Here is a 54,373-nt window from a genome sequence, read left to right on the forward strand (position 1 = left end):
TGTATTATTTCCAAGTGATGCATGAAGTTTAAGTTTGCTAACGTTTATTGATTTAATATAATGAACTTATGTTATAAAAAGACATGCATAATAGAAATATATGGATTTGAAAGCAAAAAAGGGGCATTTTGAATTAATATTATACAGTTTGTTAATATACAGTACAGGTAGTATCACTCCAGAAAGGATTTAATCAAAAGCAACAAATGAAATTAATGCCTCATTTTTAATGAGTTGTAATAATACATGTACAAAAACCCTCAGAGTGCAATGAGATCATCATAATGATCCTACAATTTGATCATACAGTACTGTACATATGATAAAGTTTTGTGCTTTCATAAACAAGTTTAACACTTTGTAACAGACCAAACAAACAACATCTATATTCATATTTCAGTATTATCACTGCATAAGTGCATATTTTGATAAACAGAAATGTCCCTCTGAAGTTATATAACAAGTGGAACACCTGGCAGTCTCGCCTGCATTACGCAATTTCATATAGCAGCAGTGCTGCCTTTGAAAACAGCCAATTAATAATTATTCACAGAAGAAAACACTTATGTGATAAAAAAATACTTGATTACCCTTATGTCGATGTTTCATGAGCTAGATGCCAATTCAACAAATACTTAAAACATGGCCAGAGTTCATTGACCTTTAAATTACCTTTGACCTCGGCCATGTTCCTGAAACGCGCACAGGGTATTAAGGGATACATTGCTGCTCTTATGTCCAAGTTTCAAGAACTAGATCCATAAACTTTTAAAGGGATGGTCCAGGCTGGAGATATTTATATCTCAATTTTTTTAGAGTAAAATTCACAAAGTGAAATGCTGAAAATTTGATCAAAATCAGATAACAAATAAAGTTATTGAATTTTAAAAATTTGCATTATTCCGGTGAACAGTTGTAGGCATGTCTTTATGAATATTCATTAAGAGGGCTGATGATGTCATATCCCCACTAGTTCTTTTGTATTTTATTATATGAAATTAGGTTTATTCAAATTTTTTCTACCAAGAACTAAAACAATTGGATTGACAACTGATTAAGTGCATTAGTTATTTATTGCCGCAGCTTATTTCATCATAATGGAGACACATCATTTCCACATGTAAGAAAAAATGAAGCATTTATTATTTAATGTAATAACATAAGAAAAAGGAAAGTGGGGATGTGACATCATCAGCCTACCTAATGAATATTCATGACGATGTGCATATAACTGTTTTCACAGCATATCAATAAATTTCAAAATTCAATAACTTTATTATCCAATTTTGATGAAATTTTCAGCATTTTGCTCAGTAAATTTTACTCTATTTATTTAGATATAAACATTTTCAGCCCAGACCATCCCTTTAAAGTTATGAAAATTCCACAAATACCCCAACATTACAAAAGTTTGTTGACTCTAAATGACCTTTGACCTTGGTCATGCGACCTGAAACTCCCACAGGATGTTCAAGGATACTTGATTGCTCTTATGACCAAGTTTCATGGACTACATGTAGATCCATAATATTTTTAAAGGTAAATGCTAGTTTTGGTAACGATATCAAAATGAGTTCGTACAGAATCCAATGAAATGACCACCAAAGTGTCTGTTTGTATAAATAAAACGCATGTGCCAAAGGATTCTGGAAGAAATTGTGTAATTGCTGAGAAATCAGCAAATAAGCACAGGATTCGGGTAGAGCGTCGGGCCCGACGCTCAAAGCAATAATTATACACTGTCCCACGTGCGCTTATCTGTGTTGGGGAAGTTCAGTCTGAACATTTTTCAGCGTAGATTTCAAGATTTCACAAAGTTCAGTTTATGTAACTGTACCAGATCTAGATCCTCGATGATATACTGACAATTAAGCCTGGTTTTACAGACTTTCTCATGAAATCAGTGTTTACTGCAACTACTGGAATTTCTCTTTAAGTGATAACAATTCCTCAAATACCCCCAACATAGCCAAAGTTCATTGAACCTAAGACAACCTTTGACCTTGGTCATGTGACCTGAAACTTGCACATGATATTCAGGGATACATGGTTGCTCTTATGTCCAAGTTTCATGAACTAGATCCATAAACTTTTTAAGTTATGACAATTCTTCAAATAACCCCAACATGGCCAAAGTTTGTTAACCATAAGTGACCTTTGACCTTAATCATGTGACCTGAAACTCAGGCAGGATCTTCAGTGATACACTAATACCCTTATGTATAAGTTTTATGAACTAGGTCCACATGCTTTCTAAGTTAAGATGACATTTCAAAAACTTAACCTTGGTTAGGATTTCAATGTTGACGACGCTGTCGGAAAAGCAGCGCCTATAGTCTTGCTCTGCTATGCAGGCGAGAAAAAAATGTATTAGAGAAATATTGTAATTGTCAAATTACATGGGGATTTGAATATTTTAGGCATTTATCCAGTCTGTTGCAGAGGGTGGGAAGAGTTGTATGCAAGCCACCAAAAAAAAAAATCTTGAAAAGCACCATGGAGCTAGTTTAAACACAGTACGAGAAACAACTAAATACAAATGGGATGAAACTATTGCATCAATAAGAGTTATCAAGACGTTCTTTTAAGTCTGAATACAAAAAAAAAGTTTATACCATAAATAAGACATTTGGCCATTTTGAAAAGCAAATAGGACGATGATTAAAAAAAAATGGGTGTACTAACTCTTTGTTTTCTATGTTACCTTGAACTTGTTTTAGAGATAATAAAATTAGTATCAGCTGCTATTTCATTTACAACTAATATGGACAAGAGACATAAGAGAAGATAAGGGATATGGGCTGAGGGTGTTGGAGAAGGGGTATCTGCTAACTGAAAGAGAGAGGGGGAGAGAGAGAGAGAGAGGAGGAAGGCGAGGGAAAAGGGTTATACAAAAAGTACATGGAGAAATGGGAAAGAAGAAAAGAGGGGAAGCATCTTAAGTCTCTGCTTATCTACACATAAAGCAATCATCTTCAGCTTAGATAACATAACATGATTTCCCAAATTTAGGTGTGTGGAAATATACCAGATCTAGTGGCTCGTATTCTGAAGTCAGGTTTAACTTAGACCATGGTCTCACTCTGTGCTAAAATTATGGGAAGCCAAAAGTGTCAAAATTTTTATGAAGTTGTATGTTTCTTATGTTTACTGTGCTCTTTCCTGATTCATTGATGGTGCAGACAATAATCTATTTATAATTCTTACACAATTATGAATGATTTGAGAGCCAAATGAGGTGAAATATTATATCTCTATATCAGGATACTGTTAGTGATTTATGTAACAATTGGCTATCCATTTTTAAACCACAACTTTAAACCCAACTTTAGAATACGGGCCAGTATATCTACAGTGATGTGGTTACAACTTTACAAGATGTTTTATTATCAAATTGTTATTTGCTGAAACCAAATTAGTTTAGTTCAAATATTCTCATGAAAATATATCATAACATTGATAACTCAACAGGTACCCCTTGAAGTTAAACCTCAATTATTATCATTTCACACTATCAGTTTTATTGTGGCTGGGAAACTAGTAAAAAAGCCATATTAAAGAGCCATCTGAATTGATGTGTGGGAATTAAAACTGATCAGATAAAAACTGGATAAATTGTCATGCAGTATGATTGTATAATTGGTGATTGGCTGAGTTTGGCTCATTATACACTAACAGGGTTGATGGTCAGGTGGGTTATATAATTGACATAAGTTTAACAAAGATAATCATATGGAATGCTGTATTATGACTGGTCATTTCCTTTGAATATATTGCTATTCATTAATGCAATAACAATATCTAAACATAACATTGCTTCACAATTAGACTACTTACTATAATATAACAGTATTTTCAAAATATAAAAAAACAACGATAAAACAAGAGTGTCGCTAAGACGAGCACATAATACGCCTGCCTGTAACGCGGAAAATGGATGTATTGGTCAAGCAGGAAAAGTGGAAGGTGGCGACTTCACTTTTAACCTTCTGACCTCAAAATCAATAGAATTGCTGAGATCTATGCTAGTATCATACACACCAAATTATATGAGCCTAGGTTAAGTTAAACTTAAGTTATCGCATTTACAAGGACATCAGAAGGGTAAGATGAAAACATGTCACTATGACCATGACCTTTGACCTTTAGACTTCAAAATCATTAGGCTTCCTGGGATCTATGCTAATATCATACACACCAAACTATATGAGCATAGGTTAAATTAAACTGAAGTTAACGCATTATGATTTACAAGGACTGCAGAAGGGTAAGATGAATATATATCACTGTGACCTTGACCTTTGGACCTCAAGATCAATAGGCTTCCTGTGATCCATGCTAGTATCATACACACCAAATTATATGAGCGTAGGTTAAGTCAAACTGAAGTTATTACGTTTACAAGGAAAAGTTAACGGACGGACAGACAGACGGACACCGAGCGTGATACCATAATACGTCCCGTTTAGGACGGGCATATAAAAACACAAGGAAAAGATTGAATTTCACTTAACATTACAATGCACCAAGTTTTTCATTTTGGTTTACAAAGGCAAAAATGCTTCTTTAGAATCTTGTAGCTGTCATAAGTTCGGGTTCTGACGACTGAAACTGGATACAATTTGGTTGAGTGCTACAGTACTGACCGACACCAATCCAGATTTGAATGCACCTAATATGTAAAACAATACAATATATCTTCTGGGAACATACATGGTATCTATGACCAATGCAGCAGCTATAGTCAAAAGAGTTGCAGTCATTTTCATCACATACTGCCCCCTCGTGCGTTCATAGTTTACTGTCAAGCAACTGCAGATCATTCCTGCAAAGACGAAAGCACCAACGTCCCTGGAAATGGCATAGAAGAGTGTGGTGTCCAGGTGGACCCATTCCCGATAAACACACCTTTTCAAGGCAAGTTTAAAAGACCAGGCTGGGTCAAGACCGACGAGGCTTATCAGGTAATATTCTATAAAGATCGACACTAAGAAGAATAATCCCAGCAGAAAGTAAGACCCAAAACCATAGTTTTCCACAGGGTACTGTCTGATTACTGATGCCAGTAACACTCCTATTGAGCAGAAAGAGAAATGATACAAAATGATGATGTAAATATCAATTATATTTGCTTTTGTGACATGCTAAAACTGCTTCATTATTTAAATATGTACCATAACAAAAAAATGAATTGAATTCCCTTTTTCAGTTGTACATGTATATTTAATTGTTTTTGGGGTGAAATACCAGATTACTTCCAATTTTGATAAAATTTTCATCATTTTGCTGATTTGATTTCTTGTTATAATCTAAGCTCAAGTCTCTTTTTTTTTGGGGGGGGGGGGGGTGGACTTACCTTTTAATTACTCAAGATGACTTAAAATATTGTTCAAATATGTTATTGGTCATGTTTCTGATGATATAATGAATGCAACTAGGTAAAATTATTTTCAATTTCTGAGAAATAATATGTTAGATTTAAATCACATGAGATATCTCCTAAACGGTACGTTGACTCAGTTGGTAGACCATCTGTCTTACAACCGGGAGGTCAAGAGTTCAACCTCTGGCTAAGTAAGACCAAAAAACATTACAAAAGATGGAAGTTGCTGCTAACCTAAGGAATAGAGCAACGGCGATCTGACACTGCAGGCGCCCAGTGGATGCCAGGCCCATGATCAAGTGGGCAAAATCATATTTTCATCTCTCATTAATTATTTTAAGTTTCCTCACTTTGCATGGTACACCCATTCAGTTTACTTTATCCTCCCTGCACTATTTCCCTAAAGATGAATTTGGCTTGGGTGCTGTTTATTATGTTAATTTATAACAGGGAGGAGGGGGAGCTTCATGTAAACCTGACAAAAGATTATAGCACAACACCGGGCTCAATGAATAACCCAGTGAAAGTGCTTTGGTTCTTATTTGAGCATGAATTACAGCACTCTTATACCCCCATCTCACTAGGAAGGCGATCATGGCAACCATGGCGATCTGTGTAAATCCCGCAAAGCGTAGCAGAATCTTCCTTGAATTCTATTTTTAGCCTGCGAGCGATTGCAATGTAACTTCACTGAGACAGACCTGCGCTGAAGGCGATGGTAATATGCTGATAGTACGACGCTGCCACTCTCTTGCCACGATTCGAGGCAGATGGGATGGGCTGCTTCTGCGATCAAAGTGACCGTACAAAGACGCTCATACGCTAATTAGGACCTCGCTACAGTGGTGCTACGAATGGAGCGATTGTGTTATGCTCATGATGGGCTCTTGAAACAATTTCAAGCAATCGGCATATTAATCGTGGCACATGAGACATTCTTCAGTCGATTGCCAACCTCCGACCAAGATGGATGTCCAGAATTTGGTTGGGCTTATACACCTTCGGCCTTAGCATTCTACAACAACATCAGTTAGAAGTTGAATACGAGGACAGGAGAAGGAGGAGGCCAAAACGATACTAGGTCCGATCTTGGCTGTCTGGAGAAAGAAGACTTGAATTCGGTCATTACAACAGGTTGATGACAGAGCTAAGAATGGATGACACTGCCTCATTCTTCAATTTCTTGAGGATGGACCCTCCTTCTGCTCCTCCTTCCCCTCCTCTACCACCACCATAACCTCTTGTTCTTCCTCTTGGACCGCCGGCCTAACAGGGGTAGCTTGGCCAGCTTTCCCTTTTTTGGTTCTTTTTCTGGGATGCATGTTTGAAAACGTCGTGGTGTTGCCTCGTAATCTGTTGCAAATGTGATAATCCGCCACCATCGGCACGGCATTTTATAGCAGCGCGGACAGTCGTTGCGCAATCACTGCCCAGCCATCAGCGGCGCAGCAAAAGCGCAAGGCAAATGCCTGCAACGGGCTGAGAACGTGTGCCACATGCCACCCAAAGAAGAAAGCATCGCGGTGTGAACGGTGTAAACGGAAGTAGCGTGGCAGTATTGTCTTGGGAACGGGCCTGAAAACACGGGCGATCGGTGCCGCTTTTAATTCGCTTCTACTACGCTTTGTGCGTTGGAGCTCCGTTACAGCTAGGAATATGTCGTTTGTAATACGCTCATGACTCGATTGTGATGCGCTTTAGCACCTCTGCGCTCTCGCTACGTAAGTTTTGAACATGTTCAAAATTTTGTGGTGACCAGGAAGATGGTGGCGATCCTTGCCGCTTCAGAAAAGATCAAGGTACGACGGAGAAGATTGAAAAGATCAAGCTACGATATACCACGCTTTGTCGATTTTTGACCATCGCAGCGGAATCGCCATCTAGTGAGATGGGGGCATTAGGTCAGATTCATCTATACCTCTTCCCCTTCTTTGCAGTTCACTATGTGATAATCATACAAGATTTTCTTTGTGAAAGGACTTCTAGACAGTAACATTAAGTTATCCCACATGGCATTGCACTCTTGCATCTGTAACTTACCAGTTACACTTCCCAGGATGACTTGATGAGGGAAATGAGTCGCAGTGTAGACTCTGGAAACACAAACCAACACTGAGACAATGCCATACAGAGTCCATGTGATCCTTGTTGCCATCTTGGCATTGTGAGAATTCTTCACTTCAGACAGGATCATTTCATTGAGAGATGACACAAAGACAAACCATACAGCTGTTGTAACCATGGCATGACCTGAAGGACAGCCTATAGAAAAAGAAGACCAAAGAATGGTCACAACATTCTACTTGATATATAGCTTGATATATTAATGTAAGAAATTCAAAGACAGTCATCAGATCTTGGTTTACCCTGAAATGTGGACACAGGTGAACTTGCATAAGTCGAATATTTTCCCCAAGTCAAAGTATTTTTTGGACAAGATTATGCAAAACCTTTGCTGCGTATCTTTTTTTTCTAAGTTGAATTTCTCCTAATTGAACAGATTTATTTAGTCCCAATAGATTCAAATACAGCAAAGTAACCTGTTAGAGTAATATCCTGCCCTGGGAAGAATAATTAGCAGTCACCTAACTAAAAACCAATAACAATAGATTTCACATCTTACCAGGACGTTGGAACACATGCAGGGGGGGGGGGGACGGCAATGGGATTTGAACTTTGGACCTTCTGGTCGACAGTCTTACGCATCCACTAATTTCCAAAACAGGTAAAAGTGTGAGCAAACCAGGGTTGGCAAATTTACACAAGGTTGATTTAAAATGTGAATGAAAAGCTTAACGAATAATATTTCCTGCTGGTTTGGAGTACAAGAAAGTCTTTAAATACATCTGTTCTTACCTGGCCCTGTTTCACATGTTATCTTAAACTGTTTCAGGAATGGACGCTCTTCACCCATATAAACAGGACTCTCCATAACCCACCAATAGGGGCGCTGTCCCATCATTAACCTGCATCACAAGACAATTTTGAAATCAAATAGGTCAGTAATATATCTACCATATCAATAGTTAAATAATAGCATTACACATTATATTCTAAAGGTTAATCCTGGTTTTTACAGATTTAGGTATGCTCTTTTCTTTTGTCCCCAAGATGATTCCTTCCTCAGTATTTTCTTTACGTTTAGACCTACATTTTTTTTTTACTATTTCTTTTAATCTTAGTTATGTTTCACTCCGTCACATTTAAACATCTGGGACCAACCTTTAACATCACCATTCAAAAGACATGTCCGGGGCTCAACCTTGAATCTCTTCTTCAATTTGTAACTTAATCGTTTTGTGTATGTTACATTATATGTTAGTGGACCGTATTACCGAACACTTTTTCAACTTCATTCATTTTTCAAATGCAGTATTTCATAAAATTCATCAAGCTTCCACTATCAATACATAAATACCTGTAAAAAAATAAAGATGAAAAACTTTTGCTGAGATCAGTTTTCTTTTTTTCATATCAAATATCAGCATCTGACCGCACCCCTCTACGCATTTGAAATATTTTGGTCACATGAAAATGCAATTTTACGGAACATGTTTTCTGTGGGGAAAGTTGAAAAATTCACATAATCACTAATAAGCTATCTTAATTATAATATGTTGTTCTGAAAAAATAAACACCTTGAAAAAGCGGTTTGGCCTTTTTTCATCATCTTTCTATTCAAATTCCCATTTGGGAATTGCACGTACTAGCTCATTTTACAGAACAAAGCCTCGTTTTGAAAACAGACACAAACCTGGCCAGGGCCAGAAGCTTTGCCACATCCACGAGCCTGGCCTGGGCCAAATTGTGTCTAAAATCAAGGTCTAAGTTCTAATGTTAGAATTGCTTTAAAGTATTGTCTGAGATAATTAGGCCTATTTCATCCTTGCTATGATTTTGCTTTCCATGCATTTTTTTCTTCAAATTTAGTGGAGGGGGTAATGAAAATCTAAATCAGTCTATATACTCTATATTTGAACAGGCCATCTCAAAAGTCTACACTGCCCTACACATTAATAGTATAAGAGTCACTTGTCAAAAGTTCAACAGGTCATCTCAAAAGTCTACTGCCTTACACCACGGGGGGGGGGGGGGGGGTACTCGACCACAAAAGTGGCAGGTATGTACGGCGGGCCGTGGGTGAGACAAAAAACGGGGGCTTTGGAACGGGCTTATTGTAAAAAGGAGGGTCTTTGAAACAGGCTTCAGAACTACAAATATTTGTGAAAACAGGGGTCCTTGGAGCGGTTCACCTGCATGTGAGTGTGTATGCATCCCAATGGAATGAACGCACATATGTGCATGCAGCTAGCCCGGCAGCATGGGCGCCAGGTGCACTAGCGCAGAGGCGATGGTCAGACAGCATTCTATGGGCCGCTTTTCACCAACAAGTGGAGCGCCTCTGGCAGTCTCACCTGCGTAGCAGTGCTGACTTTGAAAACTACTATAAAATAATTATTCACAAAAAACACCATTCATATAATAATGATACAATACCACGTTCATTGACCCTAAATGACATTTGACCTTGATCAAGTGACCTAAGACTTGTCAGTGATATTTGATTACCCCTACATGTATGTCCACAATTTATAATCTTTGAAAGTTATGACAGCAATTTAATAATTACCTCCAACTTGGCCAAAGTTCAATGACCTTGGTCATTAGACCTGAAACTCACACATACTTGATTACTTTTAAGTTCAAGTTTTATGAACTAGACCATGTACAAATTTAAAGTTATGATGGTAATTCAACAAACATAAAACACCCCCAACTTGGCCAAAGTTCATTGACCTGAAATGACCTTTGTCATGTGACCTGAAACTCGCACAGGATGTTTGATACTTGATTAAGTTTTATGAACTAGGTCCATATACTTTCTAAGTTATGCTCTCATTTAAAAAACTTAACTTTCGGTTAAGATTTGATGCCGACGCCACCAGTGACCACCGTCGGAAAAGCAGCGCCTATAGTCTCACTCTGCTAAGCAGGTGCGACAAAAATGCAGCTCATTGTAGCGGATTAATGCGACCAGAACGGCGTAACAAAAGATATGCGAAGCTTTGGAACTGATTTCTTTCCTTTTTCTCAATAAGAAAATGCTATGCTTTGGAATGGAAATTCTAGTGTAAAAATTGGGGCCCTCTCCGCTGCCCATGCCCACCACGAATTATATACCGATTGCCCCCCCCCCCCTTCCCTTGGCCTACACCCTACCTTAGTCGGCAGTTTATAATCACTCGCGTCGCGTGCGGGTTCGTAATCACTCGCGTTTTGAATTTTTGGCGATTTTTTTTATTTCGGTGCGATTTTTTTTTAACGGTGTCTTCAGTGGGACAGACATGCAGGGAAAATAAAATGAAATTGAAATTCGAGTTTCGTTTTAAGCCGGCAATTAAGTGCCTTAAAATAAAATGTACTCGACTACTGTTTTAACATAACAAACAAGCAAATCAGCCATGTGGCTCAACTAACTTAGAATAGATCCGGACTTCTACTGTGTCTTATACGAGGACTCCGAGTCGGAACTTGCCATATCTGCCACATCGATATTACATCGTATCATTCCCATATGCGGACATGCCTGTATGCAATGGCCCCAAGGCGGCCGGACCCGGCCGCGGTCGGACACGACGTGCATCGGTAGCATGGAGCAAGCTAACGTGAGTCGAGCTGAGTTAGATCCCACGTTATATATGAGGCGCCGATTCACGATTGTACCAATATTATATAGAACAATTATTTGTTATATAATCATTATTCATTAAATAATAACTATTATTTATATACAATTTACATTCTTTTTGTAAATAATTACTATATATAAAATAACATTTCTAATTATTTATATATAATTCCAAGTAATACTTCATTACTTGTAAATAATAATAGTTCGACATTCCATTTTTCAGCCAAAAAGTGGGTTTTATCATCCTGGGGTTCTGGGATATTAGATGGTACGAGGTCAACAATAGCAAGCAGCTTCATATAGCTAGATTGCTTTTATTCCTCCACTTTGGGTCTTACGGATATTTGTGAAATATATCTCTTATCAAATAAAAGAAAATGTCATTTATCCATAGGGACTATACGGTGTACAATGCACTCTACATACTACACTGCATATATCCATGCATTGACCACCATGGCATATGACAAGGCCTGTATATAAACTATATTGTCATAGAAATGAATAAATTTATTTAAAGGCGTTAAAGAAAATTACAATGTTTCAACTTACCCCGCGTTCCAACTAACCCCGCTCTCCCCTATAGTCATTACCTATAATTACCTAAAAATTAATAACTCACTCAGTCACTGTCTTGTTTGTCTTATATTTGTTCAAACTTTCACCTATCAACTTGTCTGATTTTTCTTTTTCCTCTACCAACAAGTTTTTCTTTGGGTTGGATTCCCCTTTAATATGACTAGGTTCCTTGTCTAACTAAATCTAGTCATGAATATCACTTGGATGAAAGAAGCTACTTTTTGAGGACCCGCCTACTGAGGCAGACTAGTAAAAATAGCCAATTACCATTTCAAAACAGCATTCAGCCATTCTGATAGCACAGCTACCCACAAAATCTGCAATCCAGACCTGGCGCCGAAAACACAAAATGCAATTGGAAAACACAGAAGAAATGCATTTTTAGGAGCTCCAAAACGAGATATGGCTAATATCAACGTCTCATGATCAGGGAATGTTTCTTGCAAACTTTGAAGAAGGGTGATTTCTGCACGCTGAATTTGATCCATTTTACATCTGCTCATGTCATGCAGGCTGAGAGTCAGCAGCAGCTCCCGATTCAGCTAGCTTCAAAAGAGTCCAAGCCCGACGTGTGGAATACCTACACTGCTCTGAGCTGCATGCACCATACACTGAACTGCAGCGGCACGCGCACCGTCTGGCCAGGTCCCCCCTAGGCCTAGCGCTCCCCGGCGCGGCCGGGTACCGCGAGGTTCCGCTCTACGTACAGCAGCACTGAGCAGTTGCTGCTCGAGCTAGCTAGCTTCGTCGTGAGTCAGCTCGGCCATGTAAACTACGGCATACAAGAATTCGACACCCAATTGCACATCCGGACAAGAAGGTAATTTATTTACCGAATACACAGTACACACTGGCCTAAAAATGGAGATCGGAGAACCTTTCTTTGTCCCGTATTTATAAACTTTTATTTGGAACCAGAAATGGTTCTAAAAATTCTTAGAATCGATTTTAACTTTTTTTTTCAATTTATGTACGGTAGGTTTACGTCGAGTGCGGGGTCGAGTGATCACACCACACACTCGACCGACCTGGCGCTGAGCGGCGCGAGCGAAGCGGTATTAGTGGTGCCGTATGTTGGCGTTGCGCAATCGACTATGTAACTGTTATGAAAAGATTACCTTTACACCGCAGCAAACACAGATTACACAATTCGATACAGTGCAATGCATTGACATACCGCCAAAGGCAAAGGCAAAGCATCCACAGTGAGATATATCTAACTAAAATCGGTAACATTAGCAGGAACCCCATTCACTCGCTGCAAACTGGAACTTGTTGGGAGGCCAAGTAAGTACCAATTCTGTTTTAAACTTAGAAAGTTAGATTTAGAATAACTTTACATGTACCCGGTATACGTACCCAGTTGTAGTGTGTCCGGACAGGTTGTGTGTCCGGACGATCAATTAGAAAGTCATTTGGAAAAATTTACAAGCGAAGTTTCATCAATTTTTAGTACAAAATGTTAGGAAATATCAGAGAGAACAAAATCGAAGATGATTATAACTATTGAATTCATATTTTTAGTGTAATCCAAAGACAAAAAAGAAGGTTAGAAGGCTTCAAAAATACATAGTGTCCGGACACCCGACCTCCCATCAATCATACCATCATGGCATAGCCATAGTAGGTTCTATATTACCGTACTTCTAAGTTCTAATCACTCATCCTACAAACGAGGTTATTTATAGCCAATAAATATAAATCATAATTCATGTGCATGGTTGGTAATGTTCTATTCAAATTAATTATTCTAGTTACTTAGTCTAACTCTAAAGTTGGACCTGACTTAGTCTTAGACCAAAAGCTTCAGTCTCTGTAGACAGCTGGCAGCCGTCTGTTTCGAGGAGTTTTTTAACATTTTTTTTTTTTTTTCTCCTCGTACACAGACGGCTCGCTAGCGTGCAGCCACCATTAGGGGACTTGCAATGCAAAATCCCCCCGTCGGGGCTCTTCAATTTTTGTCTTTAATGAATAAAAATTTTGAAAATTAACGCGACCAAAATGCAAATTAATATTCCCTCTTGGCATTAATTGCTAAAAAACGGAGAAAAATTAAGTTAAAAGGAACAAAAACAGTGACTTACCTCGGCTGTCGCGCAAATTCACTTCCCCGTTTTATCCGATCTTAAGTACATAAACATATGGCCATTGAGTCCCCTGTACAGATCGCGCTAGAACTTCGGTCTCTGTATTTGGTGAGTGAAGCCAACGGAGTTCAGCTGAACAACCAACATAACAGAGACCGAAGCTTTTGGTCTACAGTCTCTGTTATGTTGGTTGTTCAGCTGAACTCCGTTGGCTTCACTCACCAAATACAGAGACCGAAGTTCTAGCGCGATCTGTACAGGGGACTCAATGGCCATATGTTTATGTACTTAAGAGCGGATAAAACGGGGAAGTGAATTTGCGCGACAGCCGAGGTAAGTCACTGTTTTTGTTCCTTTTAACTTGATTTTTCTCTGTTTTTTGGCAATTAATGGCAAGAGGGAATATTAATTTGCATTTTGGTCGCGTTAATTTTCAAAAAATTTATTCATTAAAGACAAAAATTGAAGAGCCCCGACGGGGGGATTTTGCATTGCAAGTCCCCTAATGGTGGCTGCACGGTAGCGAGCCGTCTGTGTACGAGGAGGAATTAAACAAATAAAAAAATGTTAAAAAACTCCTCGAAACAGACGGCTGCCAGCTGTCTAGACCTGACTGACTCCATTGTAACGTCATGAACGTTAACTGTTATTGTTAAATCTACTGACTGTACTGATGTAACAAACTAACATTACTAACATAGTAACATGACTAAAGTTAAGGGTGTTGCAAGAAAATATTTGCAATCAATTGCAAATGATACACATGTAGATCAATTTTACCTGTTGCAAATCAGATTAGATCCAGATTGACCTACACTTCTTGTTTCAACTTCAAGAAGCAGATTAGCATAAATCCATAATCATAGCAATCATCATAAATTCGCAATTTCAAAACTTATCATTGATTAGGGTGGGCTTGGCAATGGCACTAGATTTGTGCTGTCGACCTGCATGTATCCAAAAAGTCAATAATAGGCACTCATCCTACGAACGAGGTTATATAGCCAATATAGGCGAGTTGGCCTCAAATTTTCTTTATATATTTTGAGTGAACAATGTAGTTCAACTTGGCGACATTTTCACATTTTCTGGCAGCCAAGTTGATTATCTTTTGATGTGACATGTTTCCACAGCTCCCCTCAGAGGCTCAAATAGGCTAGGTCAGCATAATAAAGACTTTAAAATGCATATTTGTAGCCACTAGCCCACACAGAATGGCTTACTCTATAGGATAGTGTCAGGGATGGACTAATTATGCCACATGCAATTCCTGGCACATTTAATGTTTTAGCCTTATTTTTCAATATTAAGGAAATTTTGAGGTAAGTTTTGCGCCATGTCTGATGCTAATAAAGAATATATTAAAGTAATGCTTTTTTAGTAGAAATGCTGTTTCATTTTTTTTTGGTCCTACCTAATTAGGGACCAAATATAGACCTAGACATCTAGTCTTGCAATTGATCGCAAGTTTCTTGCAATGCCCCATCAAATCAGTCTTGGACATTCAGTCAGATTCAAGGTACTCTATTATTGTTTACTTAAACATTTTCAAATGTAAAAAATATATTTTCTGTAAAATCTGTTTCCAGTTTTCTACCAGTGTATAACCATTTCAATCAATTGAGTGTCAAATGATTAGGCCTAGTACATGTATCTTGCTACCAATTCATTCATATTCTGATGAGTGTACATTGCAATACTTAAGTATTTATTTCTAAACTACATGTATCTTGCCTAATTATCAAATCTTATACTTTTGTTTTTATCAAATATTATTAAATATTTTCTGTAGCAAATGATCAAATCATTTCTTTTTCTTCATTACAGGAAAGCCTTGATGCAAACAAATCAATTTAGATAAGGAACTCCATCATGGCAAGCTGTAGGATAGTAAGAAGAGTTGGTATACATCATCAAAGTCTGTCGTCAGTACAACCCATCTTCTGTAGAGTCCTTTCAACTGAGACTTGTTATCATACAGCACAACCTCAGAACAGGATAATCAGTGCAAAATATCTAACAAGGAAGAAAGGTGTTCATCATAGTAATACTCAAGTCAAGAAAAGTTCCATTAAACACTCTCATCCATTTGCTGGTCTGAAGGAGTTTCACACTTCATGTTCTCTGGGATTGCTGGAAGACATTGAGTCTTGTTTGGATCACACCAACCTTCTTATGCTGGTTGGTCAGAATCGGGCAAAGCTGGATGAGAACCATGTCAGTCATGCATTGGTCCAGCTTTGGGAAGTTATGAAATTCACTCCCAATAGGACTTGTGTCCTTGAGACTGAAGTCCATCACAATAGGGATTTCTTGAGTTTGTGTGTCCTTGCAGAGAATAAAGTCCATCTGATGAAAGAAGATGTCCTGCCAGACGTCCTCTATGCTGCAATAAAGTTACTCAGTCAAGATTTAACACACAGCTTAATCAGAGAACTGAGAAACAAATGCTTGAGCTGTTTGGACAGGATGTCTTGCAAGCAGTTGTCCAAAGTAGCAGTGTGTCTCAGTGACCTACATGAAGGGAAGACTTCATCCTGTGGAGCTGTAACTCATGCCTTTGGGCAGAAGTTGGACACTATAGAAGACATCAGAGAGCTCTCTGCATGGATGAGAGAGTGTCTACCATTGGCCTCTCCATCCCTCTGCTCTCGCTCATTTGCCAAGGCTCTGGAATTCATAGATAGGTTGGATGCTGATTCAGTTGGAAAGAATGACTTGAGGAGAGTTTTGCAGGCAGCAGCAAAAGTCAGTGGATCTCCACAAGCACTGATAGAGAAGTGTGCAAAGCTGTTCTTAGAGAAGATGGAGAAGGATGAGATAAGTGTTAAAAATGTATGTACTATTTATCAGCAACTGCATGGAGGACTTGACTACAATGGAGAGAACATCCAGCCAAGAGTATCAACATATCTCAGAGGAAAGTTACCTGAAATTAATGATGGTGCTGAGGCTAGTTTAGTCATCAATATTCTTGCTGAGAGAGCTAAAGCAGACACCAAGTTTCAGCTAGAAGACAAGGCAGTAGAGCTCATAGACCGAGTACCCATGAACTACTTGCACCACCTTTGTCATGGCCTGAAGTCAATGAACTACACTGCCATGACACCTTTGACCAAGAAAATAACTGCAAAGCTCCAAGCTCATGGTTGCAGAAACTTGTCAGTGGATGGTGTTGCAAAGGTTTTAGAATTTCTTATTAGAATTGAAGCTATCAATGAAACATTGTACAAGAATATGTACATAGATCTTGCTCATATGCTTAACCATGCTATTGCTCCAGGACGCGTCGTGCATATAATCTATTGTATTTCACTTTTGCCGGTATCCTCTGTTAGCAATATGGTATTCAGTCGAGCATCAGCCATCCTACATCAACTTCACACCCCAGGTATCAACCAGCTCCTTAACTCCATTGTACGTATCTCCAGGAGAATGGAAAGGAAGGGCCCACTGCCAAATGGATGTACCAATCTCATAGAACGGCTCCAGGAACTGGCCATTAACTCTATCAATCAGATAACAAGTGTCTGGTACCTAAACAACATCATTGACTTCCTGCTGGAAGAAGGTGATCAGACCTTTCTCATTGGAGTAGCCATGCAACGCTATTCTCATATCCTCTCTAAGTTGACACCACAGTTAGCTGTTGATTGTGCCAGGCATGTCTTCAGGAGCAAATGCCTTCAACCAGACCTCCTGGATGAAATTGCCAAGCTTGTCATTCAGAATACCAATAAGATAACCCCGCTTCAAGTGAGTTACATCCTGAGTCCATTCAGTTCTCTTAACTACAAGCCAAACAATGCTTCTGATCTATTTGATGCCTGTATCAGTCGTATGGAGCCTTTCCTTGACAGTCTTCCTGCAGGATATGTGGTAGATGTTGCTAATATTTGTGCCTTGAGTCAGAGATACCCAGAGACTGTCTTGAAGAAAATCTTCAGCTTGGACTTCCTTACCAGACTTGATGAGGAACTAGAAAGTGAGATATATTTATGTCACATTTCAGTACTAATCTTTCACATTATTTTTCCTCCTCCAAAAATAACATTCAGAACAGATTTTAAGTTCTTGAAAGCAATTTTGCTTCCCCACTCCCTGCATATTTTTAAAGGAAATTTTAGATTTTGTGATTTATAATAAGACACTATTTTACGATAAGTCGTGTGTTTTTTTTTCCTTAGTCAACCCCTTTCCATGTTGATTCAACTTTTTTCCATGATGAGGATATCCAGACATCCTGACCCTTATAAAACATGAAATATTCCTTACATTTTAAAACAAAAGTACTGCTTTTAATCTTATCAAACTATTGCCTTGTTTTATTTTATTCTGTATTCCTTTAATAATGCAAGAGAATAATGACATACCATAATTAAGATATCATTGGAAACATTAACTTTTCCTTACATTTGAAATTTGATGGTATAACTTTCTCAAACTTTAAGTTTAGTCTCTTATTTATTATATCCTAATTAATTTTGATTTCCATGATTTTTGCTGACTAGCCATACCTGAGAGAAGTATGATGTATCGTAGAAAGCTGATGCACCTAAACAGATCTGTAGCATTGGAATGTCCAGAGATGCAGGTGCCCTGGTTTCATGAAGATTTTTGCAGGGATATCCTCAAGAGCCGTAAGTACAGTAAAACCTGCTTCTGTAACCACTGAAATAGAAGGACAAACTGTCTCATAATACCACAAGGTTGCTGACCCTTGAATAGTTTCCCCCATTGAGAGTTTGCTTTTAAAGACTGCTTTTATTGTCTCCATTGATTATGAGTGGTCTTCTATATCGTCTATAGTGGTAATCTATAGATTCATAGAGTCAATTCATCTTGATGAATTATTAAAAAAAAAAATACTGACCAATGCACCTGAACAGATCTTGAGGTTTAGATTTGGTTACACTTATATTCTTTGAGTTTGTACTTACCATAAAATTTGTTTGACCTTCCTTTGCTCTGGTATACAGCTCAAGCTGAAGCCAGGGTAGCAATAGTTGTGTTTTATATCCTCTGGAAAGAGCATCATATAAATCCAGCTACTAATATCATCATTTTGATTCATTTAGATTTCCCATGGTTTTTTTTTATGAGCATGACTCAGTCAGTATATCACATGTTGTTGACCATCACACTCAATTTAACACAAGGCTAAAGGAGAAACCTGGCTAATGACATTCAATTACATAATAATTCATCTTGCTTGTTTCCTGACAAGTCATGAACTGTTTTAATATCAGTTTTCTTTCAATCAAATCACTTTCCCAACTTTTTTTTTTACTTCCATCATGCATGTTGGTATTTTATATGCTAAATTTTATGCTAAACTCTGTTATTCTTTTTATGTATCAGGAAAAGTTCTTGTTCACTCCTCTTTGAGAGAGATTCAAAGTGCTCTAGCAGATGTTCTTGGTGGTCCACAGTTCTTAAGATCCTTTGTTGTCACTCCGTATCACTATGATATCTGTAAGTAATAGTTTTAATCTTGTTATTTAATACTTCATTATTAGCAAAATATGCATTATTGTTATCTTGTTTGGGCAAATTCCAAAATCTAAATGATTCAGTTTTAAAATTTTAAAAGTAGGTATTATTTTGTGCTGGTTCCCATTACAGAGATCATACTGCCCAATTGTTTTATGAATGAAAAACTTTGAAAATTTTGGATAATCTTTGTACAAGCTGCTTTATTTATGTTCAATCTTTATCAAAGCCAATTCTCCTATGTCCTTTCTATGCATTTCAAGCAAAATAAAGGCATTGTACCAAACAACAACAAAACCGAATTCAACTTTACAATCCAAATTAGCAAGAACACATACATAGTGGACCTGGGGGGGGGGGGTGTTCCACTTAGATTTAAAGTCAGTCTCGTGTGTAACCTCATAGATGACTAGACAGTCTTGTACATCCTCTGAGCATGATTTGACCTCTGTGGCGATGCGCTGTATACTGCAGGGCACACACACCTATGAATTTAAGTGTGACTGTGAATGTAGACATTAAAATGTGATGGTGCACCCGATCTTGAACTGGGTCATTCTGATTCATGCAGAAGAGTAGCCTTTTTATGTACACAAATCCATTATACTTGTACTTATATAATTCTCACAATCATGCCCTGTCAATATTCCAATTCACCAGTAGAATACCTTTAATCTCATTTCCAAATGTAAACATATTCAAGTAATAATTTGATACCTTTGAATAATTCCACAGCCTTTGAATGCTTGGTTGATAATGAAGGGAGCCCTCTACCTTGTGCAGATTACGGCAGCGTGTTAAATCAGCTTAAAGGTGTAGCCGGTGGTGTACTTGCTGATCTCATGCAATGGGGAACTCAGACTAAACAAATGCCAGAGGGGGCTCAAAGGTAACATACTGGACATTATTTATTATGAATGTTGGTAGTGGGATAAAAGGCAAAAATTAATATTGTTTTTTAAGGGCCTGATTTCCAGTTCTAATACTAGGGAGCTTTAATAAAAGTTAAATTCTAGTAGTATCCACACAAAGTGTTTGTGTTGCTCATGAGATAAAGTGAAAATCCCTGCATTTTGCGGCTAAAATCAAAACAGCAAATTAATATGAATAAATAAGCTTAGAACTGAAAATGTTGATGTAAAATATGGAAACTGGAATTCAAGTACTGTACACCTGGTATACATGTTTATTTCATTTTTATTTTATTTCATTATCTCATCTGTTTTGAGGAACAACAAGATTGTGAGATTAGTCTTGTTATTGGTGTTTTTCACATTCCACTGGTAGTAATTGTTGTCAGTGAAAATAACTTACTGTGAATTTAAGGAATGATTAACACATTCATACTCATTGGTAGTCACCCAAAATAAATAAGTTTATTTAAAGTTAAAGATTTAAATATTTGTTTTTCTTACAGGGTTGCTATTGACTATTTGTTCAGTAATTCATACTGCGCCAACTCTCGTCATGCCCTTGGTATTATAGCTATGAAGAAGCGTCATCTAGAGCTCATGGGATACAAGTACATACAGGTGAGATAACTGAAGAATGTGTTAATACTTGTTAACAAACATTTTCAAAATATATGACATGCATCTTTTTGAAGAGGTATTTGTACATGTCATCGTTTTTTGGGTAGATAGGCTTAAGATTTATACAGTAATTGACTCCGCATTCCTGTGCATCTGGCCAAAGGGTGTTCATGCCTGCATGGACTGTACATAACATTTTGCATAGCTTGCTTGAACAAAGCCCTTCTGTCATACAGGTGCCAATAGATACAGGAGAACATTCACAGTGGAAAATTTATAAAGAATCAATTTGCTGGCCTATATCATAAAGAAATACAAATATTGTGTACAATTGATTGTGTACCAATAGTACAATTACTATATTGACAATCCTCTTCTCCACCAGATTCCATACTTCGAGTGGCATTCTGCAGAACTATCCGAGCCAGAAGACAAACTCCAATACCTCCAAGAGAAACTCTCTCAATCAGTGAGCACCTTACCTGGTGACAGACAGACTTTGCCTCTAGGATCACAAGTCTCTGGACAGTGGGATCACCAAGGTGATATAGCCCTCAATGGTCTAAGTGCTATGCAGAATGCTGACTTTGTAGAGGATCCTCTTGTCATGAAGGTTCTTAATACATTTGATCGTATGGGAGGCAGAAGGACTTGAATGATGAGAAGGATTGGGCGTATGTCACAGACTTATCCTTGTACCTAAGTGAATCTGATGAGGAGAGACCGGAAGTCGATATACGATGTGACGTGCAATGAGCTATGATGTAGGATGCAGACTTGTATGCTTGATGTGAATCCACTGACCAAGGAAGGTAAATGAGGGAAGGCTGAAAGACTTTTTCACATAAGTTATCAGACGAAAAGAGACTTCACATTGTAAAATGGAGAAAGTATGGTTCTTGATGGAATAATGAGTCTAAATAATACATACATGTACTGTATGATCTTGTAATGAAAGTCACATACACTGTACAATATCAGGGGCAGGTAGACTCAAGTCCAAGAAATGTATTAGAAACAATGATCTCGAAGGTAGGATGGCTTTGATAAGATCAGTATGAAAAGGAAAGATTGTTTTGTTCTTGTTCATCTGATTACTAGGCAGAATGTAAAATTCATATTTGATTATCTTGTAATGAAATTCTCATATATGTTTTATTATAAGTTATATCAGGATTTAGTTTTTTACCTTTATATGATGTTATGTTAGGCTGAACAAGGGGTTCATAATCGGATCGGAGCCACTCTTGGTACATTAGGCCTTGCCAAGTGGCTCATGCAAGCCACTATGAAAACAAAACATATTTTTTCATTAGTTGTGTTAAGAGTTCATATGTATACTGTTAAAATAAATATTAGCAGTTATTAAATCATTTAAAAGGTCCCATATTCAAAAGCCTAGAGTGGCCTTGTGCAGGCTCCTTGATTTAATGCCATGAGGTTTTTGTTTGCTCTACTTGCTACGTTGGATATTTGCATTGTACAGATTTCCAATAAGAAGTTTAGCACTTCAACAAAACTAATTGAGAGTCCCTGCTCTATACTGTATACCATGTAAGATGAAGAAGTGAGAATTCTTCATACCTTTGATGTGATATTTTGGTTGCACTGATTCTGTCTTGCCAAGTAATCAATATTCATATTCAGAGCTATGTTACCTATAAAGTCATGCTATTAACTTATATCTATATTTATTTATTATGTTTTTTTTCTCAAGATGTACATGTACATGTATGCTATCAGATGGTACCTCACTATCTTCATGTATATGAGTTTCGGTATCCTACTAAAAATATGCATATTTATATCAATATTTTCTGCAACTTTCACCTAATATCACACATGTTTTAGTTGGGTTCTAATTTCAAAGAAAATCAAAATGCTTCGTAGTAAGCAACCAGAGGATAGATAGCTTAACATCCTCTCAGAGGGATCAGTTTGATATGATGAGAGCTTCTTGAAGTGTACATGTATGTCTGTCATATTAATCTGGAAAAATTATTACTAAGAGGGGTAAGTGAATTTTAAGTCTTGCATAAATACCAACATGCATATGATCATTTGACCCAGAGATCACTAAGAATTATGCGTAAGTCTGATGTGACCAATGTGGTCATAGCAGTGAAGCATGTTATACTGTAAAAATATGCACTCTTTAAAGCCTTTTTAAAGATTTTGTGCAAACCTTCCTAAATTAGTTATCACTGTTCTGTTCATCACTACATTATATAAATGCTTAGTCCCACTACCATTTCAGCTTTGTTTGGATAATTTGAAGTAATAACATATTTTGTTTATGGATTTGTGATTTTGCATGAAAGTTCTATTTTGGTTAGGATCGTGACTAAAAATGAAAATCCATGTAAGTATATTTTCTTTTTGAATATGAAACTCCCTCTTAACCATAGAATGGCCTGAAATTTCTGGATGTAATCTTTGTAAATTTATAATAGCAATCATTTGTGTTCAGAGGCCCACTTTTTAGACATGACTGGGATAAGGTGCTAGATATTCTTAAAAAGTGGAGAAATGTTTCAGTGGTCACGGCTCTGTTAAATTGGAAATATTAGACTTGCTTTTTACAGCAACTATTGACAGGCTTTTGAATGCTCATTTTGTTTCTGATACTAGATCTGATAATCAAGTTGTATTCATTTAGTTTCATCATTAATCCATCATACCTTGAGTAAACTTGTCAAATGAACTTTTTATCAAAATCAGATGTAGAATTAAACAAGTAGTGTGTTTAACATCATTAGTTTCCTCATTTGCATGCCATCCATAGCACTCTCTTTGTGTGTGTATTTGAGATTTTGTCAGACGTGTATCAATCAGATATGATTATTTACGTCTGGGACCGACCTTTAACGTCACCATCCGAAAGACGTGACCAGGGCTCGAACCTCTGCATCAAATTTGTAACTTCCCCACAGCTTGGATTACAGGCGCACGCCACAACGCCCAGTTTAAAACAACATCAAGCTTTTAAATGATTTTCTTATTTCACATCAAATTATTGGATAAAATTGACAGTATTTCACTTTTTATTCAAGTCAAACCAAAATTCATTTCTAAACTGTTTATTATACTGAGAATTGATATTGGATATATCTTGTAAAGAAAATGTTGAAATTTCAATTTTGGAATTGAAGGTCATTATATCTAGATCTTTGTGTGATGAAGAATGGAAATGTTGATGATTCCTGTAATATGGGTATCTTGTCAAAGTGAAGGGTCAGGCAAACCTTGGGCATCCACTCAGGATAGTTGCTTTCCTTGAGAAAGTTTGATTCAGAGGGTTGTTCATGAAGCCTATTGCCAAATTGATTCATTGTGCAGTAAAACAACTTGCAACAGTTCGCAAACTGTTAAACTTGATCCAATTAACATTATCTATGGAAAACCACAAACACCAGACAGTTGACATGTTTCACAATTATGATAAACACATGCATGCTTTAATGTTTTTACCCTTTTGTGAGCTCCTGTTTTAAATAAATGGTGCAAACCCTCAATGAAGAATTGCAACAATAATGATTTGCCATATTTCAGTTTCATTGGATCAATCACAAGTCTCTTTGTATTAAAGATGGGCCCTAAATATGTATTAGATCGCTGTACGTTTGTGAAATTAGTGGATTTTATTTTAATAAGAATATTTGTATCAATGGAGGTTCTCATTTTTGTCTTGCCTGCATAGCAGAAGCGAGAGACATTGGCACCGATTTTGCAGCAAATTTATGCAGATCATGTGAATATGGTCATACTGTATGGATTAACCTAGTGTCAAAAGGAACCAGGTGGTCCCTCTAAAAATCCATGAGAATTCAGTCAATCAATCGTACTTGTCTTATTATTCTTTATAAAAAGGTTTTAGTTGTTTAACAGACAGCGTGTGGACAGAAATTATTTTTCCTTCATCTTTGCCTGAATGATCGCATCATCTATGAATATGAATATACAGTGTTGAAATGGATATTTTTGCAGATTAAGTATGGAGAAAAAGAGCATTGTTTTTTGTACATAAAAGCACCCAAAGCCCCCAAGCATCTATTGGCTTAGATTGTAGAATCAGGCAATAAAACATGGACATCACTATGGTTTTAATTACCAAATTTATAAATATTTTTTGCCCCGATGGGAACTGCTAAAAGCATTGTAGGAAATGTGTGTACTTCCCACCAGTTGATGTGAAATCTTATGCAATAGGAAATACTGATGTCAGTGATGTCTTGTCCATACAAAGAAGCATACATGTACAACACTGGCATATCTTCTACAGTTGCATTTATTTGAGTATTTGTTTTACTTGTATTTGATAAAAAGATAAGTTGTTATAAATATATTTTTATTTAAAAATTGTATTCAATGACAACTGTCAGTGAACCTTTGTGTACATTTCACATGTTTTTACATGTGTTTTTACATACGTCAGGATATGAATTGCTTAGTAGTGCTAGCCTGCTAAATTTACATCTAGGTCTGACATACATTGTATTTATGAACGTCCTATTTCAAGCTTTCTAATACAAGTGAAAACATGAATTAATGTTATTATCTTACAAATTTTTTTTGAATTCATTTTTTTTAATTTTCACACACCTACATGTAATTATGGTTTTAAGTGATGAGCGTCACTGCAAGACAGTCACTTTGAATTTCTTGCTCATGTATTTTTATAGAAGATAATTTCTGGTTTTTATTTTTTCCTGTGGAAAATAAAATGAATAAAGCAGTGTTTTCATGTCCAGCTAGTTTATTGTTGTTAAATGTGTCTGGAATATTGAATATATGCTGGGCTTATAAATACAAGTTTCTTAACAAGAGCAGAGAGTTTTTTGGGAGGACAGGTAATTAGACTTTTGGTTTATCTGAAATGAAAGATTAGATCAATTCTACACAAGATGGAAGCGAGTGGGCAATTTCATGTGTCGTACGATACATTTCAACACCAATTTTAAGTCTCTTAGCTGATTGCTCGAGCAATGAAAATTTCTTTTTTGTCAATGATAATGTTATACAGTATTGGGTAGTAAAATGAAAAGCTGATTTCCATTAAAAAAATAGTTTGATTATGGGTGAATTAAAGGTGAAAATGTCGTGTGGGACTCAGAAATATCCCGTACGACACGTAACACTTTCACCTCTAATTCACCCATGGATAATATATTTTTGTTGGTTTCCATATTTTTACACGCCTACCCAGTAGTACTTTGTATTATTACAAAAGAAATTGAAGTTCCTTGTTTGTTTGGACAGCAGGATGAAAAACGGAAAATGGCTGATTTTTTGTTGCATGAAATGGCCCTAATAAGATACCAAGTATGACTATGACAGTTTCATGCATGGTAAATCAATCTGCAATTTTAACTCTTGTTAAGGACCCACTGCAGGGGGCCGTTTCAGCTGATCGTAAGTTAAGAGTGACTTTAAGAACGACTGGTGATCCTTTCTTGTGGTAAATACCATTCACCATTAATGTTCATTGGTATTTAGCGCGTAAGAAAGGTTTACCAGTCCTTAAAGTCGCTCTTAACTTACAGCTTTAGGAAACACCTACCAGACCTGGGGAGCATTTCATAAACATTTCTGTCTGACAAGTTGTCAGATCTAACAACTGTCCTTTATTTTGATAGGCTGAGTATCTCTTTTACCATGGTAACTGTTGGATAAAACAGGACTTGTGGGATAAAACATCTGGCAAGTCCTTTCACGAAACGCTCCCCAGGTGGCGCAACTTGGAGATTATATAAATTACAATTGGGGACAGCTTCTATTGTATCATCGACTATACACAAATCGGCCATCATTTAACCCATTGCGAATACCAACCGTGACTTATTGCGTAGTTTTTGTTCTGTAAAATTGGATTTCATGAATAAACGTGCTAATCTCATTTTAAAAAGCATTTAAAGCACTATTCCAGCTTTCAGTCAATGTCCTTTATCTGCTCATGACCAAATTGTAATCATGAAATGGATTATTTGAGGAAATAGAAAATAAGCTACATTGAGTTACTCATCCAAGATTAAATGACATATTGAGTGAGAGGGAATTGTGATTACATGCCTTTGTATGTAAATCATTTTCTTATCTTTTTATAGATTTTTCTAAAAGTGATTTGCTGAACAAACTATATTTGGGAATATTTACAGCTTTAACAGATGAAAAACTACAGATCTAGACCATATTTGCTTGCTCTCTGTTTGTCTATGGCTGCTATGTCAGGCATATATTTTGAACTACTTTCTTGAACTGACTTCCTTTATACCAGTTTAAGAAGTAGTTTAGAAGAATGCTAGCATCCTCATCACCATTGTCTGATCTGGTTTCCTGAACCAATTCACCAAAAGTGGAGTTGTTGCTATGGTAACATGTGGTTGCACATTTTGCCTGAAATTTGACACCGCATAGTCATTCTACACAAACATAATTTGGTGCGAAGGTCGCTTCCAGGGGAGCATTTTATCAAAAATTTTATCCTACAAGTTGTCAGATCTGACAACTTCCTTTGCTGAGCACTGTTACTGTCAAATAAAACGGGACTTACTGGATAGAACATCCAACAAGTCATTTCATGAAACGCTCCACTGAAATATGGTTGTGTCCTCACCTAAACCAGTTTAAGGAGGCAAAGCAGTCTTTAAAGCCACATCACAAGGTTTTTCCAAACTAGTTTGTAAGAATTATGATCTCTTCCAAGACCACTCTTGAGCATTCCCACTATAAATTAAACTGGTTTCCACTAAACTAGTTCAAGAAAATAGATGAGAAAGGTGTCTAATATTTGGCAAAAAACAAACAATTATAGAGATGTGGGTTTCATGAGTATACGCAGGAAATTCTAATGTTATTTTTTCTTTCTGGATTGTTTACAAAATTTTGAATTCACAATTTGGTAAACAAGAAAAAAAATTCTATATACACATGCACATTATCTCAGCTTTACAGTGATGACAAAATTTTGGCCATTGAAAAGTCTAAAAAGGCCCATTTTTAAGAATCAGAAATATTGTTACTATAGCAAGTACTCCGCTGGAAAGCAGAGAAAACGCATCTAATTTAGTGTAGTATTCTGCCCCTTCATACTATAAAGCCATGACGGAAGGAGAAAAAGCCACCCTCTTTGATAAGGGTATATTATATTATTAAAAAAATATTCAATGTTAATGAGTGTGATTGTTCCGAATATTACATGAGCGTGCAAGTTGAAGAAAAATCTATTCAATGACAGGAAGTAGAGTTGAATAGACTGCTTCATGCAACTTGCACTGAATGCAATATTCAAACGGTCGCAGAAATTAGAAAACATTGAATATTTGTTATTTACAACACATGATTTGTAGAAATAGTCTAAACCAAATATAAATCAACATATAGATCGAAAGTATTAGGCCTATAAAGGAGTAAGGCTAAGAGTATAGATCTACTTGGGTCTTACTTAAGCCTTTGAGTTTGCCAAATATCTATCTGCGCGTGGTGTATTTAGCACAGTGATTATTTTATTGAGTTTTGGATCTATTGCACCGCCTGCTCTCTTGCTTGAGCATACAATAGTCGACTGTACACTGCTGGCTCTCTTGCTGGAACGTGCAATCGGGGGGGGGGGGGGGGGGGGGGGCAATCACATATATTGGTGGTACAGGGACGTGCCGCTTTGATGACCCCCTTTTGTCAGACCTAATTTTCAGTTCTCTCGATACTCCAAATGACAAAAGTTCAATTCAGAAGCCGCCCAGCCCCGCTCGCAAGACCCCCGTTACGAGACATCTCAGTTGGCTCCAGCCCTGCCAAAATTGTCAAGCGCGACCACATACTTAATCCCTTTTAGGGGCTTTAGACAGTTCCTTAAACCCCAATTTCAGAATTTTGTGAGGAACACCCCCATCAAAAAATAACTTGAGTGCAATAGTCGACTATTCATCAGGTCTCATGTTTTGGCGTGCTATAGCTGATTCCTCTGAATGTCATGTGATGTGCATTCATCCAATCAGCTGCCAAGAATCTATGTGTTGTATTAACAATGATTGAAATGGAACTGCTAGTTGCAATACCATTTATAACTGCTATAAAAACTAAAAACAATTTAACATTATTAAATAAAAACAAAGATAAATCAAAATTTGAAGTTTGTGTCGTCTTTAATGTACTAATGAGACAACATCAATACAAGTCAATACATAGTGTCATGATGCATTATAAACAATATCTCCATCATCTTTAAAATTACAATGTCATCGTAAAAAATTATCACCTCTTTATTTTTTTCAGAAAGTTTCTTTTTACTTGTTTGAATTCTGGTGACTGTACAATATAACATTGGAGAGACTTTCAATCAGGATAATACACCAGAGGTAGATGGTGAGATACTACAATGTACACACAAAATAAAACAACCAAAACATTACGGTACAGAATTTCACCCTATATTAAGGGTCCACAATAAAAATGAGTGGACTAAGGACTGGTCAAGATATCGATATTTCTATTTCATCCATCTGCCTCCCTGAAACATTCTTTCAGTTGATAAAGTGAATTTTCATTTTGGCACTATCATTTAATGTTTTGGCTTTCACACATTTACTCTTCACTTTTTAATGCATTAATTTCATTTTTATTTGATTTACAATGGATATTTTTCAAGATCTGGCAAAAGGTAATCTTCTCCTAGCTCTTTCACATCGTTTTGTTTGTTTGCTTTTTTATTTTTTGTTTTTTCTAGCTTGGATTCCTGCTGCTAAAAGTTTTGACTTTAAACCATTACGCTAATCTATTGATTGTACAACTGATTACACATAATAATCAATTGTAAGAATTCGCCCTTTCAACAATCATTTGAATCCTATTTCAAATTCTTGATATCAACAATTCATTTCTGATCAAGAAATTATTTTGAGTTCTAAACAAATAGCTATTCTAGATTTTAAGAAATATGATCAAATGGTATAATGACCTGCCATATTGCAAGTTGGCATATGCTGGCTGAATATCCGATTGTTACAGCTCCTTTAAATGATGTAAAAGCCAAAACAATATCATGATGGGCTTGGATATACTTGTCACAAGCTTTGCTTACCGAGTTGCTACCTCTATTGTATTACAACTTTTATAGTTGTATTGTATATCTATACCTTTGGAAATAAACGTTGAATTGATTTTTTCAATTAAATTCTTTCCCAAATGCACTCAAAAGCAGTGGGGTTTTCTTTTTAGTTTAAAAAACCATTGATTAAGATAGAAACTTCCCAATACAGAAAAATAAATATAATCTAAGACCAGTCCTTAATGGAAGTTTATTTCAAAGACATGTAATGTATCAATACTTTTAAACATTGATAACAAACAAATAACTTTTATATGCAACCTGGTGCATGAACATGACAATTACTTAAGAAGGGGATTTAATAAAATGGCAATATAAATGGGAAGGGGAGCAGATTAGTTACCTGGCAAAGAGAGAAATTTGAAATAAATATTCCTTTCTCTAGACTTTATAAATAACACCTGTATACTCTCCATTGCACAGATAAATAATCTATGATCATTTTAAAGAGAAATAAATATAAGATATTTGGGGAAGTAGTAAAGATTGTGGTGCAAAGCAGTGAATTCATACTTCTAGGCAACCAATTAGCAATGCCAACTGTGGAATTGTAATTTAAACCATAAACTTTGGAAAATCTTTAACAAAGAATATGGAAGGGCAAGGATTGAATTGCCTTATTCAAGGTAAATTCGAATCGATTACCAAATAGATACATTTGGTTGACTGAATTGGTGGTTAGTATTTTGAGAGCATCTGATAGTTGATGCTGTTTAATGAACTACACGCTTGACTTGGTTTTAATCACAGATGGAGTTGTGATTAGTTGTAATTCTAATTCTCTCAACTACCTGAAACAAATAAGAGCTGAGGATCAATGCTAAAATAAATCAGGGATTTTTTTTTCAAATAATTTTTCAACAATCAACTTTTTTTTTTTTTTTGGGGGGGGGACAAATTTGCATTGTCAAATTTGGCCTATTAATGTTTGCTATCAATCCGAAACATTATTCAAATTATGCATTTACTGGACGATTCAAATGAGATCATGAAACATAAATAAGGAGAATATTCAAACAATAATTCACCACATACGAGAAACAATATATGTGAAAAAAAATATATAAGAACAAATAGACATTCACATGCATGTTCTATTATATTTTACATACATATCTACGAGAAAAAAAAAGACCCGTTTTTCATTTTTGTGTTTCCCATTAAATAACAAAGGGAACATGAATAGAGTAATATATATATACATACATTATTACATAATACATATACATGTATTTAGACATAAACATATGTCGAGGTATATTGAGATTTCCAGAGAGGTATTGAAATCTGGTTTTGTTAATGCTAATACAAGGATTTGCCTGAATAATCTGGACAGAAAAAGAAATAAATGATGAAAATGTGTAGGATAATATACACCAATGTTTGCTCACCTAAAAAGCAAAATCACTTAAATTTGGACAAAAGTATCTGACTTTTAAAGAGGTACTTGTATTATTTTCTTCAAAAAAATTTGAAACTTTTTTCTTAATTGCAGTTGAAAGATATCAAACACTTGTGAAGTATTTTCTAAGAAATACATACACAACTTATCATGAAGAGGTTTGAAATCTGCTTCTTTTCCACCTATAGAGGTTTGATGTCTCATGTATACATGCAGCCATGCAACAATGGAAATTTGATATACAAAAAATCTTCCCAAATATCTCATGTTTGTAAAACAGTGAGGAAAAAATTGTAATATGAACATGAAATTTGACATAAACAATGCCTCTTATGGTCTGTAAACCACTTTACAAAAACAAATTGCTTGACTGAATACTGTTTTTTCTTTTAAAAATTGATGGGCAATAAAGATCATTTGATACATGTCAACAAAAATAACTTCAACTTTTACCAAATGAACCAACTAGAAACACCAATATTATCTGATTATTTGGAGGGTTGCATACATGTCTGTAAATGTATACACATAGACAAAATTTCATGGCACATGCAAAAAGAACAAGCGATAGAAGGGGTGAATACATTTGTTTAAAAGGAAGCCATATACAGGGAATTAAGCAGGCCTGGAATTGAATTCTAATATGAAAATATGGACAGCAAGTCAGCTGATTATATATTTCTATTTATTTATCAAATTATCATAGTTCCAATAATATTGAAAGAAAATTTTGTATTATATATTTTTTTAAATCACATGATTTTACTTTTCTTAAATGTTTGATATTTCAAAATTGTTATATAATTCTAGACAATAGGATGACGACCGTAATACTAAATAATAATGATAAAATCATATTGTTTGAAATGTCTAAATATAACAGGTTTGGATTCTTATCAAAAGAAATTACAAATCGGGATTCATCAATAGCTCGATCTAAACCAATGAACTTAATATTAGTTGCCTTCATGTTATTGAGTGGACTAAGAATAAAAGTGATTCAAGAAAAGTCATACAAATAAAATTCAATATAATTTTTTTTTTGATCAACATGGCAGCGGTAATGACAAAAACTAGAAATGGGCAGATTTACATGTTAAATACGAGTGTTTCAGAATAAATAAAATACCTGCAGAAAAAATACAAAGGAAAACAGAACATAACAAAATTAAAGTTATTGGTTGAAAGCAGAAACGCTTATATGACAAAAAGCTTGATGTAAAAATATTTGTATTAAATTCTCTTTTTGACACTGTATCATAATTCCCTGAGAACAGTAGGTTTACATCTGCAAATGCTACCGTCCATGAATGCATTTTTCATCCTCTCTCTCTTTCATTCTATTTACATTTATCTTTAGTCTCCTTTTTTTTTTATGCGACTTCTCATGAAGTCAATACACTTGAGGTAGAAAATGGTAAAACTTACATTTTTAATCAATCCAATGTGACTCTACAATATACTTAAATACAGAAGTAAATTTGTAAATAATTTTCTTAACCACTACGAAACCAGGTTATAATCATACTCCATTCCTGATAGCATCTGTACAAATATGAATCGTCCTGAAAACTCCTTGTATAACAAAATGGCCATCCAGTAACACTTCAAATATACTACACAAAAAATATTGCAAATACATTATCAAAGAAAATGTCTTGTCAATCATGGACATAAATGCTCCATTTTCAAACATGATGTTAAAAATTGAAAGCAAGTTTCAGTTCTACTATTGATTTGGATATATCCTGGGCACCTTTTTCTTCTGGACTTGCATCCTTTAAGCATTACTCTGCAGCTCTTTGGACTTGATTTAGAATGAGAATACATTCATGGTCATGATTTATAAAAACACATCCTTTTGATTTGCAATATGAATTTAAGGAAAATATACCACATGTATCTTCCATATCACTACTTCCAATTCCATACTGACACAACAATTCTATGGTCATTTACAGATGAATTCAATATGGTTGTTCAAAATTTATCACATAAAACATTCACATACCAGCTTTGAATGTACATTTCAAAGCATGACTATACATTTAATACATTTCAAATAAATCAATTCAAATATCTATATAGCAGCTAAATTTTTTATTTGCAAGTTTGTGCAGCTTGATATAAGTAGCAGCATTGAAGAAAATTGATAGAGTTAAATGTGTTAGTCTCCTTTATATCATTCATACGTTGTGTTTCCTTATTTTTGTAGGAAATGACCCCAATGTTAACAGCAGTTTACCAAATTATTTCATAGTATCTTTTGTTACTGAATATATTACATGATTGGGATAAATCACATAGTTAAAAGCCTTTTTTTTCTAGTTGTGGATATTAGCCACATGAAACATAATGCAGCTTTTACTTAGTTGTTACATTCAATGGTGTGTTAAAAAAGAAAACATGATTATATTTCAACATCAAGACTTTACCATTTCATACCACTACACCATTGCCATAATCTGACCTTAGATATGGAATGCATTATTTATTTTTTCTGACAAATGCATCCAGCTGAATTACGAAATGAAAATGGTGGAACATTTTAAATTCTGTCACATAACTTGGGAACTATTGTTTAACCTGTGGTTCAATTTCCAAAAGGAGAACACAACACTGGAGTGATGATGCAATCCTGGGTCTGGTAAAACAAAGTTTAATGATCGATCAGAAAACAGATTTGTATAATAGATTGCATTGATAATTATGTAAAATCAATACAAAATATCAACTGTATGGTCAATTACTAAGCTTTGCATTACATTAGCCAGGAATTCATCAGTTGATTAAAGCTTGTAACCTTGTACATTTAGCAATCCTTACACACAAGGCAGATAATTCTACTTCTTATAACTATTGAGAATCCTCTCTATAGTGATGTCATCACATTCTCATTCTCTACAGTTATGTGGACATCTTAAAAGAATCCTTTCCCATTTTTGAAGCAATGTATTCCTTTCCATAGGCACAAACCCATTTAAAGCCATCTATGATAATCTCTCTTATTTCAGTCAGTTACTTGTATCTATACAATCCAATTCATACCAAGTATTGAGTTTATGTCTATGGAGACATTCAAATGCAGCATATCAAAAATCTCTTTCTGTCAGCAAAAGTATTATATCTGACCTTATTCTACATTAATTTGGCAGCATTTAATCAAGTGCAGCTACAATCGGCATAATCAACATCAAACTATCAATATTTTTCTCTCTAAAATAATAACAAATACAATAATAATAATAATAATGATTTACAAGACACATGACGTATAAAGCTGCTTATAGGTCTCCCCTTTCATACATTCAATTTGATAAAAGACCTGTACTTCTTTCCCTTCAAAGAACACATATATGGAAAATCAATTACTTGGCATAGAAATCCCCATACAATACACTTAACACTTTTCAAACACTATTAAAAAAACATAAAATGTAAGGGCAAAGTGCCAGAATTAAAATAAAGAGGTATGCTTCTTTTTGATGATAATAATGTTATCTGCATTTTCTTGCAAATATGTTTTGCAACATTCGATTTTAAATCAAGGGAGGCTTGGCCGGTATATTTAGATAATTTCCTTTCCTGAAAAAATATCTTCAATAAAAAATTATTTTCAAATAAAAACTATTTCATCTTTTTTATAATAAATATTCACTTTAAGTGTATCAGCATTAAGCATTACAAGTCATACTACCAAAAGCTTTTATTCATTTCACTGTTTATGAAAAAAAAAGACAGTTAACCAAAATAACAGATTTGTTTCTTGCGGATTAGCAAATGGTTTACATATTCTTTAGAAGTGTATCAATCACAATGGATAAATCATTGTTCACCATATTTGACATTTATTTGACTCTACAAAATTAACTCTACTCGACAAGAAAAGGTTAATGAATATCTCTTCTGTTTATAATAAATTACAAGTTTGTAATATGTTTTCTGCTCTCACTGCATTACATGAATATATTATATAAAACAATCCTGAATGAGACACACAATAGCTGAGGTCCACGGATAGAATGAGGTTTGAAGTTTTATCAAATGCAAGACTATGTATTTTCTGAAATACAGTAATTTCACAGATTGCACTACTCCATGCAATAACAAAAGGTAGTTAATGGTCACCTGATATGAGTCAAACATTCTTGAATGTCCTAGTTTTATCCATTCAATCACAATTGATGAAGAGTTAAAGTTGTATTCTTTTTCCCAAACAAGTATATGCATAGAATATGGATTTTTTAATTCTTGTTTGAAACATAGCTGGACATTTAATTGACAGCTTTTATATATGGGGACATTTAGATGACTTTGACATCATTTAAATCCCATCTGTTTACTTTAAAAGATGAGGTAGTATTAACTGGCTAGCACATCTTAACCACAGCCCTGTTACACAATTGCTTCATGTGCATTCTGTTCAAAACCTTTATCGTGAACCAATCAGAATTATTCTTTCACAGTTGTTGTCCATTGCAAACATTTATGTTACAGGTAATATTTTTTTCTGTCAATTGGGTAGAAATGGATCACTTCATCAGAAGTCAATATAATATTCAAAAGAAAGACCTGACTGCTGTCTTCTGTGAATTATAAAGAAATGATTTTACCCATTGTGTAACAATCAAAGATTGATTAAATGATTTCATTTCCAACACTAACTTTCTCCCCATCAACATCATGCATATTCCTATGCAATGATGCAAAATGTGGATCTGGGCATTGCATAAATATGATGGATTTCCCTAAAGAAAAACTGTCAAATAATTCAAATTGTAATGGAATTAGAGGACCACAACTACTGCTATAACAGAGCACACATGTTGTGCACAACTCATTTTAATAGCAGCTATAAAACCAAGTTGACATTAAATTCTTATCACACAATCATATCACAACAAGAAAACACTTTACAGCAGGAATTTATCAGCATATGATATGATGTTTTACACAATACAAATCTTTAACACAAATGATACAAGCACAAAGACAATACTTCGCAGTATTCCAGATATTTCTACTCCTTCCTGTCATAGAGAAACCCTTTTTTAAATGGTCTTTCAGCAGCATTAACCCAGCATCAATGCAGTATCAAACTACTTCTTTCACTACTCTTACTAATGATCAATCACACCAAAACAAGCAAGCTTTGGTATCACAATATATGTATATATATTTATATAAATGTATATATTATATATGCAATCATCCAGGCAGTGTCCAATGCACCGCACTGCACTCTAGCAGATGATGCATTTATGAATTCTCCTTGATAGAACACAATGCAGCTCGAAAAGGAAAATACTTTTTTCATCAAGAGCAAATGCCAGACAGAGAAAATATATCCTCACAATTACATTTTCATAATATCATCCAACTTTGTCCATTGTTATCAATATAATACAGACCAGCCTCTGCCCCTCCTCTAAAAATGAGGGGACTTAAAGGCTACAAGCATCATTTCTACTCTCATCATTTCAAGAGTTTTTAGACACAGAAGGTAATATCCCTGAGATAGGCAAACATAACAAAAAATTCTTTTAATCTTCTATGTTGGAGGGCGTCTTGAAGAATATAAACTCTGCAACATGGTCTCTGAGCAATACTCAAGTGGACACGAGGTAAGAAGGGTGGTGAGATTGTCCTGGTTGCTCAAACACGAGCCCTAATGGTACTGGAAGTAAGCCAGTGAGCCTCTGAAATATTTGAAGAGTACATTGGAACTGAGCAATAGATGATGATGATGAAGCCTGCTACACAGACACAGGGACTCCTGAAATGTTTTATACCCGTCTTCAAATGAGCTCCCTCTGTCTGCTGGTGGGACACAAGGAATGATCAAAGTGCGACAGCTCAGAGAATAAAGAAGGTTTCAAAGAATAGGAAGCATGAGACAGATGGTTCAATTCTGAGTTGGTTTCCTTTAAACTATAGGTAGAGACTGAAGAGGTTACTTCAGCAGGGCTTCATCACAGTTTGAGGTAAATAGTAAAGAGAATGAATGACCAATGATCACACCGTGCATGTTTTCACTGTCCTGTTTGGTTCAATTGGTGTCTCTTCGCTCATGTGTTCTTCAGCCTCCCTGGGACATGACATCTCAGACTTGGGCGGTGTCCATCTCTCCCATGGATCAGCACCATGTGGGTCCTGAGCACCACTGGGCGGCGACCCCCTGCCACAGCTGACAGGCATGACGTGACCCTGTGCCGATACCCGTTGAGGATCCACGCAGCGTGCTGGAGGTAATCTGTGGCCGGTGGCTGTCTGAGAGGGCGTGGCTATCCCATCACCATCAGAGGATATCCCCGTCCCAGAGGAATGAGCTCCTGAGATATGTCCCTGGCTTGGGGGTGTAATACTGGCAGACACTTTACAGAAGGTGGGAGGTAGAATAGTGATGCTATCTTGACTGCTATCCTTCATACTATTGTCTTTTAACGAAGCAGTCGATTGTAAAGAGGTTAGAGAGTTTGTTCCCGAGAGTTCAGCTTGTGAGGTAGATGAGTTTAACGGGATTACTTCTTGATGCTCAGTACCCTGCATAAGATAACAAAGGTAAAAATGAAAATTCCTACATGAACTAAATTTTTTGACCAATTCAGATAAAAAAAAAAACACATCGAAATGAATAAATCTTCCATCAATTTAGTAAATTGGGTACGATTTCTTCATGAATAAATTGTTGTAATACTAATGGTATAGTGTTAATTGCCATTTTGTCCGCAATAAGAATACGGTCAAAAGAAATTGGGCCACTTTGATGTAAATAAAGAGAAAATTTCCAATACTTGAACCCATCACTTTATTTCCCATTGGCATGTGAGAATTGGTGTATTCTGATAACCTAACAAGTAACTGAAATACTATCCGTAATTAAGACAAGGACTCACCATACATGGCATCTCCTGACTATTATATTCCTGAGAGTGATTTAGGAGACCCGATCCATGAGCAGAGCTCCCACTATGGGATCTCTCTTCTTCACACCCCTCTTCCATCTCACGGGGTGGCTGGGGTAAGTACCCCTCTCTCTTCTGCCAGCCCACCAAACCACCAGGCTGGCCGTTCATTCTGGGTGGGCCATGTCCGTTCATCCTCGGAGGCCCATGGCCATTTCCCATGGGAGCGCCATTCCCTTTGGGTGGACTGCAATGTCCATTGCCTACAAGAGGCCCTAACCCATTGCCTCCTGGAGGACCATGCCCATTCATGACAGGGCTGCTTCCATCAAGATGGGTGTGGTACCAATTAGATCCATTCTGAAAGTGAGGTGGTGTGCCCTGCAATAAATAACACATCTTCCAGCATCAGTTCATGTATGAGTGTTCTTTGTTTTTACAAGTTCTCTTTTCTAGTTAGCTAGGATATAAAATCATTTATTCTAGCCGTTTGAATTTAAATAGGCTCCATTCATAACAAATAGACAGACGGTCTTTAAGATTACAAAGCACAATCTGATTTGTAAGAGTAAAAATCAAAATGGAAACATCTAGATGGATTCTGAATTGCATAAAGTTGAGTAATACCTTGGTCATTGCCAGATTTCAAGTACATTAGTTTTTCAACTTAAACACTTTCATGATTCCATCCAATCACTGTCCCTCTAATAAAATTCCTAAGTGGCTGGTCAAAGACAATGACATACCTCTTGGCTGTTCTCATGGCATGTGAGAACCGGTAGGGTGGTATCCCCCATCTCATCACTGTTGGGTACAGACATGTAGACACGCTGCGGGTAGCCATTGCTATGGTAGTGGACACAGGGCCCACTGTTTCCCACTGATCTACAGCTGCACTGAGTAGGACGAGATCTTCTCCTCCACAACACATGTCTGTTACATCAAAATGAAATGAGTATTAAAGTCAGATTCAGGGTAGGGTAAATTTGAAAATAAAGTACAATAATTTAGTGATGTGACAGGGCATCATTTGGTAGAATATCAATTCGAGGAAAGATTATTCAAGTTAAGGTAAGAAGATATATATCACCAATGGGGCTTACCTTACAAAGTGCAGTGATAGATTAAAATCAAACTCCTACAAAGATTGATCTCAAAATTAATTTTGATTTGCATCTGTCACAACTCTTTGTAAGCCAAGGATCACGTGCAACTTGTGACACAAAATGGTAAAATGTTCAGCATAGTGATATAATACAAATGTGACCTACATAGATGGAGTGGCTTTATTTGGAGTTTAAAAACTGGGTTTTATTTAATAGATTATTTTGCCATTAAAGCAAAAATATCGAAATATTGAAAAAATGAGATACAAGATCTTGTCACCCAAGCAATACATGATTTGACCAAAATCAAATTTCAATTTGACAAAGATAAAATAAAAGAGGCAATTCATCATTCACTGCCATTTTAACTAACAAAAAAAAATCATGTTTTGAAGTAATATGTCTCACAAAATAAACATCATGTTTAAAAATACTTAAGTTTCATATTTGTTGTTTACATTCAAGGATATTTTCTTTTGATTTTCTGCCCCTGTATATGTACAAACATGGTGATCTTCCAAGGTGGACTTATAAGAATGGAGAGATGGAGTCTCGGTACATACTAACCTGAATCTGTATGTGATAAGAGCAGTACAGATGCAGATACAGACTAAAGACAAGCACACTCCTATCAGGATGCCTTGCTGAAGGGTGCCTTGTGAGTTAGCTATAACAAAACAACAATCAAATTAATATGACAGCTACCATCACATTATTCTTCATCATTACTATCAACATCATAAACAACATCATTGCAATCGTTATCATCATCATCACCTCCACCACCATCTTTATCATTGAAAACTTTCTGAAGGAAGCCATAATTTAAATATTAGTAACATACTATGTATCACATTTTGTGTTACAGGGCAGAACTACTGCTATCCCACATTAAATATCTTCTCGTGAAGTATCAATGAATTCTGTGCTACTTTCAAAACTCCTCAATCCACCATAATACATTGTATATATTCATAAATATCTAATCCTTTCTTCAGTAGAAATAACATCCCTGACTACTAAATTATTGAAAGTATACTTACATTTATTGATAACAGGAAGAGTTTGTGCAGCTACAGCATCTGTGGGTGGACCATCACCGGCCTGGGTACCCGCCCTCACCTTGAAGTAATACTTGGTATCACTAGTCAAACTCTCAATTGTAGAATGATGCAGAGAACCTATAGAAATACAATTTGAAAAAAAAAAGCTCATGAGTTTTAGAACTACATGGGTATAGCATATTGGTTGGTATACTATGACTGATATTTAATAGCGTGAGCTGATTTTTTTTTCTACGTTGACCTCCAAATGGGACATTTTATAAAACACATTTTGTATACTGCAAACATGAAACCAGGATAGGCCTACAGTATCCAGGGCACATCTCATCATTTAATGCAAGCACGAATCGAGAACTGAAATATTTGATATATTTACCTGAAGAGAGTGAGGCACGAGCTAAATATATGTATTTTGACATGAAACTGGACATTTCTAGGCACATTTCGTAATCCTATTTGATATATTGACCTGAAAAAGTGTAAAGTGCAAGCCACCCATATATTTTGACCTGGACATTTTTAGGCACATTTCATCTACGACATTAACTCATTAACAAAATATTGCAAGCACAAAGCATGAGATGTTTTTGGTTTGGTTTATTGATGTGAAAGCAATCAAGCACCTTTTTTTAATGAATATAGTGTATAATTTGGTATAGTAGAGGGGGAAAGGGTGGCTGTTGATTTGACTTCCCTAAAATTGATGTTACCTTATATTCATGCAAGGGAGCGTACTGACCAAGCAAGAATTTTTGTCATCTTCAACCTTGAAATTTGGCCCTTGAAATATAATCAAGGATGTGAGAGAGGGGTTGGCTGATATGAAGACCTACCCAAAATGGATGTGAGATTGTTGGTGATGAGAGAGCATGGCGACTGAGCGAGAAATTATCCCCAATTTAAAAATGTGGAACTTCTCAATTGAACCTAACATTGAGTAAAAACCATGAATGAGTTCAGTGCCGTATAGTCCTATCTACCTTGCAAATTTCAATATTAAATTTTACCATCTTGGCGTACTAAACACACTTTGCAGTGTTTCGAAAAAGAAATAGGAGGAATACATTTGTCAATTGTACCGTATATCAACTACTTTCTTGCAAATTTATAGGGCTTCTTGCTAAATAATAATGATAATAATAATATAGAGTATTTCTAAAGCGCCAAATCCACATAATTCAATCATTAAATTCATCCAAGAAATTCAGGAATGATCAAAACATATTTTGACAATAAAGTAAAGCCATAGAAAATTTTGATTAAAAAATGAAGAAGTTTCTAATATAGTATAGCTAGCAAATATACAAATTGAAAAAAAAAAGCTCTCTAATTAACACCATCCCACCATGTCTTTCGTTTTTCTGACTTGTGTCTTTGTTGATTTATTCTTTCTCCATCTTCCTCTCTCATCTCTCTCTATCTCTCCTTTTTTTTCAATTATTATTTTTTCCTTTATCTTTTGTTGTTCAGAAAAAATGACAATTATTCATTAATTTATTGGTATGCACATAATTGACCAGCAGCAGGGCTGAATGGGTCAAATTAAATTTCAATACAAAGTAAAAAAAAAAAACATAACAAGTACAGCAAATATAATTTTTTTGCTAAATACCGTACCACTAAACTAATGTTTGAATAAAGGGTCGTCACATCAATATCTTGTCTAATTTTTCTACACAACACGATTTTGACATAAAATTTTCAACTTGTCTTGCTAATTAATGTGAGAAGGAGCTGTCTCAAATTAGGTATAAAATACAGAATACAACTTTACTATTCAGCCCAAGGAAGAATACTAAGTTGAACTTTCCTCACAAAAAAAAACAGAGTTAACTAATGTCTATTGAGTTTGTTTCTATAGTAAACAAAACATGATGTCATATTAAAATATCAGTTACATAAAATGTTTAAAAAAGAGTAAAGGGCATTCTTTACATAAAATTTGTTCAGGGAATGAATCTCTGCTCTTCATGGTAGAACAGTGTAAAAAAGGATGGGTGCTGAAAATCCATTATAACTATGACATGACACACACTGACATATCCCAAAATTATCAAAATGGAACCAGCCAAAGCAATATCATAAAGGATAAGAAAAATATCTGATTGGAATGTTGATAGGTAGAAGGTTGGAAGAGAATAGAGAAAGCCAGGGTGTGCTGTGAAGTCAAGTGGACAAGAAAGACTTGACACTGAATACTTGTATTGTGGAGGTCATATGAGGTCATGACCCCAAGGTTGCATGGTATGTGACCTCCTGGGACATTGCAGGGCCCTGATATAGGCAAGAAGAGTTTCTCACCACCTGTTCTTCAATGTTACACACCAAGTATGTAGGGAAAAGTCAAGTATGACACATACATGTATACCTTGCAGACTGTCTATGATACTGGTTTCCACATGACAGCTTTTAGAGCCCGTTAAGGATTCCCGCTTTACAGTTCACACCCACAAGTTAAAAGCGATCTCAAGATCATTAACCCCTAATACATAACGGGCCTACCCCTCAGCTGGCAATCTTATGTCTACACTTGTTATGGGACAACTACAGGCTGCCTATTAGATTGTAATTACTATACTTCTTCTTAAATTGAAAACTTATAAAGATTTGACTAAAGATTGTGTTTAAGTAATAATGCACGAATAAAAAACAATCATTTCAATTTTTGTATACTTGTGTTACACCTTTGGGGAAATAGAAATGAATTTATGTATTTACTATCATTGGTATTTTGCTTCTTGCTTAAAAAAAAAAAGTTTAGAATCTGAGACGTAATTTCATGGGGTGGAGTCATACAGTTTCTGCATTATAACCCGGCCTGAACTACCAATTGGGGGACTAAGTCCTGAAAGCACACTGTGATGTGGACTGAGATGGAGGTGACAGCAGTCTAACTTTTCAGAAAGCTAATGTTATGCATACGCTAAAGCAGCCTCAATGAAAGGCCTCATTCCACTTTCAGATGTAGGCATGTGATGAGGTGTCCGCGTGAAATCTAAGGCATTGTGATGTATCATCAAGAACCTCCAACTATATTATTTTGGCAAAGTTACCTCAAGCAATGTGCTCTAGTTTTTACAGATATTACCCCCCCCCCAAACACACACACACACATAAAGAAAATTATGGATCTGTATCTCTAAAGACTTCTTCCAAATAAACAATTGAGAGCTATCCCCCATTTACATGCACAGTCCCAAGACTAAAAAAAAAATCTACAACCACCAAATATTGACATTGTCCACACAAAAATAAAACAAAATATACATTTATCACAAAATAAAGAATGTTCGAGAACCCAAATGTTACAACCACACAAACCTATTTGACTCCAGACTAATCCAATCTATTATGTTGGTTAGGAGTCTGTTCCATAGGTGTGACTGTTGCATAAAAAGTAAAATAATGCAATCTGCTAAAAATTTCTATTTCTACTGTTTGCTTCAGTTCGGGTTAAGAGGGATGAAAATCTACTTAGTGCATGCAAAGTTCAATTTCCATTCATTAAACTTTGCTAAGGCTGATAGGATCTGGTAGGAAAAGGTTGTGCAATCATGTTTCTCAGGAATGTGTCCTTCAGTTATCTGAAATGGCACTTCACAACACTTCATAAATAACCATAAGGCATAGCATTTTCAGATATCCATTTTCAGATATCTCCTCAATAACGAGAGAGGCTACTTTATACCATGTAATCATTGTATGATAATCAACTACTGAAGCCTGAAGGTAAGCTGAAAGCCGCTTCCCAAGAATGGAAAAGGAAGACAACAGAAATTCAATGTAATGTTTCCATTCGATTCAAATCAATGTATCTTAGGAAAATAGATACACGTGCAAAACGCTGAGTAACAGTGAGGATGGAGCCACATAAAATCTTTAATCCATCTAAACAAAAATGACAAAAAGGGAAAAATTTGAATACAATGCTGAAGGACGAAGCCACATTATACTGGCTCTTGACCTTTTATCTTCATGTAGATGGCATATGGCGAATTTGACCAGTGTCAGTCCATTTAATTTGCTTACTGATCTATTTCATACTTCAGCACGCTTAGAATGAAATTCTATCTGGTAGAGGCCAGAGGGAGGCAAAATTATATCTCAGATGACTCTTATCAGAACCTTGTTAGATTGGGATGTAATGGGACCAAAGACAACAGAAAAGGTACTCCCTCAAGGAGTGCAAAGATATCAGGATGACCTAGTCCTTCTAAACAGGTCAAATTAAATATATCTTTTAGGCATCTGACTTTACCAATACAAAATTCCCTCTTGTATTACAAATGATGACTTTCCCCTAAAAACTTCTATTGATTTATTTGGGAAAACTATATGATGTACATATCAGTATATTTGATGTATTATTGATATCTTCCATCTTTGTTTATGATAATTCTTTATTTTGTGATTGCCTCAGAATGCCCCAAAGTTGGTGCATTGGCTTTTTCTGAACAAGTATTTTGTAAATGTATATCGAGATGAATCCCAAGAATAGCTGGCTAATTATCAATTGAAAAAAATAGCTCGCTAATTATCAATTCCACGAAAACAGCAGGCTAATTAAAGTATTTCATAATATATGCGCACAAGTTGCACCCTTCATATTGTGATGTCACTCATACACGTTAATCCTGAGAGATTAGTCAACCAAAGTGTACTCAACATCAATCATATTAGTGTTTCTCTTTCAAATTGATTACAAACTTCATTTAAACACTTGTTTTCCATGGATCTCACTGCTAGTTATACCGATAATCAAACTTTCATTATTTTTTACCATTTTTACTCGCAGCCCATGCAATATTGTAAGTACATGGTTGACATACCAGCCTTTCATGATAATGAACGTTGGCATATATTATAAAACGCACAAATTGCATGACCTATTACAAATAATATCAAGATTCATCTGATCAGGATACTTTGCTGGTTCAGATGTAGCCACACAATTAAAGGTTAAAAATGTAGTTACAGCAAAGAATTATCATGAGAAAGTCAAGGTTAATTGTCACCCTATAATCATTGATCTAGATCTGGTACATTAACATAAACCTATCTTTGTGAAATTATGAAATCTTAGCTGAAAACTGACAACACTTATGATCACTAACACAGAAAAGGATGTGGAATAGTGCATTAATAATATTGCTAGATAAAATACCTGACATTTGATGGAATTCTGTGTATATTTTGCTGATTTCTCAGCAATTTCTTTCGGAGCCATTTGGCACATATTTTTGTTTTACTTTATACATACAAACACTTTGGTAGTACTTTTATTGGATAAACTCATTTCTCTTTTAAAAAAACTTTGGCAGATGAAGCTGGGCCTACTGATCTCCTTTCAAAGACCTTTACCAAAGACCTTTTGATATCAGACAAACTCATCTAAACCACATACAGAAAGTCAATTACATTAGTTAAGTATAGTCTTGTAGTCTACAGCCTCTATTGATTCTTGTTGCAATAAAATGTACTCTAATCAACAAAAGGAAATTAAACTATGTATCTCCTATCATCTAAAAGCTTACTTGTAATTTTAGTACCCCCTCCCCCAATTAAATGTAGCTATTCAAGTTCATTACAAGATTAATAATGTGCATGCATTAAAACAGTTATAACATGAAGGATATGAATAAAGAATTGCTTTACTTTTAATGGTAGATAGATTTTTCAATTTTGCATCGCATGATAATTTACTTAATCGTGTGCCCATCAAAATAAAAATTATTCTATCTCTCTTTGATATAAAACCACTTCTCAAGCATGGAATGGACTGATAAAACATTTGCCTGTCGCTTTCTGATATCCAATCTCTAAATTTGTGGGAAATTTGCCAAGGGTAATTTTTTAAGGAAAACAAATATATATATTTCTGAGAGAGGGCAATAGATATCTAAGGGCAATTCCGAGCAAAAGTGGGCATTTCCCAAAATCTTATATTGTCTCTTTTTCATATAGATCAATTTTTCGAATTAAAACTCACATGGAAGTTCATAAATACAAAGGGAGATCATAATTAGCCTTAAAAAATCTGTCTTACACACCTCCTTTTAGGACAATCCAAACTAAACAAACTATATAAAATATATATATATATATATATATATATATATATATAGTAAATAGTGGTAGTAAAATACAAGCTGTGATTGGCTAAATTGGTACCACGTGACCTCCCTTCAAAAAGTTATATTGTACATATGTACAACATAACTTTCGATTTTTGGAGGGTAAAACCCGTGTTAAATGAATGGGGAGAACAATGGCACCGAAATGCGCATTTAGCCAGTAAGCCCTGTGCGTCAGCATTTACTAAACGCGTACAATGCGTTGAATCTTAATTTTTATAGTGATGTCTCCTTTTCCTGACCCCTGCAACAGTAGTACTTGTGCAAGGTACGAATGATTGACATTCAGCCTCCCATTTGCTCGCTTACAACAAGCTACCTAGGTGTTGTACAATTTACTTTTATAAATAGTGAACGTTCTATCATACAATATTACTGGACAATATGAACTCCAAATAAAAAATTATCCCTCGTGCAGGTCTATAACTATTTCACATCGGCCTTCGGCCTCGGTGAAATAAACCTGCACTCGGGATAATTTTATATTTGTCGTACATATAATCCAGTATATTGTACAATAGATTGTACACTATTTATATAATATGGGACTACAGATATAGATTTTTTTTTTTTTAATAATAATTTAACAGAAGTCTATTGTTGTTTTTTGAAATTTTCAGTTGGCTAATCTGAAGGTCATCATTTTACATCATATTAAAAGAAAATATATGCAAACATTTGCGTGAAGGGTGAAAAAAGGTCAAATTTGATAACTCTTTAATAAGTATTGTTAGCAAGAAAAATATGTGGTACACTCAAATGGTTCAGGGTCTGTTAGCGAGGACTACATGAGAACACCCAACATATTCATTTATGTTCTAAACTCTACTTCTAATGTCACTCCCCAGGAGACTACAAAGGCTACACTTACCACAAGATTGGGGCAGAACTGCAAGACAATTAGGTTACCTACCTGTGCTCTTGGTTTACACTGGGGATACCAGCGTTTTCAACTCAAAAGCATACACACAGTCAATCAAAATATTCATGAATTCTTGATGGCAAATGCCTAAATCATTTATATAAATACAATAAAGGCAGCATTCAACTTCCATGTTATTACAAGCTAAAGTAACTGACTGCATGGCATATATGTGCAAAGGCATCCATGCTTAAGAGTTGCATATCAATTTTTGCAATCAATTTTGTAACAGACATTTATAAAGTGAGTTCAAAGTAAAGCCACGAGGAAACCCTGGTGAAATAACCATGTCATTCTCTATCAAAGTCAAAGACACAAGTGAAAATCTAATCAGGATTGAAGCTAAGCACAGGGTGATTTCAGGTTTGGTGTTGGTGCTGATGTTGCAGTGAGAAGCACAATAAGATTGCCTTCCTAACACCTCATCATGGTCTACTGGTTACGACTCAGGTCTTTCAATCAGGTGGACGTGGGTTCGAATCCCAGCCATGGCGTGTTTTCCTTCAGCAAGAAATTTACCCACATCGTGCTGCACTCGACCCAGGTGATGTGAATGGGTACCCTGTAGGATTCATTCCTTGAATGCTTTAGTGCCTATATGGTGGCTCAGCTACAGCCAGGGTTATAATACGATACCAAGTATCAAGCGCAGTAGAGTATATGTAATTATAGTAGCTGCGCTACATAAATGGAATATGTTATTTATTATCTAAGTGTAAAATTATCCATAGTCCACATTATCAATAGCTCTAAACCTTGTGAGATTCTATATAATACCAAATTCAGTTTAAGTTTGATGCTTTGCTGAAATAAAAAGTAACCTGACACAGAAATCTAAAAGTCAACAATGAACTTTAATTACCTAATCTCTAATTAGGAACAGAGAGGGAGTCAAGTTGCGTCATCACGACTGCTATCCATATATCAAATGGTGCTAATGGGAGTATATCCAATTTAAAAGGTTTTCCTCATCAAAGATAGGCCATTGGAAATTTATTGTTTCTGAATGCTGTATATAACAGGTGACCGCAGTCAAACTCTAGTCTGCAGGCACAGACCCTCATTGGAACTTTGATCAACAAGTGTACCTCCACTCAAAGACTAGCACATACAAAACTTGCTGTTCCACTTTCGCGAGAGAGCCTTCAGTACACAAGGCACGAGTAGGCTACACATTCAGACCCTTAACTCGAGTGAAGGGTTTGCCAAGCAGACTAGTCAAACTCACGAGTTGCTTGATCCAAACGACCCCTTTCCGGTTTCAATGGGAACAGTGCCCAATCACATTGCCCAATTAGGTTAAGTTACAGAACCAGTAGGGACATTGCAATTCCACCCCATGACCCCCTCCTAAGCTCTTTCCTATCTAATCCATGAATACAGGTCAAGTTCTTGACCCCCGCTAGCCTTTCATCTCCTTCAGGCTCCGACTGCATAACTAGCTGCACTTCCAGCATGGATGAAACACTGGAGGGTGTAGAACATTGCACTGGGTTGTTCTACATTAATATACTGACATATATTCTGGGGCTATGACCTGTCCCCTGTAGTGATGTCACGCAAGACAAATGTAGCAAGTACCAACACCTCACAGAGAATAGTGTTGCATTTCAGCTACAATTCAAAAGCACAATATGTCTTGTGATCTTTTGTCTGCAAATTAACATTATCTAATCAACAGCAAAATAGATAAACAATAAAATACTAAAAACTAGTAGAGGGAGTGTATGAGGTCATTGACACCTAAATTGTGGCCCATCTTATGGTGCACTCTTCTCTGAAAAACCTTTCTTCTCTTCTATTTATCTTTTGCTGTCTTTAACCTCTGTTCTTCTCTGTTGTCTAGTCCCTGCCCATCCAATAACCTGTGCTGTTATTGGATACTTAAGATTAGAACATCTACATTATTAAGAAGAACAGTACTTAGAGTACATGAACCCATATGCATAAAATGCATCTGCCAACGAGAGTGTCGCTAAGGCGAGCACATAATACGCCCACCAGAAACGCAGAAAATTGAGTTATTGGTCAAGCAAGAAAAATGGAAGGTGGCGACTTCACCTATGACCGTCTTACCTCAAAATCTATAGGTTTCCTGGGATCCATGCTAGTTTCATACACACCAATTTATATGAGCCTAGGTTGAGTTAAACTAAAGTTATCATGTTTACAAGGACTTCAAAACCTTGGGTAAGATGAAAACATGTCACTGTGACCTTGATCTTTGACCTTTTGACCTCAAAATCGAAAGGCTTCCTGGGATCCATGCTAGTATTATAGAAATCAAATTATATGAGCCTAGGTTAAGTTAAACTTAAGTTATCTGTACACAAGGACTGAAGAAGTGTAAGATGAAAACAGGTCACTGTGACCTAGACCTTTGACCTTTTGACCTAAAAAACGATAGGCTTCCTGGGATCCATGCTAGTATCATACACACCAAATCATATGAGCCTAGGTTACGTTAAACTGAAGTTATCAAGCTTCGAAGTTCTGCAGAAGGGTAAGATAAAAACATGTCACTGTGACCTTGACCTTTGGACCTCAAAATCAATACGCTTCCTGGGATCCATGCTAGTATCATACACACCACATTATATGAGCCTAGGTTAAATTAAACTGAAGTTATCGCGTTTCCAAGGAAAAGTTAACGGACGGACGGACACTGAGCGTGATACCATAATACATCCCGTAGGATGGGCGTATAAAAATTTATCAAAATAGGAAGTAGGTCTACATTGTAGTTACCTCAAATCTTACTTTGTGCAATTGAGCAGCCCTTCCCTCCCCCTGCAACACCCCTTTACTTCAGCTGTGCTCTATAGGGGAAGGCGGGGTAAGTTGTGACACTTTTTGCATGTTAGAATTGATATGATTATTAAACTTAAAGAAATAAGTACCTTGCCTTAAAATTTGATTCTTCTGAAATATTTTTCACCTATATATCACGTTCTACCCTGACACTGAAAGTCATTGTCACCTTTGAAAAAAGAGATGTCAAATGGCTCAACTTGTCCCATCTGTGGGGTAAGTTAAGCCACCTTCTGGGGTAAGTTGTCTGGGGTAAGTTGAGCCACACAAACTATGTACAAAATGTATGGGGGAAGAACAGGCATGTCAATTTTTTATTCAAAGTCTTTTCACTTGCTAATTCTATATAAATACTAACATCCTCTAAAAGGAAAGGAACAGTCATATAAATTTGCTACTTTGTGCCTGCATATAAATAGCTTTTTAAGGTTTGTTTGTTTTTATTATATACATTACCATAAGAATTACCATGGCTCAACTTGCCCAATGTTGGCTGGCTCAACTTACCCCAGTCTGAACTTAAAGCTACAATTTCGCATCCACACATTTCTTATGCATCCATCATGTAAAAGACTATGACAAGAATGAAGATCCATACCTGGACTAACAATGTTGATCTTATGTCTTTGTTATATTTAAAGACATGTGTGTGTAAAAAGCACTTATCTATTTCACACCCTTTTTTACTTTTTTGGCTGAAATTTGTATTTTTCCCTCTAAAAAATACTTTTTGTTTCAAAGTTGAAAACAATGTGTTGAGGTTTGAGGTTATGCAATGGGTCATCAATACATGACACCACCACAATGTCTGACTCATTCATTATTGGCCTGGGGGTGGTGGCTCAACTTGCCCCTATGCTCAACTTACCCCGCCTTCCCCTACCTATGCTACATGGATGACAGACCTAACAGTAAGCTCGCTCTTCTTACTAAGACACTGTTCTCATTATACTTTCTAAAACTGGTTTACTGTTAATCGGTTCAGGAAACCAGTTCGGAAGATCGCTTTGCCAGGGTTCCCATTGATCACCCGAAAGTGGTTTTCAAAACCACTTCACGTAAAGCGGTCTTGTTGCATTCCACATACAGTGTGTGGAGTAGCACGCTCGAAATGTGCGAAGATCACTTCCCGAAGAACGGTTGTGTCCTCACTTATGCTAAAACCAATTTAACAAGACAAAACTTCAAAACTACATCATGAGGTGGTTACTGGTTTGGAAGACCGTTTCCAAGACCGCTTCGACCGTTCTCATTACACGTTCAACTGGTTTCCATTAAACTAGTTTTAGGACGGTAATGAGAGCGGTGTCTTAGAGCCATCAATCAAAGTCAATCTGAAATTCTTTCTTCTCCTGTCATACCCCTCTATAAAGGTCTGGCAGGCCCTCAATTGAAGATGAATTACACAGTATCCAACTGATAAAAGGGCAACTGTTTATGTAGTCAGGCCATTTCAAAGGTGGTCGTGTACGGTTGGGATATAAACTCAACAGGGGTTTTTATCTTTCTAAGAAACATGGAAATTCTAACTTTCCTTTTTTTGATCATACTAAAGCGTGTATTCATATTTTCTTTTTACAAGACACCTGAAAAAAAAATAATTCGCTATTTGTGTGCTTCAAATACATTCACAATGAACTCCCTTGTTTACTTAGTATTTTTCATTATGAAGATTTGTATTCACATGCACCTTACATTGATGAGCCTGTACCCCATTTTACAACACTTGATATCAATTACAACTGATAAACTCAAAGAATACATCCGCCATTAGTAGTGCTGTTATCGATAACCTCTTTATCGCTAGTCGATAATCGCATGTTTTTTGCCACTTAGTGATAATCGTTCAACCTTTCTCTCATCGATAATGTAGGGACATGACAGTGTCGGAATTAACGGAAACAGCCTTTTGAAAGTGGCTTTTCAAACGGAAAATCACATAAACGTATTTTTCCTCAAAATGCACAGAACAGCAACAGAAATTACTCCAAAATCTCAACAAAATACAAATACTTACCATCACAAAACACAATCTCACTTCGCTATAATCATGACAAGATCCAAACATAGTGACTGCACTCGACTCTACTCGATCGTATCGAAAACATTCACAAGTGCAAGCTCAATTTAGCGACCACCCCCCCTAAACATACTTTTAAAAGATTTTATATAATCGTTTGGATTCGATGAACGTGGATTTTAAAGCGTTGTTGGTACAGTGGCAGATACAAATTTTGACCACACAAGTATATTGTGACATCGCTAATCAATGCATAAAAAATGCGTATAAGTTCTTTTCTCGATAGTTATCGATATCATATAAGATATTTTTAGCGTTATATCGACAGAGAATTTTCTTACCGATAACAGCACGAGCCATTAGATCATCAAATGCCATGATTTCAGAAGCTACAATCATATTGTGATTGATAATGTTTCATGAATCACAGCCAACTCAAGACAGAATCTCACAGTTATAAATCATTCAGATACTGTGCATGAAACCATAAACATACATCTAATCACTTCTTATTCAGTAGCTGATTGTTAAGGATGTGTGCTATAGTTTGTTGATGTATGAATATGTCAATAGATATCAATAAAATTCTTTTTAAGTCTCTAGTCCATATCACAAGCATTTATTGTGAAAGATCAATGAATGGTTGACACCTCTATCTTGTCACAAAGCTTTTGCAAACATGTTATATTTCTAACAATATTTACAATGGACTTACATCCATCGAAATGTCAATGTCAAGATAACAAAATCAGAATACCTGATGCCCATAAAACTTGTTATAATAACAAATTTGTAAATAACAGTTTCAGCTACTGAGATCATTAAATCTGATTTGCTGAGAGTAAACTTGTTATAGAAATTGAGCAGTTGTTATCACAAGTCTTATAAGATGGGCATCAGGTGTTATCTGATCAGAATCTAATTGTTATAATAAACAAGTGGAACGCCTCTGGCAGTCTCGCCTGCATTACATGACTCAATATAGCAGCAGTGCTGACTTTGAACACAGCTATTAAATAATTATTCACAAAAGAAAACACTCGTATGATAATGAAATACTATGTCCATTGACCCAACCTGCCCTTTGACCATGATCATGTAACCTAAGACATTTGCAAAACAATCATTCATACTTGATTATGTCTATGTTTCATAAACTATATGTGGAGATCCATTAAGTTTCTAAGTTATGATGCCAATTTAACAAATACCCCCAAGTATGGCCAAAGTTCATTGACCTTAAATTACCTTTTATCTTGGTCATGTGACCTGAAACACGCACATGATATTCCAGGATAAATGGTTACTCTTATGTCAAAGTTTCATGAACTAGATCTATAAACTTATAAAGTCATGATGACAATTCCACAAATACCCCCAACATGGTCAAAGTTCGCTGTTCCTAAGTGACCTTTGACCTTGGTCATGTAACCTGAAACTCAAGCAGGATCTTCAGTAATACACTATCACCCTTTTGTCTAAGTTTCATGAACTAGGTCTATATACTTTCTAAGTTATGACGACATTTCAAAAACTTAACCTTGGTTAAGATTTTGATATTGATTTCCCCAACATGGTCTAAGTTCATTGACCATAAATGACCTTTGACCTTGGTCATGTGACCTGAAACTCAGGCAGGATGTTCAGTAATACTTGATTACCCTTATGTCCCAGTTTCATGAACTAGCTCCATATACTTTTTAACTTATGATGACATTTCAAAAAATTGACCTTGGTTAAGATTTCAATGTTGACGATGCATCGCATAAATAAGGAAACCCATATTTAGAGTTAGATATCACAATCATTGCATATGTTTACATCATAATAATAATAATAAATATTTATAAAGCGATTTATACAAAATTTTCAAAGTGCTGTGTACAAAAATGAATATTCAAACAGAATCGTGTAATAGCTAAACAAGTGGAATGCCTCTGGCCGTCTCACCTGCATCACGCGATTCAATATAGCAGCAGTGCTGATTTTGAAAACTACTATAACTCGCACAAGATGTTCAGTGATACTTGGTTACTCTTATTTCCACGTTTTATGAACTAGACCAATACACTTATAGAGATATGATGGCAATTCAACAAATACCCCCAACGTGGCCAAAGTTCTTTGACCTTACATGACC

At 35.9% G+C, this 54,373-nt stretch overlaps 3 protein-coding genes across 5 annotated transcripts in view; 1 reads left to right on the forward strand and 2 right to left on the reverse strand.

Annotated features, from left to right (window-relative positions):
- Positions 1-207: 207 nt before the first annotated feature.
- LOC129257271 (glucose-6-phosphatase 2-like) lies at positions 208-12,750 on the reverse strand. 2 transcript variants are annotated; one of them, XM_064097019.1, is made up of 5 exons: positions 11,922-12,750; positions 8,240-8,349; positions 7,424-7,645; positions 2,538-5,074; positions 208-786 (listed from the first exon to the last, which is right to left on the reverse strand). In XM_064097019.1, the coding sequence occupies exons 1-4, from the start codon at positions 12,155-12,157 to the stop codon at positions 4,584-4,586; spliced, it is 1,059 nt and encodes a 352-aa protein (XP_063953089.1). In that variant the 5' UTR covers positions 12,158-12,750; the 3' UTR covers positions 208-786; positions 2,538-4,583. The 2 variants fall into 2 exon arrangements, with proteins under 2 accessions (XP_063953089.1, XP_063953090.1); XM_064097020.1 differs by having other exon boundaries at positions 2,803-5,074; positions 11,922-12,430.
- LOC129257270 (FAST kinase domain-containing protein 1, mitochondrial-like) lies at positions 12,411-25,501 on the forward strand. Of its 2 annotated transcripts, none has more exons than XM_064097017.1 (7): positions 12,411-12,474; positions 15,569-17,726; positions 18,253-18,381; positions 19,103-19,216; positions 19,970-20,123; positions 20,652-20,766; positions 21,152-25,501. In XM_064097017.1, exons 2-7 carry the CDS (start codon positions 15,614-15,616, stop codon positions 21,419-21,421), a joined length of 2,895 nt encoding a protein of 964 aa, XP_063953087.1. In that variant the 5' UTR covers positions 12,411-12,474; positions 15,569-15,613; the 3' UTR covers positions 21,422-25,501. The 2 variants fall into 2 exon arrangements, with proteins under 2 accessions (XP_063953087.1, XP_054751531.2); XM_054895556.2 differs by lacking the exon at positions 12,411-12,474 and adding an exon at positions 12,670-12,941.
- An 11,321-nt stretch (positions 25,502-36,822) lies between these two features.
- Positions 36,823-54,373, reverse strand: part of LOC129257269 (immunoglobulin superfamily DCC subclass member 4-like) — a 25,503-nt gene continuing 7,952 nt past the window's right edge. Inside the window, exons 5-9 of the mRNA XM_064095969.1 lie at positions 40,326-40,463; positions 39,850-39,949; positions 38,923-39,109; positions 38,168-38,557; positions 36,823-37,814 (exon numbers count right to left, since the gene is read on the reverse strand). Coding sequence (XP_063952039.1) covers positions 37,287-37,814; positions 38,168-38,557; positions 38,923-39,109; positions 39,850-39,949; positions 40,326-40,463 — 1,343 coding nt within the window. The 3' untranslated portion in view covers positions 36,823-37,286. The remainder of the gene's footprint in view (positions 37,815-38,167; positions 38,558-38,922; positions 39,110-39,849; positions 39,950-40,325; positions 40,464-54,373) is intronic.

Source organism: Lytechinus pictus, chromosome 3, assembly GCF_037042905.1.
Source record: "Lytechinus pictus isolate F3 Inbred chromosome 3, Lp3.0, whole genome shotgun sequence".
Lineage (NCBI taxonomy): Eukaryota > Metazoa > Echinodermata > Echinoidea > Temnopleuroida > Toxopneustidae > Lytechinus > Lytechinus pictus.

Bases quoted from the DNA above. Each gene is read 5' to 3' on its own strand.
- LOC129257271 (XM_064097019.1), bottom strand. From the start codon at position 12,157: ATGAGCAGATGTAAAATGGATCAAATTCAGCGTGCAGAAATCACCCTT. The intron at 8,350-11,921 runs GTAATTGGCTAT...CTTGTGATGCAG, and splicing joins CTGAATGCTGTTTTGAAATG to GTTAATGATGGGACAGCGCC. The intron at 5,075-7,423 runs GTAAGTTACAGA...TCTGCTCAATAG, and splicing joins CATCCTGGGAAGTGTAACTG to GAGTGTTACTGGCATCAGTA.
- LOC129257270 (XM_064097017.1), top strand. From the start codon at position 15,614: ATGGCAAGCTGTAGGATAGTAAGAAGAGTTGGTATACATCATCAAAGT. The intron at 18,382-19,102 runs GTAAGTACAGTA...TTTATGTATCAG, and splicing joins CAGGGATATCCTCAAGAGCC to GAAAAGTTCTTGTTCACTCC. The intron at 20,767-21,151 runs GTGAGATAACTG...CTTCTCCACCAG, and splicing joins TGGGATACAAGTACATACAG to ATTCCATACTTCGAGTGGCA.